The sequence below is a fragment of the Nyctereutes procyonoides genome, unplaced genomic scaffold (genome assembly GCF_905146905.1).
Source record: "Nyctereutes procyonoides isolate TBG_1078 unplaced genomic scaffold, NYPRO_anot_genome, whole genome shotgun sequence".
In the NCBI taxonomy this organism is placed as follows: Eukaryota; Metazoa; Chordata; class Mammalia; order Carnivora; family Canidae; genus Nyctereutes; species Nyctereutes procyonoides.
Window position 1 is genome coordinate 18219256 of NW_026575049.1, and position 68765 is coordinate 18288020.

General features: G+C 59.6%; 1 protein-coding gene across 6 annotated transcripts; it reads left to right on the forward strand.

Moving 5' to 3' along the window:
- The first annotated feature begins 515 nt into the window (after nucleotides 1-515).
- On the forward strand, nucleotides 516-40365 carry BRD1 (bromodomain containing 1). 6 transcript variants are annotated; one of them, XM_055327944.1, is made up of 13 exons: nucleotides 516-534; nucleotides 7941-9321; nucleotides 17892-18048; nucleotides 22837-22968; nucleotides 23319-23447; nucleotides 23903-24215; nucleotides 25932-26192; nucleotides 30576-31073; nucleotides 36618-36753; nucleotides 37079-37206; nucleotides 37549-37658; nucleotides 37912-38066; nucleotides 38934-40365. In XM_055327944.1, the coding sequence occupies exons 2-13, from the start codon at nucleotides 7955-7957 to the stop codon at nucleotides 39115-39117; spliced, it is 3570 nt and encodes a 1189-aa protein (XP_055183919.1). In that variant the 5' UTR covers nucleotides 516-534; nucleotides 7941-7954; the 3' UTR covers nucleotides 39118-40365. The 6 variants fall into 6 exon arrangements, 5 of the variants coding, with proteins under 5 accessions (XP_055183919.1, XP_055183921.1, XP_055183917.1 ...); XM_055327942.1 differs by lacking the exon at nucleotides 516-534 and adding an exon at nucleotides 3708-3724; XM_055327945.1 differs by lacking the exon at nucleotides 516-534 and adding an exon at nucleotides 3709-3724 and having other exon boundaries at nucleotides 30969-31073.
- Nucleotides 40366-68765: the final 28400 nt, after the last annotated feature.

Genomic DNA, 68765 nt, shown 5'->3' on the forward strand with positions numbered 1-68765 from the left:
TTAAAGTGTACCCTTAATGGGTTGTAAAAAAAAAAACCATAATCAATAAATAGTGAGTGAAACAGGTGCACACTCTTGAGGATAAAAAAAAAATCCCCTTGGCAGGTTTAGCAGACAGTTGCTAGACGACATTCAGCCTCCTGCCACAGGACCCACCACCATCCTTTTACCCATTCTTAAGTCTTGAAAGATTTTTATTAGCCCCTCCTTATGATGATAAATTATCTACAAAGCTTATTCTTGACCACAGAAAGCTGGCCTTCCTGTGTTTGGACCTGATTCATCTATGCAGGTGCTGTAAGAAGTGGTAATTAACCCATATGAGCCTCCTTGTTGGGCTGGCACACCTAAGTCATATGGTGCTACCCATAGATGAAGGCCAGAAAATCAACTCGTTTGGAGATGTCATCATAAGGAATGTGGGGTTGAGCCTCTATTATGCCTGAGATTTTCTCTCATTTGCTCTTCTGTTCCTAGGTTGGGAAACCGAACGAACTGATCTTCCCGATTTGCCTGTAGTGCCTGTGGACGTGGGTAAGTTCCTATCTTCCCAAGGACCATGGTGCCTGGCACAGTTCTTGGTTTCCTTACTACTCGTAGGAGCAAGACCTGGTACACCACAGGACAGGTACTTGAGTAGGGTAGGTCTGAGGGCTCTGTGGGCATTGATTCAACACAGATGCTACAGCCCTCATTCCTAAGGTGGGTGGGTCACACTGAATGTAGTCTCAAATGTGACACCCACATAAGGTCTTGGTTGCACAATTTCTCTAATTACATCCTGGTAAATAAAAAGAGAGAGAACTGATTCCTATCAATATTATGCAAATAGTTAAATTTCTATTAAAAGAGTCAGTTAAAAATGATTCTTTCCTGAATTCGGAAGTGAGAATACCATTTAAAGAATGTTTTGCTTGTTTATGGAAGCACAATCTACTATATCAAAGACGAGAGGTCCATCAAATGCAAGGAAAAAGGGTTTCGTCTGACTTCTGCCAGGAAATAGAACATTAAAAAAGGATGCCGATGCCCTCTATGCCTTTGTCAGGTCAAGCTCTCAGCCGTCTATCTTCTGGAGGTACATCCTAGTGCAGGCGGGGCAGGGGGTGGTGGTTGAGGTCTTGGGTCAACTGTCTGGCTGGCACAGCTTCAACAGAGACCGAGCGAACTACTAGCCAAACGCATCGAGTCTTTTCATCGTTGAAAAAGAGTTCTACATAAAGGGAGGATAGAAAGAAATCTGTTGGATTGTAACTGGAGCTGTCAGTGTGAACTTTAGCTTCATCAATAGATCTCAGAAAAGATACGGGGTGTGTGTACATACTTGCGTGTACGTGTCCTGGCTCACTCCATTGAGCGTCAGCAGAATCACACTTTGTGTTAGAGTCTTAAGTTCCTCCCATTCAGGGTTGTGCATGTCTGAGATTTGGCCACGTGGCCCCAAGTGGAACAATCCCTTCATTGTCAAGCTGTTGTGTGCTATTGCAGTGTCTGGATACACCTCACTTTGTTCATTTTATTGTCCAGAGACATTAAGGTAAATTTTTCCTTCCAGTATTTTTGCCATGAAATCACGACATTAAATGCTGTCGTGAACATTGGTGTGTGATGAACAAGCATGGCTTTGGCCTACGTTCAGGCATGGAATGGACCAATGGGTACGTAGCAGCCGCACATGAGGCAGCTTGCATTTTCCCCAAGTGGCCACAGCTTCTTCCATAGCACGTTCCTTCCTCTTAAAATGTGACTTTGACACTCGTCTCCACTGAGGGCAGAGGGCACTGTCTCATCTCTGGAATCTGGACAGGCTCGGGCCCAAGGGACACTAGGTGACTTCTGGCTACTATGGGAAAAGTGATACAGGTCCCTCCTGGTTCTCTTGGGACTCGGGACACGGTCCCACTCCGTCCCCAGCTGGAACCGGCCTACCGGCCACCCAAGTGCACCACCTTGGAGTGCGCCCTCCAGCCCGCATAGGGACATCCCAGGGGCTGCAGCGGGGACTAGACAGGCCGCACCTGCTGAACCCTGCCCATGTGGCAGCTCCGTGTGCAGAAGGAACAATTATCATTTTGAGCTACAGTCTTGCAGCTGGTTTGTTAGGCAGGAACACGTAACCGGTACCACGTGCAGCTTTGTTGGGTCGTGTCTTGTTATTTACCGACACAGTTGTGCCACGTACACAGCGTGTGCGTATCTCAGTTGATCCACCTTCCCGTCATCACTGGGTTGGACTTTCACATTTGTGCTCATTTGGTGTGATTTGTTTGCATCCCCAAAATTACAAATGCGGTTACTGGCCCTTTCATGTTCTTCTCCTCAGGGAGCCTGGTTATGGATTTTGTGTGTCATTCTATTGGCTTTTTTTTTTTCTGATGGATTTGAAAGGATTCTGGACACTAATCATTTGCAAGGTATACATGTTCGACTATTTTCCGGTTTTTAATTTTTTGTCCATTCTCTTTACAGTCTGCCGAAGAACGAAAGTTGTATGGTACATACTTTGTCCATCCTTTTATTTTCAATCTCTCTGTGACATTTTTAGACTATTTTTTTTGTAAATAGTACCTAATGATATATGTCTGAGAGTCTCTATCTTTTAATGGATTAATTTAGTCATGTTTGTGATTCCTGGAATACTTGAATTTCTTCCTGTCATTTCATATCATATTCCTTACTTACCAAGCATTTATCTTTTTCTGCTTTTTGTTGCTACCGCCAATCTTTCTTCATTTCAGTTTCCCAACTTCTTTCTACCAACTCTGAAGTCCTCCAACAATACGAGAACTTGTGCTGTCATCGCCCCTCACAGTATGCTGTGTGGGGCTCAGCTGGGATTTTCTCTCAAGTTGTTATTTGATTTTCTCTGCTGGCATCCATGTCTTACTCTTGGACATACTCTTCATTTTGCTGGAGTCTATCTTCCAGCATTTTTTTTTTTAGAGACTTTGTGTGTAACTTGGTAAACTTGGATGTTTACTGACTGTGGAGACACCCTTATTTTGCTGTCTCACCAACGAGTTTCGTCATACAGGGAATTCTCGGTTCAATTCTTAGAATTTTGACAAACGCTTCCTTGCCGAGTGGCAATCAGACTCAGTGTGACCACACAATATCCTTCTTCTCGGAAGCTTTTGGAGGTAGTCTCTTTATCCCTGGAATTTGGGAACGTCACTCTGACATGACTAGCATGAGTTTGTCCTTCTCTCCCGGGCATGCCTTGCCACCTGGGAAGCCATTCCCCGTCTCCAGGTGTGTGAAGAGGCTTCCTGGTTCTCATCTCCTCCTACTCGGGCTCTGGGTTGTAACCTGCTGGGGCGTGTAGGTGTGCCCCTGGCTGGCCCAAGGTCGAGGACACAGGGCTGCGCCCCGATCCGACGTCCTCCACCCCTGGGCGTCCTGGCAAGTCTGGCGTCAGATCAGCAGGCCTCTGTACAGCAGGGGGGCACCTGCAGCTCCTGGCGCTGGTCCCCACATGCTTGGTGCTCCAGCACCTGGCCAGCTCCGCCCTGGTCCAAGATGTATCTGCAGGGGCAGGAGCTTCCAGGGGGGCCTTGGCTGCCACCCTCGCCCACCCTCCAAGCCTTCACTTCTCATCCATCGGCTGGGTGCCGTGAGGCACAAGCACCGTGGGCAGAGGGCTGGGGGGACTCCCACCCAGGACACTCCAAGGGAGGCCTCCGCGGCACGGTCCCAGGCGGTGGACTCGGCTCTGCGTGCCCGGGTGAGGAGATGTTTCCCTGGGAGAACCCGGGGCGGAGGCGAGGGGCGGCTTCTGCAGTCGGGGTCGCCCGGCCCGGCTGCCTTCCGGGGGCCCCAGCCGTCCACATGGACACCGAGCCCGTGAAGCCTCCGGAAACCGGGGACCAGCTCGGCTCCGCCCTAGATGCCCCGGAGTCACCTGCCCCGCGGCGCCTCCAGTCTGTGGCCTTGGTCCCCTGCCCCGTGTCCTGTCCCCTGCGGTTAGACCCCCTCCCACTGGCGCCCCTTGGACCTTGCCCTCTCTGGCCCCGCCCAGGGACCCCGGCCTCAGTCCAGTCACCCCTGCCTCCTCCCTGGTGCCCCCTCCGGTCACGTCCTCCCCCCCAGGCCCCTGGCTCCACCCGGCCCCCAGGGTCCAGGCCCCTCCTCAGGGTCCCGTCCTCCCCCTCATCCAGGCCAGCCGCCCCCTCCCTGCCTGGCCCAGGGTCCCGTCCGCCCCCCCCAGGCCCCTCTGACTCCCCTCACGCCCGCCCAGAGCCCCGTTCATCCCTCAGGCCCCTACCTCTCCCCCTCCGCGTCCTCTCCCTTGGCTCCCCCAGCCCAGGGGTCCAGTCCTGCCCCCTCCGTCCCTTCGTCCCTCCGCCCCCTCCCCCCGTCCCCCCTCCTGTTTCGTCCCCGGTCCCTCCCCTTTCCCCTCCCCCCTCCATCCCCCTTTCCCCCTCCATCCCCCCTTCCCCGCCACTCCCCACCTCCTGGTCTTGTTTCCCTCCCTCCGTCCCCCCACTGCAACCCCTGGTCCCTCCCCGTCCGTCACCGCCTCCTCCGGCCCCTCTCCCACTCCCCTCCGTCCCCCCTCCACCCATGTTTCCCTCCATCCTCTCCGTCCCCTCGGTCCCCTCTGCCCAGGTCCTGTCCCTCTCCCCCCTCCGTCCCCTGGCCCCTCCCCTCCCCCTCCCCTACCGTCCTTCCGTCTCCCTCCGTCCCCGGCCCCTCCCCTCCCCTCTGCCCGCCCCTCCCTACCGTCCTTCCGTCTCCCTCCGTCCCCGCCCCTCCCCTCCCCCTCTGCCCGCCCCTCCCCTACCGTCCTTCCGTCTTCCTCCGTCCCCGGCCCCTCCCCTCCCCCCTCCTCCCTCCCCCCTCCCCCCCGCCCTTCCGTCGCCGGCTCCTCCCCTCCTCCCCTCCCCTGTTCCTCCCCCTCCGCCCGCCCCTCCCCTCCCGTTCTCCGCGCTCCCCTCCCGCCTCCCTCCCCCTCCCCCCTCCCCTCCCCCTCCCGCCCCTCCGTCCCCGGCTCCGCCCCTCCCGCCCCGCCCCGCCCCGCCCCTCCCCCGGCGGCGTGCGTCACGGCGGCGGCGGGCGGGGCGCGTCCGTCACGCAGGGCGCCGGGCGGAGCGCTCGCCGCATTGTTTGCTTCGCTGGGGAGCGAGCGCCGCGCCGGCCCCGGCGTCCGACCCCCGCGCCCCCGCCCGCCCGCGCCCGCCGCCCGCGCCCCCGCCCCGCCCGCCCCGGCGGCCGCCCCCGCACCCCGCGCCCGGAGAGCGGCCCGGGCCTGCGCGGCCGTTGGCGGGGGAGCCGCGGGCGCCATTAGCGCCGCCTGGGCCGCGCCGGCCTCCGCGCCCCCCGGGCTCCCGCGCCGCGGCCCCGACGGTGAGTGGGCGGGGGGGGCGGCGGGCCGGGCCGGGCGGGGGCCGAGGGGGGGCCGGCGCCATGTTGGCGGCCGCGGCGGGAGGCGCATTGTCCGCGGGCGGCGGGGCGGGCGGGCGGGCGGGCGGCCCGGGGCGGCGGGGGGGGGCCGGGGCCGGGCGGGGACCCGGGGATCGGGGCGGGGGCGGGGGGCGGGGGCGGGGACGGGGGCCCCGGGGAGGCCGCGGAGCCGGCGGCCGCGGAGCCGAGCGGGTCGTTATGTAACAGGCCGCGCGTCCGCTTGGCCGCCCGGGAAGCTGCCCGCGCCCGGCGTCCCCGCGGCGGCAGGTGGGCGGCCCGCGGTGCTCGGCCCCCGCCCCCCCGCCCCCTCGGCCCCCCCGCCTCCCCCTCCCCGCCGCCTCGGGGCTGCAGGGCGCCGCGGCCCGACCGAGTCCGCAGGCCCAGGAAGGCGCCACGCCCATCGGCTGCGCTTCCCTCGCCCGCAGACTTCACCCCTGCCTGGCGCCCGCACGCTGGGGGCGGCATTCAGTGCCCCGCGGGAGCGGACCGCCCTTGTCCCGCCGACCGTCCTCGCGGGGAGACCTGCTGTGCCCCGTCCCGTGCCCCGTCCCACGCCCCGCAGCGCACGAACCGCTGTAAAGGCGCGAGCAGGGCTTCCCGCCGACCACCTCCCGGTGTGGACGCGGCCCAGGGGCTCGCAGCGTCCGCGGCTGTAGACAGGCCGAGGCGCGGGGCAGCGGCCGGTCCCCGCCGCGGTTCTGTTCTCAGGTTCTAGAGGTGCCGGGCCGTTAAGCGTTTGATGAATTTCTTGTAGAAAGTGGTTCAGGAGCCCCTGGGAGCCCCAGGGAGGTGGTGGGTCCCGAAGGCTGCTCGTAGTTAGAGCGCTGGGTGCTGGGGCTGGAGGACACAATTACAGGTTTGCTCTGCACCTGGTGAGTAACCGGCGGCGGCTTCGGCCTGGTCTCAGTAATGACACGTCGGGTGGTCCCTGGGTGCTTCAGGGTCCTCCCCTCGTAGGCTGCGGTGCGGACCCCCTCGGGGCTGTCACCCGGCCTGGGGGACACCCAGCTCCCTTCACAAGGGACTGTGCCCCAGGGCTGGCCAGGTCATGGCCAGGGACTGTGCCCCTTTGCTGCCTGTTGCCAGGCTGTCCAGGGCTGAGCGGGCGCCTGGACACCCCGACAGGCCAGTGAGTTGGGTCTCAACAGGCCACGGTGTTTGTCGTGCTTGTGTTTACAGAGGATTCCTGTAAAATTTCAATATGAGACAGGGATTTCTGTTTGAGAAAAGGAAAACGAAAACCTGAAGGCTCTGTGTTATGTGCACCTAGGGTGTGCTGGGGTTGCCTCCCAGGACTCCCCAGGCACCCTCTCAGGGCTTTTCCCTGAGACCCGCCGGGTGGCTGTGAGGCTGCACCCCCGTGCCAGTTTCCCGAGTCCTGGCCGGCCACGAAGCAGCGGGCCTGGGGCTCCAACTGGAACATGCATCTTGCTTCCTCTCAGTACAGCCTAGTGGTTTGGAGGGAGGAATCGGGTCTTCACTGCGGGCTCCCAGCATGGCACGTTGCTCAGTCCAAAGTCAGGAGTTGTCACAGGAGGGACACTGAAAATAGGCTGTGTTCCTGAGCGAGCTGCTGGAGGTCTGAGGAGCAAATTCTCAGAGACGTCTGCAGCCAGGACATCGGGCACCTGAGCCCCTGCCGGCAGCCCCGGGACGGGGCCTCTGTTGGCAGCATGTGGTCCTTGGTGGCCCTCTGTGTGGAGGGGGAGCAGAGATGCATCCGTGGCACACTGCACGTTTTGTCTGGGTGCCCTTGACGAGGAGGAGGGCACGGCCCAGCACCAAACTCCCGATGGCAGATGAGAAGCGCCGCCAGGGGGAAGGGGCAGGTGGCCTGGGCTGTGGGGTTCCTGTGGCGGCCACTGCTGAGACCCTCTGGAAGCTGCCTTGGGCTTCCTGGGGATGTAGACGGCCACCCGGGCCGCCATGGGGCTCACCTCTGTGGTCCTGGCATGGCCTAGAGGCCCTGTGCTTCGACACGGTGCAGAGGCCGTGCTCCAGGGGATGGACTGCTGTGGCCAGACTGCCAGGGCTCCCGACACCCAGCGGGGTTATGACGCCGGGGCTGCAGGGGTGCTCCTGGGCCCAGCGGGGCGGTGGAGGGCTGGTGAAGGAGAGTGCGGGTCAGGAGCGGGCAGCCAGCTAGCATGCTCGCCTTGCTCTCAAGACCTCTGAGCCTGCTGGGGTCCAGCCCTGTGTGCGGACTTTGGGCTCGGGTGGGGACCGCCACTCAGGAGGGTGGTTGCGGTCACCTGGGCGACCTGTTAGCTTGGTCCAAGGTGACCGGTGAGCCAGGGGAACCACAGAGCGGCCCAGAGAGGCTTGTGCCTATAAAGGCCACTCCTGGCTACTTGTGTCCTTTGGTCCAGGCGGTCCCTGGAACATGAGAATGAGTCCCGCCATGGGTGGTTTCGGAAGCCTCAGAGCCCCGAGCTGGGAGTTTCGTTTTGATTTAGTTCGAGTCGGTTTGTGTCTTTGGTGGGTTTCCCATGTCGGTCCTTTGCAGGGAGTTAACCTTCCGTGTGCCTCTGTTTCAGGGAGTCAGTACCAAATGAGGAGGAAAGGACGATGTCATCGCGGCGCTGCAGCGAGGCACCCTTCCTCCCCGTGCAGTACTAAGCACTCCCCCACGCGAGAGACCCTGACCTACGCCCAAGCCCAGAGGATGGTGGAGATCGAGATCGAGGGGCGCCTGCATAGGATCAGCATTTTTGATCCCCTGGAGATCATATTAGAAGATGACCTCACCGCTCAAGAACTGAGCGAGTGCAACAGCAATAAGGAGAACAGCGAGAGGCCGCCAGTGTGCTTACGAACTAAGCGCCACAAAAACAACAGAGTCAAAAAGAAACATGAAGCCCTCCCCAGTGCCCACGGCCCGCTGGCGTCGGCCAGCGCGCTTCCCGAGCCCAAGGTGCGGATCGTGGAGTACAGCCCGCCCTCCGCCCCCAGGCGGCCCCCCGTGTACTATAAGTTCATCGAGAAGTCAGCTGAGGAGTTGGACAACGAGGTGGAGTACGACATGGACGAGGAGGACTACGCCTGGCTGGAGATTGTCAACGAGAAGCGGAAGGGCGACTGCGTCTCGGCCGTGTCCCAGAGCGTGTTTGAGTTCTTGATGGACCGCTTTGAGAAGGAGTCCTACTGCGAGAACCAGAAGCAGGGAGAGCAGCAGTCCCTGATCGACGAGGACGCCGTGTGCTGCATCTGCATGGACGGCGAGTGCCAGAACAGCAACGTGATCCTGTTCTGCGACATGTGCAACCTGGCCGTGCACCAGGAGTGCTATGGGGTGCCCTACATCCCCGAGGGCCAGTGGTTGTGCCGACACTGCCTGCAGTCCCGGGCGCGGCCTGCCGACTGTGTGCTCTGCCCCAACAAGGGAGGTGCCTTCAAAAAGACAGACGACGACCGCTGGGGCCACGTGGTGTGCGCCCTGTGGATCCCGGAGGTGGGCTTTGCCAACACGGTGTTCATCGAGCCCATCGACGGTGTGAGGAACATCCCCCCGGCCCGGTGGAAACTGACATGCTACCTCTGTAAGCAGAAGGGCGTGGGGGCCTGCATCCAGTGCCACAAGGCCAACTGCTACACCGCCTTCCACGTGACCTGCGCCCAGAAGGCTGGCCTCTACATGAAGATGGAGCCCGTGAAGGAGCTCACCGGAGGTGCTACCACCTTCTCCGTCAGGAAGACCGCTTACTGTGACGTCCACACGCCCCCGGGCTGTACGCGGAGGCCCCTGAACATATACGGGGAGGTCGAAATGAAGAACGGCGTCTGTCGAAAGGACAGCTCCGTCAAAGCGGTGAGGTCCACGTCCAAGGTCAGGAAGAAAGCAAAAAAGGCCAAGAAGACCCTGAGTGAGCCCTGCGCGGCCCTGCCGCCTGTGTGTGCGCCCTACATCCCCCCTCAGAGGTACGTGTGCGCCAGCGAGGGATGGGGGAGCCCGGAGGCATGGTTCCGTGGCTGACGGTCCCTCTCCCCTTAGCTGCCCGACTGCAGGGTTCGGGTCCCAGGCCCTAGCGCCGCAGGTGTGGACGCGAGTAGCTGCCGTTCCTCCTCGCTCTGCTCTCCCATCGGCTTTGGGAACCTTGTGGTATTTTAAAAATGATTTCTTGTGAAGAGGAAGGTGAGAGATGGTGGAGATCAGTGGGGCTGACGGGAGCTTCTGGAGGGAGGCCCGGTCTCCTTCCTGTCAGTGACGGCCTCTCTGGGTTTCCCGACCCTTTGTGGCACGAACGTCACGTAGGGCTGTCCGTGTAGGGCCCTCCAGCTTGGAGCCGTGTGTGGGGTGTGGCGGGCGTCTCCCATGGTTGGGGACGGGGGAGACCGCAGCAGTCGGGGTGGCCTCCAAGGGGTCGGGGGGTCTGCAGCAGGGCTAGTGGGTGTCCTGTGATGGGGGGCGGCCCGCGGGGCTGGGGTGGGGTCCGGCCCTGCCTGGCCCTGATCCCTGCACCCCAGCTGTGTCTGCTCTTGTTCCTGACCTTGTCTCGTCTCTGCCTCCCACTCTTGTGACTGACTTGCTCTTTGTATTTTGTTGGGAACGTGAGGTGAGTGACCTGGTGATGTCAGAGCCTGCGTGTGGGAGAGCAGACCACTTGCTCCCTCAGACACTTGCTGAGCCTTGGGGACAGCGTGCACTTGGCGTGGGGCGCGCTCCCTCAGACACTTGCTGAGCCTTGGGGACGGCGTGCACTTGGCGTGGGGCGTGGGGCTGTCAGATGGCTGTAGGAGGGGGTGGGCGCGGGCGCGTGCTCCTGAGGGCGGCTCGCCACCACCTGCTGCCGGATGCACGACCTGTTCGTCTCACAAACCGCTGTGTGACAGGCTGTGGGGTACACTGGTCGCTGGGCAGTGGACGTCCTTGTAGCGTATCGGGCGGTGGCTCCTGGTGCTGGCTCCCCACGGGTTTAAGCGAGGGATTCCTGCCTCAGCGCGCTGCGACTCAACAGCCAGGTTTGGTGTCTGCGGGTCCTGGGTCGTGTCGAGCTCACCAGTCCGGTTGTAAGACGTTCTGAGCTGTCTTCCAGAGCCGGTACTACCATCTCTTAAGAATTAGAAGCGGGGGGGCCCGGGGCTGCGCAGGTAATCCGTCTGCCTTCGGCTCAGGGTGTGATCTCAGGGTCCTGGGATCGAGCCCCGGCTCGGGGGCTCTGCTCACACGGAGTCTGCTGCTTTCCCTCTTCCCCTCCTACCTCGTGCACAGCTTTTCTGTAAAGTATTACGTCTTTAAAAAATAAAAGAATTAGAAGTATGACTTTTCCCAAAGTGACATTTTCTAGAGCGTGTGCAGTCACTCTAGAGTCAGTAAGTTCAGAAGCTAGTAAGAGTGCTCACCCCTCGTACCCAGAAGGAAGCGCTGCCAATGCCAAGGGGTCTCTTTGCCGTCAGTCAGCTAGACTTTTTCAATGTTAGTTTCACTTGCGTTTCTACCTGTGGGGCAGAAGGTACGAGATTTGCATCAAGAGCTTCTGTTGAGGGATCCCTGGGTGGCGCAGCGGTTTGGCGCCTGCCTTTGGCCCAGGGCGCTATCCTGGAGACCTGGGATCGAGTCCCACGTCGGGCTCCCAGTGCATGGAGCCTGCTTCTCCCTCTGCCTGTGTCTCTGCCTCTCTCACTGTGTGCCTATCATAAATTAAAAAAAAAATAATAATAATAGAAAGAGCTTTTGTTGACCCCTAAAAATTTGAGCTTTCCTGTAATTGAGAGAAATGAAAGGAAAAAAAAAAAAAACGTGGCCTAACAAATTGAGAAGCCCGAAGGAGCGTACTTGCCTCTGTGTGAGCAGCGCCATGTGGTTAGGAGCCTCTCTCTGGCAGAGCGCTGGCGGGAGGCTGCATGGGGGCTGGGCGGGGGCTGCGGCCCTTCGCAGGACAGGGCGTCTCCAGCCGGGACCGTGGGCCTTCAGGTCTCCACTGAGCAGGCCTGATGGAAGAGAAGACCCCGGCTTTGGGCCCAAGTGTTTCCAAGCAAGGAGATGTGGCCAAACCGCGTACCGAAGGTCGAGAGGCCCATGTTTGGTTTTCCTTTCTGTAAATTAGGAGGATGCTGTTACTTCACTTTAGAGTAGAGGGCAGTGGCATGTGGGGTCGGTGTGTGGGGACACCTTGATGTCCGGGCCACAGCCCCACCCTTGGGCCCCAAGCCTCGGCAGGCGACTCGCTGTCGACCACCCTGTAGGCTGCAGGGCAGGTGCCGGGGGCCTGGGCGTGCCAGCTGCTACTCTTAGGGTCCTGAGCCTGGGTGTGGCTGGTCCGGCCGCCCTGCTCCTGGGGAGGGTGGCGGGCTGGGGCGGGGCGCTCCTGCCCGCGAGGGTCCTGCCTATGGGGTGACGTGGTGTGCCCGTTCTTATCTGTCCCGTCTCCATCACTTGGATTTCGCTCCTGCCACCCTGGCCTGCGTCTGGCCTCTGAGCGTTCCCAAAGCGAGTGGTGCGGGTTGTGCTTGTGCCGGTTGTGCTCATTACAAAGACTCAGGACACTTGGGAGGTGGGACCTAAACCCCCAGTGTCAGCATGACGTTGGACACCATGAGCATGTCGTTCAGTGATTACGCACGTGTGTACAGAAAATAACTTTTTAGTTGTATATTTTTCCGTTTTCCATGGTATTTATATAAAAAGTTTCAGAATGGAAAACTAGAGGCAAACCTAGGTGCTTACCAAATAGTAGGATTTTTTAAAGAAAAGCAGCATTACAGGAGCACTCCCAGGGCCCCATTGGCTCACCCTCAGAGCAGCTACCTGGTGAGTTGGGGTGGGGCCCTCCAGTTAGGTCCACACCCTGGTGTTAATGCACCGGGCGACTGGTCTCTGCTGGTCTGTGCTGGTTTACGCATCGACCTTGAAGACCTTGAAGACAGTGCTGTCATGTGTGGCCTCTCCTGGTGTTGCCGTGGGTCTGGAGGTGGGCGGCTGGCTGGCATCGCAGAGGTGCCTCCGGGTGTAGCCTTGGGCAGGGGTGCGTCCTCTCCTCCACGTCTCGGCTCTGCTCGTGTGTATGACTGACAGTCTTGAGGTTTGGGCCCTTGGGCCACCCCCCAGCAGTCCCTGCAGCTGGTTGCCTGTGCCCCTTCCTTCCCTCGTTCTCCTTTTGTGCGGCAGCGCGTCCCTGTGGGGAGCCCGTAGGAATCCCCTGATGTTCTGGTGTCACCGTCCTGTCCTGGGTGGCATGTGTTCCCTGGGGCCCGTCCGCAGCCATCCTGCCGCTGCCCCGTGTTTCCTGCAGCAGCCCGCACCCTCCGGCCTGGTGACCCCGGCCTTCCGGTGCTCCCCCATCCCCCGCCCCCGTCCCCCCATGAGCCGCTTCTCGCGGTGGCCGTGTCCCCATGGGCAGCCTGGACTCCGCTGCATGGTGTCGCATAGCCTCGGCCAGGCCGCCTCGTGCCCTGCTGGCGCGGCTCACGTCCTGCCACAGCTCCTAAGACACGGAGCACGTACGTAGTTAGCTTTTCTTCATCTGTAGAGGCCCAGGGTTTTTCTTCGACTGCTGCCATGCGTCGTCATCATCGGTCACCTCTGCGGGTGGAGTGGCCGACTGTCACCGGCGCTGGGGCGCTGCAGGCCAGGCCTCTGGCACCGGCTCCCTGCGAGGTGGCCTTGTTTGTGATTGGTGCCTGTCCTAGCCCCGTGGGCCTTCACATCCCGAAGGCCCCAGGATGTTCTAGAAGGTGGTCCTCCCAGTCTGTGGCCAGCCGTCTCCCCAGCCTCAGCGCCGTCCTGTCTCTGGGTTCGCGGGCCGTGTCGGCCTGCGTGCAGAGGGTCCGTCCCTGGGGCCGGCCACCCTTCCCCGAAGTGTCGCAGTGCGCGTGCCGGCCTTGGTCACTTGGTGACCCTGTCTCTCGGCCCGTGGCTTCAGTCCCTTGGGGACGAGTTTCTCACGAGGATGAGCACAATGTGGGTTTCAGTGTGGCTGTGTTTTCTCTCGTCCCCTACGGGCAGTCTGCTCTCCCTGGGGTCCGCGAGCACCGATCAGCCCCTGCCCATCCCCGGGGGGGAGGCCATGCTCCCCTCCACGTGGGGCCCCGCCTCCCACACGCTCACCAGTGTGGAGTCCCTTGTCAGGTTTTCTGACAGCCCTCCTTGGGAATTTGGAAATCCCTTGGCGCCTGCAGATGGGTTTGGAGGCCACCTGTATACTCACTACGGGTCCTTTGCGAACCCCGCGTAGCCGAGAGCGTGTCCCCTTACTGACATCTTTGTGTGGCTCAGTGACGTCCTGCGCTCTCCTCCCCCAGGAACGCTGTGCACATCCCGTCCTGAGCTTTGCCCGTCACCCCGTTGGCCCTTCTCCGGGGAGCAGGGACAGGATGGGGCCTCTCCGGCCCCGCTTGGGGTGAGTTGAGGTCGTGGTTGACCAGTGGCTTTTCCACGTCTCTGGAGAGACAACTGCATCCTGCCCTCTTTCCTGTTGTCCGTGGGCTCTCTCTGGACCTTGTCACCCCGGCCCCCCTTTGCCTCCCTGGGACAGACCCCCTTGCTCCTCAGGGCGGGTGCAGTCGCTCTACACCCAGAAGGACTCGGTTTGTCAGGTATGTTTGCAAGTGAGTTTGGCGTTTCCCTTGTGTGGCTGCCGCCCCTGCCTCCTCGGGTGGGACACCTGCTGTCCCTGCTGGTGGCAGGACGTCGCCTGGTCTTCCAGGCTGACCTCTTCCGAAAAACTGTCTTTTTCCTTTCCTTTTGGGGGTGGGAGGAAAATTTTAAGACTATGGATTCTCTTCCTAAAACCCTTGCTGTGAACGTATTGAGGTTTCATTTGTGCTTCACAAATGAGTTTTGGGAACTTGTGTTTTTCTCTGGGTTGGCTTCCTGTCTCTGCTTTTGTGATTCTCCTTTTTAACGGATTCTGGTTCATTTGTTCCTCCGCCCTGGTGTGTCTGTCCCCTGCTTTCTCAGGCAGGGCCCTCCAGAGCTGGCTCACGGGCTCTTGCAGAGCCTGGGGTGGGGGGAGGGCTCCTCTGTCAACACTTGCTCGTGTCTTCCCATTTCCACTTCCTTAGCTTTTGCTTGAGTCTCTGCCCAGCTTCCTCGAGGTGTCCTTGACCACGTTGTTGGGAGGGGGACAGCGAGCTGATGTGAAACTTGTGTGATTGTGGGTGTTGGGCCCGCCGGCCTGCCTGCCGTGGCGCAGCACAGAGGTGGCGGTCCGTGGCCGGTGTCCCGTGGCCGGCGTCCTGACCTCCCTCGGGAGTCTTCACGTGTTACCCGTCAGCCTTTCTCCTTTCTATGGTATTTTGGACAAAACCTGCCAAAATAATTTTGAAAAGCAGTGTGGCGCCTCCTGCATTAAAGTTTTGAGTTCAAGTCCAGCATTCTTCACCTGAGATCAAATAGCTGAAAGGTGTCGTTTCTGGAATATTCGGAGGAGGCTCATCATTCCCAAAAGTGAATTCAGTGGAGTCGGGCAGTGTGCCTCCGCGTCTTCCCCCGCGTCCTGGGGCCGGCCGCCGTTCTGCCAGTCGCTGGGCCTCCCCTGTTGTGTCTCCATGATCTGGTGGGGCCACTGAGGCCACCATGCTCGGGTGGCACGAAGCCCCTTCCCTGCGAGGGGTGTGTGCTGGGCGCGTCCCTCCAGGAAATGGGCCTTCGTGAATGTGGCGGCGTCGGAGATGGATGTACTGCTTTCCTGGTGCTGCCCCAGCCCCTGTGGATGCCACTCTGCATCCTCATCCCATACGTAAATAGGTTGTGTAAAAGCAGTTTTATTGGAGCAAGGTACTCAGTTTAAAGAACTTTGTTTAGGTTATATGCCAGAATCGCAAGCTGATGTTTTATTGACTGATCTTCTGTTGGGTCCTCCCTCAGTTTCTTCAGAAGCCAGGTTATATTTCACCTGAAGGCACCTTGTGTGTGAGACATATTCAGAAAGACCTGAGAAAATCAAACTTTTAACCTTTTTTTTTAACATAGTCTTTTTTTTTTTTTTTTTTTTTTAAATTTTTTTTTTTTTTATTTACTTATGACAGTCACAGAGAGAGAGAGAGAGGCAGAGACACAGGCAGAGGGAGAAGCAGGCTCCATGCACCGGGAGCCCGACGTGGGATTCGATCCCGGGTCTCCAGGATCGCGCCCTGGGCCAAAGGCAGGCGCCAAACCGCTGCGCCACCCAGGGATCCCCCTTTTAACCTTTTTGTATACCCATGCCAAATCCTGTATTTAAAAAAAAATATTTAAAAGGGCATTTGGGTGGCACAGTTGAGCATCTAACTCTTGATTTCGGCTCAGGTCATGATTTCAGGGTCGTGGGATTGAGGCCCCCGGGGGCCTCTCCCTGCTCAGTGGAGTGTTTCTCGCTCTGCCCCTCCCTATCTGCACGCGTGTGTTCTCTCTCCCTCTCCCCCTCTGTCCCCCCCCCCAAATGAATCTTTAAAAAATTCTTAAAATGCAAAAGTAGAAAGACTCTTAAACGCATGGCAGTGGGGTGAACACCCCTGTTAGGCTCTGTACTCGAGAGACGGGACCTGGCCAGCGCTTCTGCCCCTGGGCCTGCCTCTGTCCTCACCTGCGCGGGGCTCACCTTATTACCCACTTTCTAAACACCGCGGGGTGCCGTGCCTTTACAGTCACACTAGTCCTGTGTCCCCTCTTACAATGGTCCCTTTTGGACTCTCTCCCTTTGGAGTTGAATGTTGAGAGACCCGGATCCGCATCCTGCTGCGAGTCCCCTGGGCCCCCGTCCCTTGGCTGGCCCGTGTGCTAGCTTTCCTCTGCCCTCACCTGCTGTTGGTTGTGGGGCCGGGGTCTGGGTGGGTGCAGGGTTGATGTGGGTGCACTCAGTGCCAGCCCTGCTGCTTCCCAGGAGGTGCTGTGCATCCTAGGAGGCGCGTGGTGGGTGCCTGGGTGCTCTGTGCCCACCCATCAGCTCAGAATGCAGGCTTTCAGTGAATACCCCAGGACACCTTGAAATGCACTTTCATCAACGCCTTGCTGCTCAGGTCTGCAAGCTGTTCATGGTTCAGAGATCCTGTCTCGGAGGAGATGGTGGCTTGTTTCATGAGGTTCAAAATCTTTATTTATAAGCCCATTGTCAGACAGCGTTTCCTTAAACCTTCACATCGTTAAGAAATACTTTTATTTATGTTGCCTCATTTCACTGTCGAAGTGGCTGAGTGTGTACTTGTGTAAGAGCACGTGTGTGCAGAGGTGGGGATCTGCACACCGCGCGCGTTCAGGTTTATGCACCGTACGGCATCTGAGTCACGCCTCAGTCAGGAATCGCACCATAAGCACGTGGGCCAGCAGCGCGCAGGACCAGCACAGCCCCCGCTGCGGACAAGGACCCCTGCGAGCGGGCCTGAGAGTGGGTCCAGCTGTTCCCCAGCACCTCCTGCTGGCGCCCTCAGCGGTGTTGCAGGTGCTCCTGGGTGCTGTGACAGGTGTCCTCCCCCCACCTCCCAATGAGGCTGTGACCCAGGGTCCTGGGGTGTGTAGACGCGCGGCCCCGTGCTCACGGGCAAGGCAGTGGACGCACTTGAGCGTGGGTTCTGCACCTGCCTGCAGAAGCTTGTGGCGTCTTCTCTAGGGTCTGCTGGGGCTGCTCTGGCAGAGTCCCCCCGCCTGGTCCGCGTGGAGCTGCCCCGTGTCGGTTCCTCAGTATTGGGTCCCTTTGCAGGGCAGACGCCTGAGCTGGGCCTGGCTGCGAGAGGCTGTGCTGGCTCTGCGCACTTGGGTCTGGGTGAGCCCAGGGGCCGGGCAGCATGTGGGAGGTGCCCATCAGAAGTCAGCACGGAGGCCCACAGCAGCAGGATTTGGAAGCGTCTTGAAACGACTGGAGCTTTAGGAGAAGGACCATTGCAGGGAGGGCATGCGGGGGAGGGGGCGTTCTGGCCCTCTGGTTCATTGATGGTTTAGTAAAATTTAGGATTTACCTTCTTCAAAATTTGGTTTTAGGTTCCTTGGTTTCGTCCCGACGTTTTGGCGTTAGGTGTGTAGTGAGGAGCATCTTGGCTCATCTGTGTTTTCATTCAGTTCTTAGTTGATGACCGAGCGAACGGTCTCTCTGTCCTTGTGAAGCACGTTGATGAATCATGGCTCTATCTCAGCGGTGATGTGGAGGCCCTCCCGCGAGCCTTTTGGGGGTTTTTAAATGATAATTCCCCTCCATACGCGTGTTTTCACAAACCGCATGCATTTTAGCATCCCCGAAGCTGTCGCCCACGGCCGCTCCCCACTGTCACTCTGGTGTCTTGCAATCCTCCCCCTCCAGTCCTTGAGGGGGCCCAGGGGCAGCAGGGCATCCTGAGTCAGGAGGCGAGAGCACAGCTCGGCGGACTTCCCTTGACGCGTCCATCTCGGGTGCAGGGCCAGCGGGGGGACCCTGTGGTCAGGCCCGGGGCCGCAGGAGGCAGCAGTTCGTGTGCGTGGCTGAGAGCGGACGCTGAGTATGGGCGGTGGTTTGTGGAGAGCCACCCTGTCGTTCTGAGTTTCCACGGTAAAAACGTGTTCTGTGCTCCTTCAAAGCTAAACTCTGAGTCTTTCCGTGTTTTAGATTAAATAGGATTGCGAACCAGGTGGCCATCCAGCGGAAGAAGCAGTTTGTGGAGAGAGCGCACAGCTACTGGCTGCTCAAACGGCTGTCGAGGAACGGCGCCCCCCTGCTGCGCAGACTCCAGTCTAGCCTGCAGTCCCAGCGGAGCACGCAGCAGGTATGTGGCCCTCTCCCTCCCGCTCTCCCTCCTGCTCTCCCCACACGATGCGCCAGGCCATGCTGGCCTCTGGATGCCCCAGGGCTGTTGAAGGTTGAAGCCCTGGGCCGTCTGGGCGCCTCTCCTCTGTCCCTGCCACCTGGCGTTTCTGCACATGTGGGTGATGCCCGGGGTGAGCCTGCAGCAGGAGAGGCCCCCCCTAGGCTGTGGTCCCTGTGCTGGGCTGGGAGTTCTGGTTTTGGAAACGTGGGAGGTGTGGTTTGTTTCTAGGGCTGAGGTGGGGAGGGAGGGAGGGAGGGAGAGTGGGAGGGTGGGAGGCAGGAGCCTGCATGAGTGAGCGGAAACGGGATTTGCTTTTTTAAAAGAACAAAACCAAACAAGCTCTTGTGTTTTGGTAAATTTGGGTTTGTAGAACCATCTGAGCGTGGAAAGCAGTTCTGGAAGAATGGATTTAGAAAGTAAGAAATTGGCTCTCTGCGATGCCACAAAAATAGAGGACAAAAATGGTTCTTCGGCACTTTGCCCAAAATTTTTGATTAGCTCACTTTATGCTGTGGGGAGTGGGCAGCTTTGTAGGGAGAGCTTGTCCATGAGGCCTCAGGCTGGGAGGCTGGGGGGGACCTGGCGCAGAGTAGAGCTGCTGGCTGCCCTCTCCCTGCCCCGTGGGGCGCACGGCGGAAGCTGTCCTTCCGATGAGTTTATGCCGGATGGCCACACGGCCGCCCTGCTGCTGATCCTGAGCCACCAGGTGGCTGAGTGTGTCAGAGGGGACACGAGCAGACAGGGCTGGGTGCCATGCTCCTGGGTCCACCAGGTTCCTGGTCCGTGGGGCTCTGCAGGCGGGGCCGTGGCAGCCTGGAGGCGGCTCCACTGGGCCAGGTGGGCAGAGCGGCCCAGCTGTGTGTGTGGTCGTGGAGCGAATGGACACCCAGTCACCCCAGATGCCAGGACAGCAGCTCCCGTCTCTGGCGGCCTTCCCTGGTCCCACCTGCAGGCCCGGGCCAGGTGTGACCCTGCCCCCATTGCCCTGGCCTGGATGCTGCTGCCATTCCTAAGGAACCCTTCTTGGATTTTTTTTATTCCGTGGTGACAAAAAAACCCCATAAAATATCAACATACTTAAGTGCTTAAAGACATTTTTTGGTGGATTTTAATGTCTTTTTTATCCTTTTTGAGACCCATAGTGAAACTGTAGATTCTGGGCCTCTGTGGGGTGCCCTTGGCCTTTTCCATCTCTGGGGAAGGAAGGAAGGAGCTGCTTGGAGCCCGTCCGGCCTGGTGCCTTCAGCGCCGTCCGAGTCCCATGCCATGGGCGTCCAAGGTTGCTGGGCCAGGGGCTGCTGCGTGCGGTACTTGGGTCTACTGAAGGGGCCCCACTCGGTCGAGCTCGTGGCTGGATGCACGCACACTTGAGGCCGGGCTGTGCGAATGTCCCGAGTGTGTTGGGGCCGCGGACTGGGGTGGCTCTATGCCTATGTCTTGGGCATGCCGCCCATCCTGGGGGCCGTGCGCATCCTGCACACACGGACCTGGGGCCTCAGAATCTGCGCTAGACCACGTCACCTGGGGGTCTTTGTTAGCGATGTCTGCCTCGGTGATCTGTAGCCCGTTCGTCCCTCCTCCCCGTTGGGACAGGTGGGCCGGTGGGAGCGACCAGCCGGGTTGCTCCCTACGAAATAAATGCGTAGGGACAGGAAAGTGAGGTGTGGGGGTGTTGTGTCCTGGGCGAAGGAGCGGCGTAGATTTGAGCTGGTGCAGCTTAGGTGCTGGTGTCCTGGAGAGCATTTGGGCTGACCCGCAGGGTGCGTTCCTGCGGGGGGACGTGGTGATGTGGTGCTCGGGAGCTCCCCACGAGGCCCGCACGGGCGCCCTGCGTCCTCCACCCTCCCAGCGTGAGCGTCTACACTGCCTTTCCCACTTCACCCTGTGAAGTCCACCCCATGGTCTAGTACACCAACGTTCCACGTGGAACATTCAAGGCTCAGTGTGAGGCTCACGTGTGTCTGAAAATTGGACATACTTGATGTGAGGTTTACTTGGATTCATCTGTCTGCGTTTCTGGGAGCCCAGTCTGGGGTGGGCTGTGGGAGAGGTTGGGGGCAGCCCTTCCTTCCTTCCATGGCCGACCCAACGATGGGGAGACAGACAGACGGGACCAGCTGGCCCGGGGGTGAGGTCCCTCGTGTCCGGGCAGACAAGGTGCCTTGGGTTGGCGGTCCTGGACGCTGCTGTGCACAGTGGTCTTCGAGGAGTTGGAAGACCTAAGCTGAGCTCTTCTGGTCCGGCCCGAGCGCAGGGTCCCTGTGGGCACCTTGCTGGGGCCTTCACAGCCCTTCTGCAGAGCTCATCCTCCGCTGTCCGCGGACCCTGGTTGGGGATGGGGGTGGCTGAGGGCAAAGCTCCTGTCTTGTTAGGCAAGGGGCAGAGCCAGCACGTCCGCCCGTTCACTGTGGTGCTTCCCTCTGGTGGCTTTAGGACCACGCGGTCACCCTGCTGTGCTGGGGGTGGAGCCTCTGGCCAACATCCTGGCTGAGGTTCACAGGAGCTGGGCCCCTCCAAGCGTCCTGCTCCAGGGGCAGGGGACCACTGCCTCTTGGGGTCTTAAGTGGTTGGTGGTGCCCAGGGACTCGGGGGATGTGCTGCGGTCCTCACCTCTTGGGGCTGGCCTGCCCTGTCCCCTCCTTCCAGCAGGCTCCATCTGTCAGGGGGAAGGTGATAAACTTGGTCTTTACAATTCTCTTTCCTGATAGCTTCTCGGCACCAGAAATCACTTTGCTTTCCTTCTGTTTCGTGGAGTCTTCTCGGGTAGATTTTTACGTAGGAGATAAAGCTGACCTGACAGTGGAGTCTGGATGCTCAGGCCCTTCTGCGTAGGTGGAGGTGCTGAGGCTGTGCCTGGGGTTGGGTCCCATACTGCAGGCGTTGTGTGCGGGGAGAGCGACCCCGCGGCCGTGCGCAGCCTCCAGCCAGGGCAGCGAGTGCAGGGCAAGCACAGCTTCTGCCTTGTGGGTTTGCCTGGCCCAACGTCCTTTTGCTTGATGTTTTCAGAGAGTTTATTTAGAGTAACGGATGAGGTGATTTTCAGATGCTTTTGGGGAAATCGGTTTTTTTAAACTACTTTTTTATTTTTTTTTATTTTTACTTATGATAGTCACAGAGAGAGAGAGAGAGAGAGAGAGGCGCAGAGACATAGAGGGAGAAGCAGGCTCCATGCACCGGGAGCCCGATGTGGGATTCGATCCTGGGTCTCCAGGATCGCGCCCTGGGCCGAAGGCAGGCGCCAAACCGCTGCGCCACCCAGGGATCCCCTAAACTACTTTTTAATGTATTTCCTGGCCGCGTCTATGCAGCTGATATCACCGTCAACTCCTACTTAACGCCCGAGACTTTTAAATAACGTTAAAAGGAGTTGTGTGATTGGTGTCTCGCAGAACCGGAGTGCTGGCCCAGCCTTCCCATCTGCTTGATAGCGAGGAGGGTCTTGTAGCCTCATCACCGACTCTGCCCGCAGACCCTGGAGCGAGAGCCACTGGAGCGAGAGCCGTGTTGTCCCCTGCTAGGTGCTCAGCATTGAGACAGGGAGTGGGGGTGCCCGGGGAGGGGCCCTGCCTGGTGTGTGGGCTGTTCAAGCTCTGTGTGATGGGGTGGGCTGGAAGCCTGCGGGGCGGTGGTCCAGAGAGAAGGGGTCTGATGAGTATGGAATGGAATCTGACGGTGAGCGACCTGCCCAAGGCCACAGGGGTGTCGAGGTAAAGCCCCTGCGATGCGGACGCCGCCTGGGTCCAGGTCACGTGTGCGTGTGGTTGCAGAAGGTGTCCTAGGCCGCTGTGGTCAGGAGGCCCCAGGCACCTGTGGGAAGCCTGCCCGGGGACAGGTGGGTGCGTCTCAGCGGAGCTGGGGTTCCGGGGCAGGTGGAGGAGTGCCCCGACTGCTGCTTCCTCCGCCGTCTGCCCTGGGTCTGCCCCAGGAGCTGTGGTTGGGCGGATGGGTGCCTTCGGCTCCCGGCACGCGCGGCCTTTGAGGTGCTGCCTAGATGGCCTGGGCCTAGGGTGGGGCGGGACGCGTGGACGGGAGTGCACAGAACCTTGGGGCGGGATTTCCTGGGGTTCAGGTGCCACTCTGAGCTGGGAAGGTCTCTCTGGCTGTCGTGTGGGGCCGTCCTGGGCTGCTGCGTCCTGCCACTCCCTGGCTTCCCCATCGTGGCCACAGCGGTTGTCCCCTGCCCGTGGTCGGGGGTGCCCTCCAGCTCTTTGCTCTCTGGGCATGGTGTACTTATTTCTGAAAATCCTGGAGTGGAAATGGGTGGGTCGCGGGCTGTGTTGGGTTCGGGGGCATGTTTATTTTGCCAGGGAAGGAGGAGGTGCTCAAGCGGTGACCCCGAACCAGGAGGCTTCACGGCCGCTGGGGCCGGACAGCACCGGCTCCCCTGCAGTGGGCTCCTGCTGCTGTTTGCTCCCCGGGCCGCTCTGTCCCTCCCCGTGTCCAGCGGGTGGGAGGCCGTGGCCTGCGACAGCCGCCCCGCTCACCTTGACTCCGCTGGCTCTGTGCTCGTGCGTGGCGTCTGTCCTCCCAGCTTCTGGGTCTGGAGCGTGCCGGGCGTGTGGGCACCCCGGGGTGCTCTGTGGGGCGAGTCCGGGCCCGCGACGTCGGCCCTGGGTCCCCTCGGGCCTGCTGCTTGGTGTCCTGGCTGGCTCATGCGGGCACAGGGCTTCCTGCGGCGGCCCCGAGTTCCCGGGCCCTGGGGTCTCCTCTGAGGGGTTCTGGCTGACTTGTGACTGATTTTCCCAGAGAGAAAACGATGAGGAGATTCAAGCTGCCAAAGAGAAGCTGAAGTATTGGCAGCGGCTGCGGCATGACTTGGAGCGCGCGCGTCTGCTCATCGAGCTCCTGCGCAAGCGAGAGAAGCTCAAGCGGGAGCAGGTGAGGCTGGGCGCCCCTCAAGCCTCCCCTGCACGGTCTGCAGCCCCGTGTGGGCTCCCAGGGTGCCTGGGGCCGGCTGTGCCTGCAGGCCTTCGCCCTGCCTCCTCCCAGGGCCTCCTGCCCTCGTTCTCGGGCAGCAGCAGGACGAGGGGGGACGTTGACCTCTGTCTGGAGGAGGCTTGGTGTGACTGCGGGGGCAGCGTCGCCGGCCCTTGGGGGGGCGGGGCGGGGCAGCTGAGTCGGCGTGGGCCAGGGCAGTGGGCGCTTGGTGGGGTCGCCGTCCCCAGAGGGCCGTGGTGAGTGTTTCGAGTGCCGCGGTGAGCGTTCCAACCGAGTGCCGCATTTGGCAGGTGAAGGTGGAGCAGATGGCCTTGGAGCTGCGGCTGACCCCGCTCACGGTGCTGCTGCGCTCCGTCCTGGACCAGCTGCAGGAGAAGGACCCGGCTCGGATCTTTGCGCAGCCGGTGAGCCTGAAGGAGGTGAGTGTTCACCCGCTCGGCATGGGGCTCCCCGGCGGCCTAGGGAGTAACCGTTCACTACTAGGTGCGGGGTGTGCGCTTAGGGGTCTCCTAGCATTTCATTTTAGCACGTTCCCTTTTAAGTGATAAAAGCGATAGGTTTCCCTGTAAAGTGGTGGGAACAAGAGGTGGGAGTCCCCCCTCAGAGAGATCCTGTCCGTGCACGGCGGCTCTCTGCCCAGATAGGCGCACCGGTTGCTGTGTGTTCAGTTTGAGGAGTTTGAGTTGGAGGGGCCCCTGGCCGAATGTGGGGTTTCCGTGGGGCGCGTCTGCACGCCGCACTGACGCTGTGAGAGAGGCACCGGTGCTGTGCGTGTGCGTGTGTCCTGTGTAGAGTAGCGGGTGTGTGGGGTTATAGAGCTTGGATAAGACTCCTTCTTTGTTTGTAAATGCTTATTTTTCCTCCCCGAAATTAGGTACCAGATTATTTGGATCACATTAAACATCCCATGGACTTTGCCACAATGAGGAAACGGTTAGAAGCTCAAGGGTATAGACACCTCACTGAGTTTGAGGAGGATTTTAATCTCATTGTAGATAACTGCATGAAGTACAACGCCAAGGACACGGTGTTTTATAGAGCCGCCGTGAGGCTGCGCGATCAGGGCGGTGTCGTTCTGAGGCAGGCCAGGCGCCAGGCGGACAGCATCGGCTTCGAGGAGGCCTCGGGGATGCACCTGCCTGAGCGGCCTGCGGCGGCCCCCCGGCGGCCTTTCTCCTGGGACGACGGTAAGCACCAGCCCCGAGCACGGGCACAGGCTGGGGCACGCGCTTGCCCGCACACCGCGTCCGCATGGCCCAGTGGGACTAGAGCACGAGCCGCATACGTGATCGTACGTTTCCCAGTAGTTCATGACGAAAGGGAAGGAATTGACTTCAAAGGCGGATTTTTGACTCAGTGCTCCTAATGTATTGTGCTTGTAGCACGTGGTCTCCACGAGAATTACTGAGTGTAGTTGGCTTTTAATTTTTCTTTGCCACACCATGTGTGTTTGATGCCCCTCGTACGTTTCTGTGGACACAGGTGTGTTTCAAGGGCCCATTAGGGACACAGTGGCCAGCGGCTCTGTCTGTAGGGGACAGCCTGCATGGGGTGGGGTACAGACCCCGACAATGTTGAGTTGGGGGCTGCACCCTGGGTGGACCTGGATCCACTCCGAGGACGCCTTGTGGGCGTGTGCCTCTGAGACGGGGCACGGCGGTCTGTTCACTTGTCCCAGCCCTGGAGACGGGTTGCCTTCCCTGTGCCTCGCCCTGGCCGCTGCGCCTGGCTGGCTCTGGAGTGTCGGGTCTTGGAGGAGAGGGGCATGTAGGTCTCCGTGGGGTTTCCCAGTAAAGTCCTGCACCCATGTTCTCACCAGGGATAAACTCAAGGATGGGAAGTCTTCATTTATTTTTCCCGCATTTGTGCGGGGAGGTGGTGGAGCTGGTGGGGTGCGTGTCGCGGCGCTGGGTGCTGCTTCCTCTCTCTCCCTCGGGTCTGCTTGGGTGCATGGAGGCCCAGGGGCTGCCTCGGGTGGCCTCAGGGTGGGCGGCGCACACAGGGCTGTCCCTCGTCTGCTTAAAGGTACAGACGCGAAATGGTGTGAGGCCATTTTCTTTGAGGCCTCAAATAGCATTTTCGTTATATGAACGTTTTTGAGGCTGTTACCGTAGACAGAGACCGTATGGATACAAGCCAAGCTGTTAGATTTGGACGCTCTTATTTATTTCTCGATGCTAATGTCTCGTTACTTAGTAAGAAGCACAGATGCTTTCAGTAAACGCTTGTTTCTGGAGGAAGGTGCCTCTTGCTGCTGGCAGTTGTGTTGTGGTCTTTGTCTCTTCCCACCTTCCGCTCTCACTCCTAGCTTTATTTTAGCTCCAAAGACTGGTTTTTTTCTTAGCCACCTTTCACTAACTTCAGGTAATTTGTGTTTTATCTTGTTGTTTTGCTGAAATTAAAGTTGCTAGGGATTTTTGTAATAAATACGCCTGAAGTTGAGAGCGACCTGTGCATTGTGTGGCCTGTCGCTGTAGAGCCAGGCGGTGTTCTGGGTCTAGAGGCCAGCACGGACGTGAGTTGGTCCCGGCCCCTGTCTGCACAGGTGGGGGACGTGGGTGGGGTCGTCCTCTTGGGCCTTCTTCTGCCCCAGCTTCTGGTCTTCACTGGAGGGCTTGGTTTGGGCGCGCACCAGGAGAGGCGCTAGCCCTGCCTCAGTGTGCTGTGTCCCCGTGCGCCTGGCCGGCCAGCCGTGGACCTAGAAGCTTTCCTCTAGGAGCGTCTGGACGCCCAGGGGTGAAAGCTCGTGTCCCTATGGCTGCAGCCAGTCGTGGGTGTGGCGTGAGCGTTGGAGGGGCATTTGGGGCTCCCGCGGGCAGGGCCCGTGCCGGTCAAGTGGTTTCGGGGGCACCACGGGGGGCACCGCCACGGTTGATGACTGACGAAGTATCCTTTGGCTTCAGTGGACAGGTTGCTGAACCCAGCCAACAGGGCCCACATGGTCCTGGAGGAGCAGCTGAGAGAGCTGCTGGACAAACTGGACCTCACGTGTGCCATGAAGTCCAGCGGGTCTCGGAGCAAGCGGGCCAAGCTCCTGAAAAAGGAGATTGCTGTCCTTCGAAACAAACTGAGCCAGCAGCACAGCCAGCCCCCGCCTGCGGAATCAGGTATTGGAAGCTTTGAAGAGGAAGGTGCTCAGCTGGGGCAGGAGACGGGGGAGGAAGGTAAGCACATGCTCAGTGTCTGTCCTCACTGACCCCCGGGAGCCCCCACCGGGCTTCTGTTTCCTGGTACGGTTGGCGCCGCTTAAACAGGCACAAGGTTTAAGATGCAGAATAAGGATTTTTTTTTTTAAACTAGTTAATGAAACACTATTTAAAAAGGGTAGCATAGACCTTGTACGTTGTCTAGAGTGAAGAGTAGAGGTGGCTTCTGTGACAAGTGGGATGGTTCTGTTGGTCACATCTGCTGTTGAAAGGGCCGTGATGCCGCTGTTGCTGGAACACTCCTCTGATAGGGTGGAAGGTGACGCACATGCTGTCACCAGGGAGCAGGGGTCAGACCTGGAGCTGCCTCATGGGCCTCCTGACACGTCACTGCACAGGATGGGAGCTGCCGATCTTACCTGGGACATGTGTCTGGGAGGAGAGCTGGTCATTGGCCATGTCTCTGTGTGTAGGACGTAAACGAAGAGAAACCCACCTGCCCAGTGGGAACCCCAGGGAACTGCCGTGCTGGTGCTGGCCTCAGGTGGCTGCATGTGGCTGCAGGTGGCTGCAGGTGGCGGGCTTTGTGCTCGGGACAGGGACTGTCAGGGGAGAACAGCAGCCCCGTTGTTGGAGCATGTGGAACCTCATAGAAAACGCTGCCCCCTCTTCTGATCTCTTACTTTTAGCAGAGAGTCTACACATTTTAGTTTTATAGGAGAGAAGAAGGTATAGTCAGGCTCCCCAGGGCCACGCCGCGGGCACTTTGGCTTGCAGTCTGGACTGTGCTGGGGGCACCTGCAGCAGCGGGCGGCCCTGCGGTGTCCTGGTGTAGACGCTCCACGGGCCCTGTACACCCGAGCAGTCTTCCTGATTCACTTCCTGCCAACCTTGTTGCACGAGGCGGTTGGTGGGGATGAGCTGCAGCCCTCGAGCCTCTGTTTCTCCTGGGAGGTGACCTCTTGTGCAGGCAGCTTGCCCTCATCCTCTGCCTGCCTGGTTTCAGTTCACGGTGCCTCTGTCTAGGCCCCCTGGTGTGGGATGCAGACTCCAGAAGCTCCCTCTTGGGGGATAGGAGCTACAGTGTGTCCTCGGAGCAGAGGAGAGGCTGTCTTTTGCAGCCAGGAGCCAGGAGACAACCTCAGGCAGGTTTCACGCCCATATCATGGAGCCCGGCCTGGTGCTCCATCTCAGGACCCTGCAGTCATGACCTGAGCCCAACGAGATTCGGACGCTTGTCTGAGCCACGCGGGCGCCCCGGGGCAGTTCTGTCCCGAAGAGCAGCTCTCCTGTAGGCCTGGATGCTGGTGGCCCCGGCCGTTAGCCCTGGAGCAGGGTGCCCACCTTCGTCCCATCCAGGTCCCTCCTGCAGCCTGAGCTGTCACTCTGGCTGAGCTAATCTGTCTTCGTAGGAAAACACTGTTACTTGCCCTGAAAAGAGAGTGGGCAAAGCTTGTGAACCGGTCATTCTGGGTCATGAGGGGCGTGATGGGGCGTGTCTGGACGCCGCGTCTTCCCCGTCGTCCCAGCCGTCTTGCTGCACAGCTCAGATCCCTCCAGCAGGCGGGCGCCCCCCCCCCCCGCCCCCCAGCCCACATGTGCTGCCCTGTGGTGCTGGGGTCGTTTTGAAGGAAGAGTGCAGGGACATGTGACAAAGACGGGCTGGAATCCTCGTGGAGAGGACAGCGCCCTGGCGGCCAGTGGGCGGTGCAGGTGGGGAGAAGGCAGGCTTCGGGGAGGCCGCGGGCAGCAGCGGGACTTCCACGTGGGGTGGGGTGTCCTCCTGCAAGGCTGGAGGGGACAGCCAGGAGCAGACGCTCTGGGAGCTGATGTAGAAAGGGGAACTCGTGATCCTGGTCACGGGACAAGCACCGAGAGTACTCTGAAAGATGAGGGTGCGGGGCTGCGAGGTGATCCTGTCACCTGGGCACCCGTCTGTGTTGTCACCTTGGGGGTTCTGATGGGGCTGGGCCCGCTGAGGCGCCCTCCTCTGGGGGGTCCCGTGCTCCTCCTCAGCTCTGCGTCGGCGCTGCAGGTGTTCCAGCGCGGGCGCTTCGGTCTCCGCCTCTCCCCAGAGCGTGGTCCCGGGTGCCTGACAGGCGCAGGGTAGCGAAGACAGGTGGCTTTGGGAGGACTGCGAGCCCAGGGCTTTCATGTCCTCGCTGGGACTCCAGCCGTGCTTTGGGCCCTGTCCTCATGCTTCAAGATCGTGCCTTTCTCTTCCCGAAGGCTCCCTTAGGCTCTCTCAGGCTCCCTCAGGCCTGTTGTGATTTGTATCCGAGTCTGCACAGGAGCGGGCTTGCGGCTTGCCGGGTCCTACTTCCCCCACATGGCACGTGGGAGCGTGCGAGGACTGGTCACGGTTATAAGAGGGCTCTCGGGGAGCACGTGCATCTGTCGCCCTCTCCCTTGAGGATGAGGCGAGGAAGCCTGAGGCCAGGTGGTGGTGAGACAGCCTTTGGTCGGGGTCACGGGAGGCCAGGGCCCCACGCCGGAGCCTCCGAGCTCCTGCGCTCTGGGGTGTACGGGTCTGGTCCGATAGTTGGCGAGCCGCTCCTCTGCAGCCACAAGTGCATCTTTAGAATTTCCAGAGCAGCTAGTGTGAAACAGGCTCCTGGCGGGAACCGCTTTGCTCTTATGAAGGAAGGAGTGGAATTTGGGACATTGGTATTTACGTGAACAGGGCTTATTCCAGAAGGGAGTCGAGCATGGCTCAGGTGCGGCTCACGTGTGGCTCTATGCCGTCGTTGTTAGCGGCAGTGAGTGTTTGTGTTTGTGCGTTAGCTTGTGGTGTGGGGTTGGCCCAGCCAGGGTGCAGCCGGGCGCAGAGGTGCAGCCGTGGGGCTCGCCAGGCCCAGGGTCGGCAGCCCATGTGGTGCCTGGCTGGCGGCGGTGCTTCACGCCTGCTGACCCGAGCAGCCCGGGCCGGGCCCCACGCGCCTCCCCAGTGCTCCTGTGAGCTGTCTGGGCCGAGCGCAGCTCAGGGCAGGTGCAGGGAGAGGAGGCCCCTGCAGGCACATCTTTGCCTTTGTGTCTGGTGAGGCGCGGGCGGGTGCGTGGGGACGGAGGGCTCCCTCGCGCCCTGCTGGCCCTCGTGGCCACCCCCGTGTTGGTGACGCCCACCTGGCCAGGACAGAGGTGGGGGCAGGACCGCTGGTGCGGGGTCAGGGTGGGAGCCTGGCGTGAGGCCCGAGAGAGAGGCCAGAGGTGAGCCAGGGCGCGCTCGCTGGGGGAGGGCCCGCGGTGATTCCTCTGCGCTGGCCGCAGGTGCTGCCCGGGAGTGACTCGGGGCCCGAGGATGCAGAGCCCCGCCTGGCATCGGCCACCGTGTCTGCAGCTCGGATGCCCGGGGACCCGCGCTGGGGGGGTGCACAGAGGGGCTCGGGTCCTGCTGTGACCTGCTGAGTCCGAGCAGGGCCCCCCGGGCAGGTTCCTTAGGGAGGATTCTCAGGACGTGGTTCTGAGATGGGAGGGGGCCCAGAAGCTGTAGCTTTCCGCTTTCAGAACAACCGGAGTTACAATACTGCCTGCTTTTGGGGCAGTTTGCAGCTTTAACGAGAAGTGTGCGTGGAGAGGACGGGTATCCTCTCGGATTACGTAAACTGCTTTATCTCCCGCGTGTCACAGCCCAAGCAGAGGCCTGTCCGGGGGCTGTGCCGCTGGCTGCCCGCTTGGTGCCTGGGGGCATCCTCCCCGGCCCTGGGGTAAAGCCCTGCTCGTGGCTCTTCAGACTTCTTGTTTTGATGTGAATGGTTTTAAGAAGCTTTTTAAATTAAGAGGCAAAGGTAGTTTTCCAAAGACTGTTTTTATTTTTAAAGTCAGATTTAGGAAAAAGAACCTACTTTATGGGCGTTTAGAGCGTGGCATGGAGGGTAGCAGGTCTGGAGCCTGGAAGGGAGGTTTTCCTGGTCCCGTGAGGGTCGCGCCTCAGGCGGGCACATCCCGGTCAGAGGAGTGATTTACATGCTCGTGTCCCCTGCTTGCTGACCATGTGGCCCAGGTCAGGAGCACGTGGGGTGCCCGTAAGCCCCCGGGTTATGTGAGACGTGTCTCTTACTCAAGGTAAGTGAAGTGTCGACTATAGAGATGCTCCTAAAGTCGAATGATGTGCTAGTGTTGGCGTATGTGGAGGGAATCCTCAACAGCTGTTGGCAGGGTAACGTGATACACCTGCGCACCTGGAGCCCGGGCACCAGGCCACCCCGTCTTCGGTGTTAGGGCAGCGCACACAGTGTAGCCTGATGGCCCGCTGCGGCCCCTCACTGCTTGCAGACAGTATGTGTGATGCTTTGTTTCCTTAAATGAATTAGTATTTTGGTGGACTTCACATTTATAGTAAGTTTTATAATAGATTTTATAATTATCAGTTTTCAAAAATCACTTTATTTATAATTTTTTCAGGAGATAAATCTCCCCCTAAACTTGAACCATCAGATGCATTACCTCTTCCTTCAAACTCGGAGACTAATTCAGAACCACCAACCCTCAAACCAGTAGAACTCAACCCAGAGCAGAGTAAACTATTCAAAAGAGTCACATTTGATAATGAATCACATAGCACTTGCACTCAGAGCGCACTGGTAATCGGACACCCTCCAGAGCCCACCCTCGCCAGTAGTGGCGATGCGCCGGCGGCGGCGGCCTCCGCGGTGGCGGAGCCAGCAAGCGATGTAAACAGACGCACTTCTGTTCTCTTCTGCAAATCGAAAAGTGTAAGCCCCCCAAAGTCTGCCAAGAACACTGAAACCCAGCCAACTTCTCCTCAGCTAGGGACCAAAACCTTTTTGTCTGTAGTCCTTCCGAGGTTGGAGACTCTTCTGCAGCCAAGAAAAAGGTCGCGGAGCACCTGCGGCGACTCTGAGGTGGAGGAGGGGTCCCCGGGAAAGCGCCTGGACACAGGTAAATGCCACGGAGCGCCGCGTTCTCTCCTCCAGGGGTGTCGGTGGAGCCACCGGGCAGTGCCCCACCGCTGTGGTGCACGATGGACCGTCCAGGGCCTGCGGCGGCCTGCCTGTGGAGGTGGCACCATCACGGGGCGGCGGGGGGCCCAGTGGGGTTGTGTCACTCCCACCGTGCGTCCCAGGACACACACAGGGGTCTGTCTGGGGCCGCGGCACCACTTTGGGCTGTAATCAGAGGGCGTTGTGATGTCCCCTCGCCATCCTGTGGGGCTGTGGCCATGTGTAGTGGGGTGACTTCCTGAGTGGCTGAGCGCACCGCCGTGCTTTTGTCCTTGTGCCCGGTTCATTTGCTGGAGACTCCCGTTCACGTGTCGTGGTGCTCGCCCCCTGCGGCTACCGGAGGTGGCCTGTTGGCCTCTGGGTGACAGCTGAGGAGGCAAGTGCCCGCTAGGTGGCACGACGGTTCCGCCCCCTGGGTGTGCCTGTGGTGGTGCCTCCAACGCCGCCCCTGGGCAGTGCGACTGAAGGGGTGTGTCCCTTGTGCTGGCAGCCGGCGGAGGCCTGGGGCGGTGTCTGTGCTGGCGTCTGTGCCGAGGGCTGTGCGAGCTGGCACACGGGGCACCTGTGCTCCGGCCGAGGAACCCATCTGCTGCCCCACCCCGTGCGCCCTGCGCCGCGGCCCACCTTCGTCCCTCTGGCTGCCTGGATGACTTCTGACAAGTCGTATTTTGATGTGGGAAGCTCTCATACGTCGTGTTGATCTCGTAGCAGTTCTGTTTGCGGATGTGTGGGTGGGTTAGAGCCTTTTCTCGTCTCCGAGTTGCGGGAAGCTGCGCGCGCGTTTCGTAGGCCGTCGATGGAGCTCGTGGCAGTGCTTGCAGGTCTCCCGAGGCTACCCTCGCAGCTGTCTCCGCGGGCTCAGGACAGGCTGTGCGCGTGTCGTGGGCGTGCGCCGAGTCCCGTCCCCGCGTGGGGAGGTGAGCCGGAGCGCGTTGTGCTGTCGGCCCCAGGCTGTCGGCGCTTGGACGCCCTCAGGGCTCCGCAGGCCAGGCCGCATCAGAGGGTGCTCCGCGGGCCCTGGTGGCCGTCCATCTAGGCGGGGTTCCCGCCGCCGGGGAGGCTGCCCCCAGCCCGGTGATGGTGCTTTCAGGGGCCTGTTGCGCACCGTGGCCCTCGTGGGGAGGAGCGTGCCCCGCGTCCCGCGTGTGCAGGCAGGCCATGCAGGTGTCCGGCGCTGGTGCGAGGGCTGCAGGAGCTTCCGAGAGCAGCCGGGCGGCACTGACGGGGTGTTTGCTTTCTTGTTCCAGAGTGGCAGTAGATACGGTGGATGCATGACGAGCCCCGACGCCGCCCGGGGCGGCCCGGGAGTCCTGGTAGCGCCGGGACCTGCTCAGCACCCAGGCAGGGGGCCCGGCGCCCCCTCTGGCTCCACCTCAGCCTGGCTCCCGGCGCTCTCCGCACGCCCTGGATCGCTCGCCCGAGGGCGGGCTCGCCTCTGAGGACTCGAACTATTCTCAGCCTTCGCTTTTCCCAAAGATTCATCTGCGTGCTCTGCCTTGTAGGGGTTTTCCTGGGTCACACCGCCCGCTCCAAGGCTCCCACGTACCCGTTCACGTGGAGACGCTCGGCCGCGGGCCTCCCTGCTCCGAGCTGCGGGTCGCGGCGGGCCGGGGTCAGGGCCCCGAGGCGCTCTGTCCTCTCGCTTCGTCCTCCGCGACGCTCACTGTTCCCGGCACGAGCAGCTCCTGGCCTCTGCTCTTGCAACGCCCGCTGCGTGCGCGTGAGAGACACAGAGACACAGAGAGAGATAGTGAGAGACACAGAGATGCAGAGAGACAGAGACAGAGATAGAAATGCAGAGAGAGACAGAGATACAGAGAGAGACAGATGTAGACTGAAAGAAAAACAGAGACAGACTGATTGTGAGAGACAGAGACAAGGTAACAGAGAGAGACCCAAGAGATAGACAGGGAGGCAGAGACAGAGTGAGAGAGATAGACACAGAGACTGAGAGATGGAGAGAGAGAGAAACCCACAAAGAGACCCAGAGACAGAGTGAGAGACCGAGAAAGACAGACTGAGAGGGGGCCGTGTCCATCCTCAAGCTCAGGTTGGAGGCCGGTCTGGCCCCCCAGTCAGACTAAATGGCTTTTTCGCTGTTTTCCAGGTTCTCAGTGTAACTACTAACATGCTGGGTGGTTCGGTCTTTGGATCCTAACTCTTTTCTCTTGCTCGACTTGGATTGGAGCTCTGCTAAGCGCTGGCTTTGGAACGCAGAAAGATCACTGCATCCCTGGGGTTCACGTAATTCTTGTGGAGGACGCTGCAAACGTCGTTCAGTCATCTTCCAAACCCCCCCCCCCCAGCCCACGGAGGATCGGCGCAGGTGCTGGACGGCCGCCTGCTGCCCCTCCCCGAGCTGGCCGAGCTGGCCGCCGCTGGCAGGGATGACTCCTCCGCCCACCCCGACCCCGTGGGTAGGTGTGAACGATGCCGAGGGCGGCCTTAGAGCCTGCGGCGCCTCCAGCGACGTGGATGGAGATTCCGATCCTGCCTTCAGCAGGCACAGAACTGGGCTGAAGGGACCAGCGGTTGTGGGTCGGGCGCGGGCACAGCTGGAAGATGCGCGAACGCCTCTGCCTCCCCTCGCTTGTTGCCTCTTTCTTTCATGGGTTTCTGGCTGGTGTCCCTTCTCCCCTTCTCCTTCCCTTACTTCCTGCCGTGCCCAGAGGGCAGCTCTGTCTCTGGTCACCATGCGGAATGTCGGCAGGAGCGGGAATCCCACCCGGGGGCCTGGAGGCGGCCCCTCCGTGTCAGCCTTCCCCGTCACCACCGCTTCGAGGAGCCGGCCTAGGCAACAGCAGCAGGGTCCTGGGATCCTGCTTACTGTGTTTTTATGGAAAGGTTGAAAAATCACCCCCAAAATGCAATTTTATTGCCAACAGGACAAATAAAAACATGTAAACAAAAAGAACGGGTGGCCCTAGCACTTGAGGCTGAGTGCAGTCACTGTGCCCAGCAGCCTCTGAAGCTGGTCCCACGTCACGCTGCGGATGGTCAACCTGGGGAGCCAGGCAGCAGCCTGGGCAGGGGCAGGCAGAGCACTGGCGTCCACCCGTGTGGCCCGTGGGGGGGTGGGGAGCTGGCCCACTGTGCTTGCTCAGCCACTTGCAGGCGCCAGGCCGAAGCTGCACCCCAGGGGAGCACCGGGTGTCCCGCTGGCTGGTGGGTTCACAGTGGAGCTCGCGGCTCAGGAAGCTTCTGGGGTGCTTTGCCTCGCCACTGCTGACCGGCCCTCCCGGGAGGCCCCTTGAACACCCTCCCCACCAGGCTCTCGTGCACCCGGGGTGTCGCGCCTGTGGAGGCAGAGATGGGGGCTAGAGTCCTGGGTGCCTCCCGCTGGAGGGTGCCTGCCTTTTCCACGTGGCCACCTTGTGTTTTGCATGTTGCGGCGAGCAGACCTAACTTCCAGTGTTGACAAAACGTCTTCTCTCTGAAGTAGTTGCCGAGGGCTCTTGTGTGCATGGTTTTTGCTAGGAGTTCAGGTGCCTGATGGACGCGTGCCGTTTGCGAGGGGCTCGCGGGGTCCCTCTCTGTACAGACCCCAAACCTGGTGTCCCAGCAGGTCCTTGCAGGTGTCTCGGGCAGGGCGGGTGGGCTCCATGGGCCACAGCAGCCGGTGGGCCCGCTGGGGAGGGCGCGGAGGGGCTGTGGGTGCGCAGGCTGGAGCCCTGGGCCCGGCGGTCTCCTGCTGGTGGGCTGGTCTGTCGTGCGTGCGAGTCCGTAGGCGTTGGGTGACATTTCCTGGGTAATAGATGGGCGTGGGTCTTCTAAGTCCCCAGGGAGGTCGACGGAGACAAGCTCGCTCCTTTCTCAGCGCCCCACATTTTCGTCCTTCCTCCTAGCGTCACTTGGAGAGCACGGCTTCGGTGGGCGGCCTGGCTGTGTGTTTTGGGGCCGCGGGGGCCGCGTTTCCTTCCTGGATGCGTGTGCACAGGCGGTGGGGCTGTGTGCCTTCTGCCCGGGACGCTCTGGGATGGGCGCCGTGTGCTCTGTGCTTGCTTCTCCGAGCATCATAGCCCGGTTGCCGGGCAAGGCGCAGCGCCTGGAGGTCGAGGTGGGCAGGTGCCCGCGTGAGGCCATCCAGGGGCGCAGCCAGCTCCACGCAGGCCCTGCACCGAGCGGCTTTGTGGCGGCACGACCTTGTGGCTTGGACTGTTGCCACAGGGCCAGTCGGATGATGTCCTAGGGCTTCCCCTGAGGGCGCAGGCGGTGGCCTGGTGGCCTCACTGCTGGGTCCTGGACGCGTACCTGTGGGACTGTGGCCCCTTCTCAGAACTGGGTCCTCCGTCCTTCTGTCCTTTGGGCTGGGTGGGGCCGGCTGTCTCTGAGTTGCGGTCTCTGCTGCCTTCGGTGCCTCCTGGGACCTGATGGCTTTGGGGTCCCTGGGTGCTGCTGCCGCCCTGACCTGCTGGCCGGTGGTCTCGACCCCTCGGCGGCGGGACGCGATGGAGCCACTGACACCCGGATGCTGTCACCGCAGCTGTGGCTGTGACGCGGGGGTTCCGTCCACAGTGAAAATACCCAGTTTCTCTTTAGAGCCAGTGGTGCCGAGTCCCTCAGAAACAGGGCCCGATGTCTCATGAACAGAGTTGAGAACGTGTGGTCTCACTTTGCGGGCTGGGCGGCACAGCCACCCGCCCTGTGTGCGTTCATGTCGTAGCCGCCAGCGTCCTCCCCGCGCTCGCGTAATGTGGCTCTGCCGCTGAGAAAACACGACGTGTTAAAGCGGGTGAGGGAGCCCTGTAGTCTGGGCCGCTCCTCCAGACGCACTTGTAAAGAACCCGGTTGAGTATTTTTTTAAGCGCGGGATTGAGATTCTTTCTGGGAAGAAAAACGGGACCGACTCTGCAGCCGTTGCACCGAGAGGGGGCAGCGTGGCCCGTCCTGTCGTGGCGTCAGGGACGTTGGGCTTCAGGAGAGGAGTCTGGCTCAGAGAGTTGCTGTGATTGTAGATGAATTGTGTTTTGTTCTTGAAAACCTGAGAGCCGCCACCCCTGGTGGCTTCTGGCCGCCCCGGCCGTGTGTGCCGTGCCCGTGGTTCGGGGCTGGGGCCTGGGCTGCAGAGCCTGTGTTCTGGTTTCAAGCATCTCGAGTGTTTCTGAGGTGCATGCGTTTCCTGCGACCTCAGCCCCACGGAGGCTCCCACGTGCGGCCCCGTTCCCGGCGAGGGGTCTCATCCCGAGGACTTGGTCCCAGGGCAGGGGCTTCGGGCGCGCAGACCCTTTGATCTGGGAGGGAGGAGCTGGGTGCCCCAGGCTTTGCCTTGGGGAGCTGGTTCAGTTGCTTTTCCAAGGGAGGCACTTTGCTGAGCCCCGTGCCGGGGAGGAGCTGCTGGTGCTGGTGCCCTCGTGTCCCTTGGGAAGCGCTGCCGTGTGTCCCGCGTCGTGGGCGCTGCGGGGGTGGGGGCGCGGGCATGGCCTCGGATAGGGACGGCTCTGCTGCAGTGCAGGACTGAGGGGTCTGTGTGCCTGTGTCGCAGGTCTCACCAATGGCTTTGGGGGCGCACGGAGTGAGCAGGAGCTGGGTGGCACCCCTGGAAGGAGAGCTGCGCCCCGACGACGCTGCGCCTCGGAGTCTAGCATCTCGTCCAGCAGCAGCCCGCTCTGTGACTCGAGGTGGGCATGCCCTGTGAGCTGGCCCGTCCCCGCCACCCCCACCGGGGATGCTCTGTCCTGCTCTTCAGGGGCCCTGTCCTGTGCTCTGTGACGTTTACCTGAAAATGGGAAGTAAAACCATTTGTAAAACAGGGACAGGTTTTGGATATGTGGTTACAGTTATTGTTTTTTCCGCCAAAGTTCTGCCCTGATTTGGGGGTGACCGGTGCAGCCCCATCATCTGCCCTGTGGAGACCCCTTTGTAACAGGCCCGTGGCCTTTGGTCACCGGGCGGAGCCGAGGGCCCGGAGCGCTTTCTGACCGAGCTGCGCTTTCCATCCTGCAGCTTCAGTGCACCCAAGTGTGGCCGGGGCAAGCCCGCCCTGGTGCGCAGGCACACGCTGGAGGACCGCAGCGAGCTGATCTCCTGCATTGAGAACGGGAACTATGCCAAAGCGGCCAGAATCGCAGCGGGTGAGTTGGGGCCCCGTCCTCCTCCGCGGGGCAGTGCGCCGGGACGTCGGTGCAGCCGGCCTCTGTCCCCAAGGTGTTGGGGGGCTCCCCGCACACAGGGACACTTCGTCCTGCATGTGTCGTCTGTTGTGTGGATGGTCCCTTCTCAAGGTTCCCTGGCCATCGGACTCCACGGAGGCTGCCCCTCGTGGGTTCCTCTGTGATTTGCAGCCTTGCGTGGGCTCCCCGGGTTCCAGCCTCTAGAGGACTGTGAGGGACCCGCTGGGACTCCCGCAGGGGTGGCCTCAGGCCGCACGGCACCCCGCTCTCCTGCTAACTTCTCGTGTTTCCTTCCCTGTGCAGAGGTCGGTCAGAACAGCATGTGGATTTCCACCGATGCCGCGGCCTCCGTGCTCGAGCCTCTGAAAGTCGTGTGGGCCAAGTGCAGTGGCTATCCCTCCTACCCGGCCCTGGTGAGCCTCGGGGTGGTGGGTGTGGGGCCCCGGGGGCTGCCCCGTGGGGGTCAGGGCACAGAGCCATGTGGCCATGTGGCCCTGGGGCCGGGTGTCCCGTGAGCACCTGCCGAGGGACATGCACGCAGGTGTCAGGATGTTGGGAGAGCGCCTTCGAAAGCCCCCTCAGGTGGGGGCCGGAGGACAGTGCTCCAGGGTGCAGCGGGGGGGGGGGGGCTCTCACACGTGACCCGCACGTGTCCTCCCTTGACAGATCATTGACCCCAAGATGCCGCGTGTGCCTGGCCACCACAACGGGGTTACCATCCCGGCCCCGCCGCTGGACGTGCTGAAGATAGGCGAGCACATGCAGACCAAGGCTGATGAGAAGCTATTCCTGGTTCTGTTTTTCGACAACAAGAGAAGCTGGTGAGTGCGGGTGCCTGGGCTGCACAGGGACAGGGATGCTCTGATGGCATGTGGGGCTCCGCGTGCACAGAGATGCATGTGAGCGGCCTGCGCTCCTGTGTCCTGCTGGGCTTCTGCGGGTGGCCCAGGCCCGAGGGCACCGGGCTGACCGCCCAGCACCTGGCCCGATCTCGCTCTGCTAGCTCTCCAGGCCCTGCTGCTTTCTTCCTTACCTGTTGTGGGTCCAGGTGGGGCACTTGGGCATCAGCTCCCAGACCCCTGAGCTCTGCCCAGAGGCTCTCCCTGCCTCAGAGCCCAAGACGTGGGCTGTCCCCAAGCCCTCCGGAGGTGGGTGTTGGTGTTTGCATGCGCGAGGAGCTGTGCCCTTGGCCCTTCTCCGCCTGGAGAGCTCCTGTACCGACCAGGGGCTCCGTGTTGCAGAGGCGCTGTGCAGGGCTGGGCTAGGAGGTGCGGGCACCGCCAGCGTTGGCAGGTGCTGCTGGACTGGTTGTGCGGCCGTGAGCGCCTCCTCACCCCGTGGAGGCTCAGGCCCCCGTGTGCCGTCCGAGGGCTGGTTGGCCTGCTCGCTGTGTGACAGTGCATGTGGTGTCCCATGTGCACGTGCACATGCATGGGCGTGTAAGCCCGTGTCCACGCTCACTGGGCTGTCCGAGTGCTGCTGCTGCTGGAAAGCGGCGGCCCCAGGTCAGGGTCGTGGAGGGGAGGTGGCAGCGGCTTGGATGTCCCCCCGTCCCCAAGGCCCCACCTCGGGCCTCCCCGGAGCGCCTGGTGTCCGCCGCCTGTCCACCCCTGGGAGCTGCCAGGCTGCCGCGTGAAGCGCCTCCAGGGAGCACTGCTCACGGTTCCTGTCTTTTCTCTTTTCCAAAGGCAATGGCTCCCCAAATCCAAAATGGTGCCCCTTGGCATGGACGAGACCATAGACAAACTGAAGATGATGGAGGGGCGGAACTCCAGCATCAGGAAAGCCGTGAGGGTCGCCTTCGACCGCGCCATGAGCCACCTGAGCCGCGTGCACGGGGAGCCCAGCAGCGACCTCAGTGATATCGACTGACCTGCCCGCCCCCCGTGGCCTCGTCCGTAGTGGAGATAAGCTGTACATGCGTGTATATCGTTCCAGACTTAACTTATTCTGATTTCCGGGCCTGGTTCTTTCCTTCTTCCTCCCCCGGGAGGGCAGGTTTTATTTCCACGTTCTCTGTGAAACCATCCCCGTCTGGGCACTCTGTGAATGGTGCGGGCGTGTCTCCGGCTCTATCTGTGTCTGTCACAGGCCGTGCCGGAAGGTCTGCCCGCGTCACTTTCTTTGATCTGTAGCTTTTTTTTAAAGACTTTTGAATGTTTAATAATTTTGTAAATCATACTCTTTACACGGAGTACCACTATTTAATAAGACGGGATGTAAATTTACAATGACAAATGTGTATTTTAAGAAAGAAAATGACATTATTTTGATGGTACTTTGTGGAAAGAGGTGGAGAATAAATTTATGCTGTGTACATCACTTGCAAATCACCAAAAAACACTCCGCCGCCCCCCGTGAGGGCCGGGGCAGGCGCCTCCTCCGGGTGTCGCCGTCCTCCCCGTCTGCCTCCAGCCTCCACCCGCCTGCCCTAGCCTTCCACGGGTGTGCCTCCCAGCGGATTATTTATTGTAGAAAGTGTATTCATTTGCTTTATAATGAAAAATAAATTTGCAGAAGTATATTGATATGCATTTTTATACGGGCACATAAAGATCCAACTTGCTTTGGGAGCAGGATGTGTTGCTTGTTGTGTAAATGACTCTGGCAGTGTGTTCTTTGATTTTGTAACTTGTAATCTTTTGTTTACAATGGGGGCTTTCTGTAACTTGTTTTAATTTAGAACACTTTGGTAGCAATAGAAACTTTGGATACATTTTTGTATGGTACATGTGATGTATATAGAATTAGTACTTTATTTTTATTTTTAAGAGGTAAAGCATTATGTTAGGGGAAAAGGTAGGGTGGGTTTCCAAAAATGCGGTTTTTATATTAAAAAATAAAGTCAAGATTTGGACGGTGTGGCCACTTCATTCCTCCCTCACTCGGGCGCTGGGCAGGCTCACGGCAGCCTGTCCTGCCGGCTCATCCAGGCACGGGACATGCCTTCATCTTAAAGTTGTCATGGGATGGCATTATTTATTATTTTACCTAATCATATTTTTATTTTAAGCTGGTAGTTTTAAAATTTTTAAATGTTTTTTTTTCCCCCTTCAGTCTCCATTGTTTGTAACATCTCCATAGAAACTTGAAAATAAAACGTCTTCCTTTGATAGCTTGTCCTGTGTCTGACGGACGCTTTGTATGTGCCGTGGTCCCCGAGGCCCGCCCAGCCCTTGGGCCGGGACGTCGCGGGCGAGGATGCGGTGGCGGCAGGAGCCAGGTTGGCACCGGCAGGTCCCACTGGAGCCACGACGGGCAGGTCCCCTGGGAGGTGCGGGGCCACGGGGAGGCCGCTCACGCTCACGCTGCAGGGACAGGGCAGGGCGGCTGGTTCCTGCCCAAGCAGCCGTGCCCCTGCCCCTGGGCCCTCTGGGCCAGTGGGTGACGAGGCGCTGGCCCCTGGTTGGTCGCCTCCCGGAAGGGTCCATGCTTGCCTGGGCCGTGGGTGTGGGCACCGATGGTCCGCACCCGGGAGCACGCTGGGCCCTGTGCCCGGGAGGTGGGTCAGCCTCGCCCGCCCTCTCCCCAACGGCCCAGGACGCCCCGCGTCTCCTGGGCCCCGCACCCCCCAAGGGTCCTGGTCGCCTGTGGCTTGGCCTTTATCCTTTCTCGAAATGTTCCACGATGTAGGAAGCTGTGTCCAGGAGTCGTCCTTCTGTCCTCCTGGAGTCCGAGGCTTGCCTGTTCCTACCTCAGGCCTCACTCCGAGAGGTGAGGGGGGCCGCCAGGGGGAGGGGGGCTTCCCCGGGGCTGGGGGGCAATTCCTTCCATAAGGAAGAGGCTTTGCTGGTTCAATGGATTTCCCGGGCCCAAGTGCAGGCTGCTTAAGGCAGGGCGCCTGTGTGGGCCCGTGGGCTCTGGGTCACGGTGGAGTGTCCAGGCGGCAGTCCCGGGCCTCCCTGCTCCGCCCGCCCCATGCCCATGCCCCTTGTCCTGGAGGCAGGCCCCACGCGGGCAGGGCTGCTGATGGGCCCGCAAGCCTCTGGGAGCTTTGGGGCACGGGGTCGCAGGGAGGGGGCAGCTGGGGGCATCGCGGGCCCAGCACAGGCCGGCTGGAGGCTGGCAGCCTGGGGCAGGTGCAGGTCCCCCCGCCCTGTGCGCCCGCCACCCGCTCTCTTTCCCCCTGCAGTAAATCCGGTTTCGGGTTCTGTGGTCTTCGGGTTGCCCAGTGAACACTGGAGGGCACTGGGGTCACCGGGGGACACTGGGGGCACCAGGGGACATGGGACACCGGGGGGCACTGGGGCACTGGGGGACATGGACACTGGGGGACACAGGGGCACCGGGGGACATGGGGGACACTGGGGGTCACCAGAGGACATGGGGGGATGCTGGGGGGCACTGGGAGACAGGGGGGACACCGGGGGACACTGGGGGCACCGGGGGAGACTGGGGCATACTGGGCACCCAGGGGTCAGGCAGCATGTCCTCGCCAGGCGGCGAGGCTCTGCTCTAAGTGTGAGGGAGCCAACCACAGCCCGGCTCCTCCGCAGGGTGTCCAAGGTGGCGTAGACGGAGCCCCCTGACCTCCACCCTCCTGGACCCTGGCCAGGCCCCCCCAGCTCAGTCGGTGGAGCTCAGGGTCTCCCCACGGCAGACCAGATCCCTGTGCCCCCTCCCGGGTCGCGCCTTCTCCAGGGCCTCCCTCCCCCGATTCATGTGCTCTGGGGTCTCCACTTGGGGGGAGCAGGGAAGCGCTTGTGGCCGAGACGCCCACAGAGCCGCCCCTAGCCCCAGGCCCCCTCGCGGGTCCCCCGTGGCTGCCCGGAGGCCAGGAGCCCCAACCGACCATGCGACCAATGTGAAGTGTCACCTCGGGGAAGCGGCCTCCGAAGGAGGAGGAGAGGTCTTTCCTGCTGTGTTTCCTGCTGCGCTGACTGGAATGTGGACACGGTGGATGGAGCTGCAGCAGCTGTTCGGGGTCAGGATAGGGGAACCTGGTCCCCGGTGGGCACACAGCTTTCCCGGGGATTTGTCCTCTGTCCGTGACAGAAACGTACATTTATGCCCCTTTAAGGCCACACTTATTTCTCTTTAACAGCAGGTAAATTTCACATGGGTCCAAGTGAAATAATTAAAATTCCAGAACAACATCACTGGGTGACTATAACCACGGAGTGGGAGCGATCCCCTAAGTATGACTGTACTTCCGGAAAGTGTGAAAGAAAATAGTAACGTATTTAACAACGTGACATTAAGAAGCCTGCGCACGTGTGGTCCCCTGGACCTGCTAGTGCCCACGGCAGTCGGAGTGTTTGCCACTCGAACCGCGGCAAAGGGGCTTTTCCTTAACAGCTAGGGGTCTACAGTCCCTCCAGCGGTGTCGTGGTTACAGTTTATTCATGATTCCAGGGGAGGCGCGGGCTGAGGGAGAGCCCAGGATCCGCCTCGCGGGGCTGCTCCGACCCGAGGCCGCCACCTGAGCCCACAAAGAGTCTCGCTCAGCGACCACAGCGCCAGGCGCCCCTGCACATCATCCTCGGGGAGACAACGGGACAGGAAGCGCGGGCAACTGGGTCTCACTGCTCAGGATGGGGAGCAGAACAGCTGCGAGGACCCCCCCCCACCCCGCCCCGGGGCCTCGGGGCTCCGAGGTCGAGGCTGCTGCGGCTCAGCGCCCCCGCACCCCCAGCACCGTCCCACCCCGGAGCCCAGGACCCGCCGTCCACAGCGTCTGCGGCCTGCACGGGGCCACCCCTCCCGCCCTTGGCCTTGGCCTTCTGCAGCTGCGGTTGTGGGAGGCTGAGCGGCCAGGGCCGAAGGGCCCATCTGGTGCCCTGATGGGGGGCGGGTCCCGCCGCTGTCCCCCGCTGCCCGGGCCTCCGCGGTTGTGCACCAGCCCACAGCTGCGGATGCGCTGGCTGCAGCCGCGGGCCCACTGCCCCGGGGAACCTGCGCGTTTGTTTTCGTTCATAGGTGCTCGACTCCTCTGATGCCCCAAGTGAAGCGGCCTCCCACCAGGCAGGCCCTCCTCAGGCCTCCCGTGGTGTGAATACCAAAGGGCCCAGAGCTGCGGGCTGTGGCTGCTGGATCTGGCCCCCCCCTCCCCGGCCCAGGTGGGGATCCATGGCCGCCTCCCCACACTCTGCTCCTGGCGCGGGAGCCCTGCACAGCTGGGTGCAGGCTGGGCCCCTCTGTGCCTCGAGGCTGGCTCTGACGCAGGGCTGCTCAACGGATGGGGGCCCGGCATCTGGGGGTCCTGGGGGTCGGGGGTGGCCCAGCACGGGTGGCAGGTGCCCAGTGACAGCGACTTAGCCCCTCACTGCCTGAGCCTGGCCCCGGGGCTGCCCGCCTCCAACCCAAGTTCTGAAGGGCTGGTCCCAGGCTGGGGGCTGGGGGAAGGGGGAGAAAACACTTTGCTGAACTTATTTTGTTTCATTATGAAATATCTTATTTATTTATTTATTCAGGAGAGACCCAGAGAGAGGTAGAGACGCAGGCAGAGGGAGAAGCAGGTTCCCTGCGGGGACCTCGATGCAGGACTCGATCCCAGACCCCGGGGTCACAGCCTGAGCCAGAGGCAGGCGCTCAACTGCTGAGCCCCCAGGTGCCCCTTTTGCTGATTTTATAAAAAATCCGAGCCACAGAAAGCTCCGCCTGCAGGGTGCGCGGGGACGGCCCCCCAGCCCAGGGACGGCGGCGCCCCGGCAGGTGGAAGGCCAGGCCGGTGGGCCCTCGCCTCGGCTGCGGGCCCCGTGGGAGGTTGGGCGGCCGCTCCGGTCCCCCCGCCAGGTTGCCACGTTAACCGAAAAGGTGTGACATCCTCTTTTGATGAGAAGAGGAGGATTTATCTGGAACCCACCGGCAGTGGGGCCGGAGCTAGTTCGGAGACGCGGGAGGAGGATATGGCCGAAGGCGTCCGAAGGCCACGGCTGTCCTCCCCGGACAACGTGCATCGTACTTCATTCGTGTCACCACCTTTGAGCTGTGTTGGCGCCATTGGCCACCAGAGCCTGTCACCCCCACACGACCCACTTCTCGATTTCACTGTCATTGTCTTTTAATTAAGTCATGTTGTCAATGGCGTTTGCCGCCAGGCTTACACTGCCCGTCTGAGGACGTGGCCCTGGGAACGGCCCGCTGGGGCTGGGGAGCCGAGCACTGCAGCCTGCGGGGCCCCCCGTCACCCCCGCACACCTGCCTGTTGTTCCACTGTCAGGGATGGCGGACCCACCCTCGTCCTGCTTCCTTCCCGCAAGGTCTCAGACGCCAGCCCGGCCGGCCGCTCCTGGGGCTCCATGCATCGAGCCGCTGGTGAGGGCCCATGGCTTTGGCTGGGTTGCCCTCGGCGCCACTGAAATTTCTCAAGGCCAAGGCCTCTGAACCCTGGGCTTAGCCACCAGCCGCCTGAGCAGTTGTGCGGGGGTCCTTTGCTGTCAGACTAACTGCTCAGGCGACACACACTTATTACCTCCGGGTTCCCGTGGGCAGGGTCCACGTGAGCTGGGTCCCTGGCACAGGTCTTGAGTGGCCACGGTCTGGTCGGGAGCTTGGCTGGGGAGGCCGGGCTCCATGCTCGCTCAAGTCCTGGCAGAGTTCAGGTCCTTTCTGCTGCAGGACCATGGCTTCGGCTTCTCACACGCTGTTGGCCAGAGACTGCCTCTTGGTCCCAGCACGTGGCCGCTTCCTTCCACCAAGGAGAGAGCAGCCCAGGAAGGTGGGATCACAGCCAGCGCAACTCGAGCACAGGCGCAGAGCCACGTACACTGTCCCGCCTATCGTAGTTTCTTGGTTAGAAGCAAGTTGCAGGCCTCACCCACACTCCAGGGGAGGAGGCCACACAAAGGTGTTGTACCTGCCTGCCGAGACCCTTCAGGCGAGTCTTACCACCCGGGGGTTGAGTCCTCGGGCACAGCTGCATGTGCCTCCTGGGGATGCAGAGGCTGAGACACCCCATGCCGGGTTTGCCAAACTGGCCTGAACCTCACTTCCCCTCCGGCCTGCCCCTCTGCCCTGCCTGCCACACTTTCGGATCTTTGCTCTTCATGTTGCCTCTCCCTACCATGCCGTCCCCTCCTTGGCTGCCTGACCTGCTAGCAAACGTAGACATGTATGTGCCTAACAATCGGGGGTCAGAATATAGAAGGCAAAACCTGATTGAGCTGCAAGGAGTGATGGGCCTGTCCTCTGTCGTAGTTGGGGGCAACCACGCCCTCTGCCAGAAGTGGACGGAACCCTCAGGCAGGAAGTTGCAAATACAGAACCGAATTCAACAACACCATCAACCCACTGGATGTAAGTGACACCCGTAGACCACTTCATCCAACACTAGCAGAACGCACGTTCTTCTCAAGCTCACATGCACGTTTGCCAAGATGGACCACACTCAGGGCTGTGACAATACCTGAACAAAAGCCTACAGATCACACAAAGCTTGCTCTAGACCACAAGAATTAAACTTAGAAATCAATCCAACACCAAAAAAAAAAAAAAAAAAAAAAGAAAGAAAGAAAGAAATCAATCCAACATAACGCACTTAAGAACCTCCTGATGCTAGGAATTCAACTAGAAATCAGTAGGAGAGGGCAGCCCCAGTGGCTCAGCAGTTTAGCGCTGCCTTCAGCCCAGGGTGTGATCCTGGAGACCCGGGATCGAGTCCCACATCAGGCTCCCTGCATGGAGTCTGCTTCTCCCTCTGCCTGTGTCTCTGCTTCTCTCTCTCCTGTGTATTCTCATGAATAAATAAATAAAATCTTTAAAAAAAAATCAGTAGGAGAAAGATAGATGGAAAGTCCTCAAATATTTGGGGAGTAAATAACACATGGGTCAAAGAAAAGTCTCAAGAGAAATTTAAAGATATTTTGAACTAAATGAGAAAGGAAATACAAATGATCAGGATTGGTGGGTTATAGCAAAAAGTAGCAGTTAGAGGGAAATTTGTAGAAGACTGCACATTTTAGAAAAGAAATAAGGTCTAAAATCGATAATTAGGCTTTCACCTTAGGGAACTAGAAAAAGAAGAGCAAATTAAACCCAAAGTAAGCAGAAGAAAACAAACAAAAACAGAGCAGAGGGGTTCCTGGGTGGCTCAGTTGGTGGACTGTGTAACCCGTGACCTCGGGGCCATGAGTTTGAGCGCCAAACTGGGCATAGAGATTACTTAAAAATAAAACCTTTAAAGAAAAAACAAAACAAAACCAAACCAGAGCAGTTAATGAAATTAGAAATGGAAAAACAGTAGAGAAGACCCATGAAACTAAAAGTTGGTTCTTGGAAAAGATGAATAGAATTGACAAACCTTTAGTCAGGCCAACGAAGAAAAGTGAGAGAGAGAATATAGAGATTACTAATATCGGACAGGTGGTTCATCACTACAGATCCTATAGACGTTAACAGGGTGATAAAGGCATGTTATGAAGAACTCCATGCCACAAATTTGACAACTTTGATGACATAGATCAATTCCTTGAAAGACAAGCTACCACAAGGCACACAGGAGACATAGACAATCTGACTAGGCCTACACGTATTAAAGAAATCAAATCAATAATCTATAACCTTCCGAAACAGAGAGTACCAGACCCAGATGACTTCACTGATAGATTCTAGCAGACATTTAAGGAAGAAATTGTACCAATTTTCTACAATCTGTTCCAGAAAAATAAGAGCAGAGTGAACACCTTGTAGCTTATTCTATGAGGCAGGATGCCTGGGTGACTCAGAGCGTGACCCTGGGGTCCCGGAACTGAGTCCCGCATTGGGCTCCCTGCATGGAGCCTGCTTCTCCCTCTGCCTGTGCCTCTGCCTCTCTCTCTGTGTCTCTCATGAATAAATAAACAAAATCTTAAAAAAAAACCCACCTTACTCTATGAGGCCATGTTACCCGGACAAAGGTGTTACAAGAAAAGAAAACTCTTACCTTATCCACATAGATGCAAAAATCCTCAACAAAATATTATCAAATCAAACCCAAATCTGTACACAAAAATTGTACAGGGACCATGAACAAGTGGGATTTATGGCAGGCATGCAAGGCTGGGTCAAGATTTGATAACGAACATGCTCTATCACATCAACAGGCTACAGATGAGATCACATGCTCATACCTAGAGATGCAGAAAAAGTAGCCGACAGAGTCCAGCACCCACTCGTGATAACAGCTTTCCACAAAATAGGAAGAGGGGGGATGCTCCTCCACTTGGACACCCACAGAAAACCCACAGGCCATGTCGTACTTGATGGCTGGAAACTAGATGCTTTCCTAGTCGTGTCTGAAGACTCCGTGCAGAAGCGCCTCCTCCAGGAAGGCTGCTGGACCTCCCCTCTCTCCCGCTGTTGAGTGAGGGGCCTCCCCCCTGGCATCCACGGCTCCTGGCGTGATTGTGACTTGTCGTCTGTGTGTCTGCTGCTGTTCTGGGCTGTAAGCTCTTTGGGGAGCGGGCTCCCCATTCCTGAGTTTGGCAGGGGGCTGCATACAGCAAATGTGTGCTGAGGGAGGGAGCGAAACAACACAAGGGGAACAGGGTGGGTTCCTCAAGGGTGGAGGCCATTGCTCAGGGGGTCCCTGGATGGAGGGGCCGAGCCTGGGTGAGGGGCAAAGTCTAGATGTTCACTGACTGGTGTCAGGCGGGGCTTGGGAGGGGTGCTGCTGAGGTGTGTGTGGGGGCCACACTGCAGGGAGCTGGTAATCGACCCAGGAATGGGTTCTCAGAGGCGCGTGAGCAGTTACTGGGAGTGTTCATGGCTCACCTGCCAGATGAGAGGAGGCTGCATGCTTGGCAGAGTCATGACGAACTTGGGCGGCCCCTCATGAGGGTGAGTGTGCCGTGCCTCCCTCTGTCCACTCACACGTCCATCCACCCTTCCTCCCGCCATTCATTGCTCCACCACCCACCCACCACCCACCCACCATCCATCCATCATCCACCACCCATCAGCCAGCCAGCCAGTCAGCCTTCATCCACCCCCACCCCCCGTGTATTCGTACACCCCTTCACCCCTACTTCCCTCCTCCTTTCATCCCTCCATACACAGGTCCATTGATTTGACATCCTAGGATGACTTCCGGGGGCCTGTGCATCTCAGAGTGCTTGGAATCCAGATGGGAGATCATTCTCTCACACACAATACCGGCACAGGAACGCATTTATTCAGCCCTCCCTCCCCCCTTCCTCCCTCCCCCACCTCTCTCCTTCCCTCCATCCTCCTTTCCTTTTTTCCTTCCTTTGTTTCTCAAACATCCCTCAAATGCCTGTGAGGGATTGAGATCTGGGATGCACAGGACACACAGGTTTAGCTTTCAAGGGGTTCATGTCCGAGGAATTTATTTAATTAAAAAAATTTTAAAAAATTTATGTATTCATGAGAGACAGAGAGAGACAGAGACAGAGACAGAGACAGAGACAGAGACAGAGACACGGGCAGAAGGAGAAGCAGGCTCCATGCAGGAAGCTCGACGCGGGACTCAATCCCGAGACCCCAGGATCACGCCCTGGGCTGCAGGTGGCACTAAACCGCTGAGCCACCCGGGCTGCCCACATTCAAGGAATTTACATCATATTCAGAGAGCGTGAGCCATGGATGGGAAGCTGCGCCAGGTAAGCATCACGGGAGGACGGAGCTTCTGGTGTGTTGGTCATGGCAGGGGCTTTACGGTGAAAAGGAAACGATGAAAGAAACAGCAAGGGAGGGATCCCTGGGTGGCGCAGCGGTTTGGCGCCTGCCTTTGGCTCAGGGCGCGATCCGGGAGACCCTGGATCGAATCCCATGTCGGGCTCCCGGTGCATGGAGCCTGCTTCTCCCTCTGCCTGTGTCTCTGCCTCTCTCTCTCTCTCTGTGTGACTATCAAAAATAAATGTAAAAAAAAAAATTAAAAAAAAAAGAAAGAGCAAGGGAAAAATGTAGCTCTCTGAGTAAGTGGGAAGAGTGGGCTCTCCCCTTGGTGAACTGTGTGCTTCCCAAGTCTGTGTCTCCCGGGATCCGGAGCACAGATCAGGGTGAGAAGATCAGTGACCAACCGACCGGGTTTGAGTGGCTGCACGCCTGCCCTGAAGGCAGGTGTATGGAGGCACGCAACACAGCAACATCCACCGGGACGTTTAAGTGCACCCCTCAACAGATGGACAGATGTCTTCACCCTTTTCCAGTTTATCCCTCGTTCAGCCTCAGCTCCAGGCCACCCTGAGCTCAGGCCCATTCTGCACTTTTGCTTTTTCTGGATCATCCCATAAAAGGACTCCTACAACATGTTGCCTTCTGAGTCCGGTTTCTTTCGTTGGACGCGATGCATTCGGAACTCATCCATCCCGCTCAACACACCGGAAATTCATCCTCTTTTCGCCAAGTAGGATTCTATTGTATGGATATGCGGAAACGATCTGATCCACTCATTCGCTTCGGCTTGTTTCCAGTACTTGCGTTTGCACGTTCTGATCATTTCTCTTGGGCCAACACCCAGGAGTGGAGTTGGTGGATGACACGGTGAGGGTATGTTTAACCTCATGAGAAACTTCTAGTCTGTCTTACAAAGTGGCAGCTTCGTTTTACGTTTCCCCGGCGATGGGAGAGACTCCCAGCAGCTTCACGTCCTTGCTAACACCTGATATCTTCGATGTATATTTTTTAAAGAAATAATGGCAAAACATTTCCCAGATTTGATGAAAACTGTAAAACCACACGTCTAAACATTTCAGTAAATTCAAAGCACACGAAGAAAATGGAATTGGGCGCATTGCCTGAAAGGATCGCTAAAGAGAACATCTTGCAGGCGGACCGAGGAGCCCAGAGAAAGACGACAGCGGACTTGTCTCCAGAAGCGATGGAAGCCCAGGCACAGTGGAGCAACATTGCTAAAATACTGCAGGACATACTGACGACCTAGAGCTCTGGCCAGACACTTCTCAGAATTGCAGGCAAAGCACCTGTGGACATCCAAGACCTGAAGAGGTCATCGCCAGGACACACACAGTGACCATGAGGTTGTCCGCTCGTTTTCCTGCTGCCGTGGCTCCAACCCCGGGCTTGGTGTCCCACTCTGGGGGCCGCTGGCCCATGGCTGCCTCCTGAGGCGTGGGGGGCCGACACAGATTAGCCTGGCTAATCAGAAATAGACCCTCGAGGGGGAGCCAGGGCAGTCAGGGCAGGCCCTGAGTGTCCACCCCCCAACGGCACCCAACACTGAACAGTCCTGCAGTGCCGAGTGTGTTGGTCTTACGGGTGGGGCCGCCAGGCTTGTTGGCTGTGGCCTCTCGGTTCTGTCCAGTTCTGACGCTGTCCCCACCTGCTTGTCCTGCTGAGTATGCTCCTGTCTGAACCTGGAACCCAGACAGCCGGCTGGTTGTAACCCGGTTCCAGGATCCGAGCAGCCCCGGGGTGTGCCGCACACTCAGCTCCGCGCCTGCGCCTCCGGCTCTGGGAACAGTGTGCAGGGCAAGCTGGCTGCCAAGGCTGGGGACGCGCTGAGCACCCCCACCCCGGCAGCCGCCCTTTGAAGCTCAGAGGCTGTGGCTTCATCTGTGCGTTTGGGCTTGATTGCTCTTGTTCTCAGAGGGAAACCCACCCACCCCGGTGAGCTTGGGAGGAAGCTGAGGGGTGTCGGAGTCCTGTTGGCTCCTCCAGGGGCTTCCTACCAATTCAGCCGCAGGGGCTTCAGCCTGTGGCAGCACGCGTGGGGTGCGGACGGCCTGGCGCGTGAGGTGGGACCGTGTCCCAGCACGGCTCGTCGTGCAGCAGCGTTTTGGACGATTTCCTTCTGGAGCCCTGGTCACCCACGTGATCTCGACGGCAGCCTTCAAGAGCAAATGCTACCTGTCAGGCTAAACGCCAGAATGAGCAACACTCATGTTTTAGAAAGTCTGGTAAGACCTCGGCCCTGGGCTCTTTCCAGATCTTCGCTGAATTTGCATATCTCGGTCTCCAAGGAGGTGGTGAAATTTGCTGCTCTTCGCTTCTCACCTGTCAGCCCTGACCCCTCAGCCGGTGTGGACTTAGCAGGTGGCCCCGGGGCCACAGGGGACGGCCGGCCCGCAGCTGGCCCACTGCTCATCTCCCAGAATACTCTGAAGAGACTGTAAAACAATGGGTGTGCTTCCGTGATAAATCAAAACCTAATTAGCGGTCGGCTCCCAACTTTGTAGACGGATAGTTGTTTCAGTTTCTCAATGTGCAGCGGTCAAGGTGAGTAAGATGCTCGGGTCCCTGTGCGTGAGGACGTAAATCACCACCTTCAAACATGCGACTACTTTCTAGCTCATCCCGTCCCAGCACCGGGTGTGCAGGGAAGCAGGGACTGAGCATCTGCTGGGGGGTGGGGGCTCCTTGGGTCCCATCGGGCACTGTGAGGTCATGGGGTCCACCCCCAAGTCCTATGGCTGAGGCCGTGGGGGGGCGTGCTGTCACCCGAAATGGAGGGGGGTCTGCACCCCAGCTGGGGAGTGTCGGGGCTCCCTCCCGACTGGTCTGTTTGGGGTTCAGCAGCTGCCCCCGCCCCTGAGGTCACTATCCACCCGACCCGTCCTTGCTGGTCAGGCCCTCAGGCCCCAGCTGCTCCCAGGACTGTGCGGGCACAGGCCCCCTGAGGTCACCCCTGCCCTGTGCCATCGGCACCCTGTAGAGCGTGGGGGTCACCTGCCGAGTGCTGGGTGCCCCGGCCGCGTGTGAATGGGACAGGTGTCCCCTGAAGCTGCCCGACACCGCCTTTCAGGCACCGTGGGGCTCTTTGCAGACATGGGTTTCATGGAAGCCTTGCTCATGGTCTCTGTAAAGAGGATTCTCCGGAAAATATTTTTATTTACTTAGAGAGCGAGCGAGCAGGGGGACAGGCGGAGGGAGACTCTGGGGACTTCCCTCCATGCCTGGCTCACCCCACAACCCGGACCTGAGCCCAAGGCCTCCCCATCCGGGCACCTCGCCTACAGGACTGTCTCAATTGCAACGAATACCCAGTGATTTTTATTGATAAAAATAAATTTTATTTAAACGTGGGAGAGACACCCAAGGATACTCGGAACCTTGAATACAGGTGAGGTAGCTGGTCTGACCTCAGGGGACAGAGGAAGTCAGGGTGGGCCCTGCAGGACGGGTTGGGATTCCCCGTGGGCACCGCCCCCCAGCTTAGTCCTACTGGCACCCTCCCCACCCGCCCCCACCCCCCACCCCCCACCAGGGCCACGTGGTGGTTTGTTTTCTGCCCTCAGGAAAGGGCCTAGTCCCCCGGCCCCCCGACTGCAGTCTGGCCCTGCCTGTCCTGCACTGGGGCCTCGCGGGGACCCAGGGGCACTTGGTTGGGGTGGGGGGAGTAGGGGGGGCGGGGCGCAGGGGCCCGAGACCCTGTCCTTCCAGCTCTTTTGCCAGGACCCACGCCGCTCCCGGGCCGTCCCCCTGCACACCCCGGGTCCCAGCCCTGGTGGGAATGGGTCTGCGTCCAGCAGGCTCAGGTCAGGGGCAGAGGCGGGGCGGGGAGGGGTGGGGTGTGGGGTGTGGGGTGTGGGGGGGCCGGAGGGGCAGGAGGTGTTGGGGGGGTGAGGGGGGCGGGGGGTCCCCGAGTGCGGCAGCCAGTGGGCGCCAGGGAGGTGGGGCGTGGATTCTCTACTCCTACCCTGCCCCGGACCCCGCCCCCGCCCCTCCCAGGCCCCGCCCCAGGCCCCGCCCCTCCTAGACCCCGCCCCGCCCCGAGGCCCCGCCCCTCCTAGACCCCGCCCCGCCCCGCCCCGGGTCCCCGCTCGCCCGCACCCCTTGCGGGGCCGGCTCTCCCGCGTGGCCACCAGGTGGCAGGAGCGCTCTTCGCCGAAGCGGCACGGCGGGTGCCCACTGATTTCCGGGAATCCGAAGTTTGAAAGAAAAGCATAAAATATTTCACAGGAAAAGGCGAAATAATAACTTGGGGCAGAACTGAAATGTGCCTTTGGACTCTGATGTGATGCCGACTGTTAGCAGGGCAACTGCACCGGGGGGCCTGGGGTCTGGGCTGGGGGTGCAGTGGGTGGATGCAGGGCTGGGGGGGGCGAGCCGGGGAGCTGCCGCAGGGCCTTGGGCATCCGCTGTGCAGGGGAGAGGCTGCCGGTGGGGTCCTCCTCTTCCCCGGCTCCCCAGGAAGCCCCCCGCCCCTCCAGAGCAATCGGGGCCCCGTCGGGGGAGGGGTCACTCTCTGGGTGGCTGATTCGGTCCATCGCCCCCCAGGTTGTGACCCCTGGGCAGGGCCGCGTGGGGAGGCCCCTCCGTGTCCCCAGCATGAGGCGTGGAGCACAGAACGGGAGCAGTGAACACAGCGAGGAGCAGGGGGTGGTCCCCTGTGCCGCCAGGGAGGGGCTCCCACCGGGGCAGGTGACGCTTAGCTGGACCTTCTGGGCAGAGGACCCAGGGTGGCCAGGCACCGGGGTCCCGGGCGGTCACGTTGAGGCAGGCGGGGTGCATGGCCTGGGGGTGCAGTGCACAGACCCCGCAGCAGTAGGTGGGTGCCCCCCGCCCAAGGCCCCAAGTAGAAGCTCTGGTTGGGGACTGCAGGTTTGGGGGAGCTCCGGGGTCAGGAATGGTCCAGGATTTCCCTGGGGCTGTGGGGACCCTTGGGGCTGCAAGCAGCCAACCTTGGTCCCCCCGTCCACCTCCCTGTCCATCTATCTGGTTCCCCTGTCCACCCCTTCTGGTCCCTCCATCCATTCATCTGGTCCCCCGTCCACCCCCTCTGGTCCCCTGTCCATCCCTCCTGGTCCCCTGTCCACCCCCCCCAGTCCCCTGTCCATCCTCTCTGGTCCCTCCATCTGTCTGTCTGGTCCCCCATCCATCCCTCCTGGTCCCCTGTCCACACCCCTCAGTCCCCTGTCCATCCTCTCTGGTCCCTCCACCTGTCTGTCTGGTCCCCTGTCCATCCCCCTGGTCCCCCGTCCACCCCCTCTGGTCCCCTGTCCATCCTCTCTGGTCCTTCCATCTGTCTGTCTGGTCCCCCGTCAACCCCCCTGTGGTCCCCTGTCCATCCCCCCGGTCTCCTGTCCACCCTCCTGGTTCCCCGTCCATCCCCCAGTCTCCCGCCCATCCTCCTGGTCCCCCGTCCATCCATCCCCCTGGTCCCCTGTCCATTTCCCTGATTCCTCGTCCATCCCCCTGGTCCCCCTGCCCCCAGACCCTGTCCCTTCCTGTGCCCCCCACATGGGTCCTGGGGGCTGGAAGGTTCTGGCTTCCTTGGGTTACCCTGGAGGATAACTCGGTGCCTGTGTGGTGTCTGGCAGGTGGCTCCTATGCTGTCCCCATCCTGGGGACCCCCAGGCTGACCCCAGGCCCCTCTAGTGACCGTCTGCCAGCCTTGGCTTTGGGATTCTGTGAGGCCAGGTCTGGAACCTGCTTGCTTCTGGCAAATGAATGAAGGGATGGGGTGGGGGGCACGGCAGGGTGCCGAGTGGGCCTCGCCAGGAGCTCAGTGTGATTGTGGGGGCCCCGCCCTGGGCGGCCAGCTGCTCTGGGGTGCGTCACTGCCCACACCTGCAGGCCGGGAGGAAACTGGTGGAACAATCTGGAAGATTCAACAGGAGGTGGGCGGGGGCTGGGCTCGGGGCGTGTCCTGAGCCTTGGGGGGCCCCTCCCTCTGCCCTCAGCTTTGGGGGCCGTGGTGCCTGTGTCGAGGCCACCTGGCTGACCCTGTGTGGGGTGGGGGGTCTCCTCATCCCTCATTCGGCCTGAATCCCGGCTCTTCACGGCTCCCCCATCCCTGGGACCCTGACTGTGCAGGCCCCGTGCGGCCCCTGACCTGCACGCACCACCTGTGTCCCCGGCTGCTGTCCCTCACGTGGGCTCTCTGGTCTCCGGCCCCTGGGATGGTGGCCGGCTCCTCCTCGTGGGGCCCCCAGGTCTCACCCGTGGGCTCTGGGCCCAGGATGGCGCGGGGAGCGGGCACGGCTGGTCTCTGATCAGGGGCCCATCTCCAGAGGAGCCTCCTCCTGCAGAGCCGGGCCGCGCAGCTGCTGAGCGTGCCCGATGGCGGCGAATCGCGGGGAGCCCCGGGGACAGGCACAGCGGGCACCCTCTGCCCACCACCCCGGCACCTGCGCGAGGACCAGGTGCCGGGCGTTTCTAGGCCGGTATGAACCTGCCACGAATCCTCCTACGTTTTTGTAAATGAAACGTTCGCTTGCACAGAAGAGCCTGAAAGAGACTCAGGCCCTGCGGCCGCTCGCGCCAGGTATCAATGTGCCCCGTGTTGCGTGGGGTGGCGCACCATTGCACGCTTCATGAGCGCCGAGGCCCCGCGTCCCTCCCTGCTGTGGCCCCATGGGAGCTCCTCAGAGCCGATCTGTCCCGCTGCTGGTGGCCAGGAACGGCAGTGCAGATGGGATCCCGCGGGTTGAGCCCCTTCTCACTGTCCCGGGCCCCCGGTGTTTCCCAGGTTCGTCCAGGTCTGGAACCGTGCCTGGTTTTCCCGGCTGTGGGAGGGGTGAGTGGTGGCCTGAGGTTCACCTGCTGGGGGCAGGGGACGTCCCACTAACGGGAGGCTCACGTGCTGGCTCGGCCGTGGGGCTCGGTGCTCACTCCGCGTCTCCGGGACTAGAAACTGGGGGTGGATGTAGGGTTTCCGGTTACCTGTCACCATCACCGTCCCCCGGCTCGGAGCTCCCCTCTGACTGCCATGAGGTCTCCTAGCTCGAAGGACATCACGAGGCTCCAGCAGCTCCGGGCAGGTGCGGGCGACTATCTGGGCGGGGGCAGGGGTGTGGCGGGGAAACTGTGGCTGGGGGTGCGGGTAGGCTCCTGAGGGCAGAGGTCAAGCAGGGTTGGCATGGGCGTGTGCATCCCTGCCTGGGTGGAGCTGAGCTGGGAGCACGGCCTCCGTGAATGCACACGGATTGCTTCGTGGGCACAGGTGACCCATGGCTCAGGAGAGCAGTGGGGAGGGTGGGATGCGGGGGTGCAGGGAGGGGTCCGGAGGGGTCCAGTGGGGCAGAGGACAGAGGAGGGTCCACCCGGTGTGGGCAGGAGCCTCAGGGAAGGAAGCGCGGCAGGGGCATCCTGGGGGCATGATGAGCTCACAGAAGCACATGGGGGGAGGGGGCGACATGCGGGGAGGTGGCTGTGGGCGCAGGGAGGCAGGGGTCTGGGTTACGGTTGGGAACTGAAGTACACGGACAGTTGTGCGAACCCCGCTTCCATGAGGGCAGCTCGAGGGCCCCCGACCGCTCCCAGCAAACACGCACGGCTTGCCAAAGAGACGGAAAATGGGAAACCCCCCTGGAGGTCTCTGGACGGGGCCCTGGGCAGATGTCCACGGAAGACGTGTTCATTCAGGCAAACGCCTGCACCTTTCTGGGAGCCCGTGGCTGCGGAGCCCAGGTCGTCTGCGGCTCCTGCTGCCCACACGCCCGATGGACCTGAGCACTGCTTGCTGCCCTTCAGCCGCAGCCTGAGGTCAGGAGGCTCAGGGCCGCCCACCCGCATGTCCCAGCTGTGGCGGGTGGTGGGTGGGGGCAGCAGCACCCCAGGGGTCCCAGGCTGAAGGTCAGAGCCTGCGCCCTGCCCGGTGACCGAGGAGGGGCTCCAAGACGTCGGTCAGGGCAGAGGCCGCCGGTGAGAAAAGAGGGTGCCTGAGTCTCCCCACGACCTGACCTCATCAAGGGGTCCTCTCTTGATCCCCGCAACCCATGAAGACACTGGGCCCACGGGTCCTCTGGAGGGAAACGGAGGAGATGGCCGAGAGCCACCCTGGGCCAGGACACACTCAAAACCCACCCCTGCCCGCGTGTTGTTAGGTTAAGCTGCGAGCAGTCCCTGCCCAGGATGGTGAAGACAGTGGGGCCTCCTCGGGCAGCTGCCGGGGAGGCAGGGGAGTGAGGCAGCCAGGGAGACGGGGAGAGCCCTCCCTGCAGACTGCACACGCCTACTGCTGGCCCTGTGACGCCAACACCAAAGTGGACTCGGCTGCAGCTCCCTGGAGGAGGCACCAGACACACAGACAACGAGGACACGGGCCCCGGGGGCCGCGGGCGGTTTAACATCTGAGCATCCACTCTGGGACCCGCCCACAGCTTCAGTAGAATAAAGGTCAACAACCACACTATCAACCCCGGAGATGCACAAAAACATCGGACAAAATTCATGATAAATGCCGTAAATGAACAAGGAACAAAAGATCAAAAGAAAAACAAACAAAGGAACAAATAGGTCGCAGCTGATAAAGGGCACGTAATCCCTGACGGAGGATGATGGGATGCATCCCCTTAAGATCAGGAGTAGGACAAGAACGTCCACTCGTTCTTAGCTCTCGTCGACGGCACACTGGACGGTCACCCCAGGTGCTAGGCGAAGAGGAAAATGTAGGACTGTCTCCATTTGCCGGTGCCATGGTCCTGCGTGTGTAAGACCCAAGGAACCCAGTCAAAACTATTAGAGCCAATAAATCAGTTCAGCAAGGTTGCGAGTTACAAGAAAAACGAATTTTTTGTTGTTGTTCAGCAGCAATGAGCAAACTGACAATGAAATTAGGAAAACAATCCCGTCTACCATAGCATCAAAAAGAATAAGGAATTAGGAACAAGGTTAACAAAAGGAGCGCAAACTTATGCTCTGGAAACTATAAGACATCATGAAAACGACTAAATCTAAAGACGCCTGAAGATGGACCCAGATAACAATCAGAATTATCCAAATTAATATCCACACACTTTGAACTAGATCTTAGACGAGTGCAAAGATGTTCCACGTTTACGGGTCGGAAGATCTAATACTGTTAGGACGGCAGCACTTCCCACATGGATCCCAACATCCAATGAGGCCCAAATCTAGGTTGACCCTTTTGAGCAAATAGGAAAATCCATCCCCAACATCCATGTGGTAACTCACGGGACCCGAAGTAGCCAGCACAGTCTTGAAGGGGGAGAGTGCGGTTGGCTGTGGAGGTGAAGTCGGTGCGGTGCTGGCGTCGGGGGACAGCTGGTCAGTGGGGCAGCGCAGAGAGGCCCCGATGTGGAGTCAGCTGGGTTCTGACAAGCGTCAAGACTTTCAAAAGGAAGACTTCGGAGAACTGGATGTTCACAGGTGAGGGACTGGATCTGGATCCCTGCCTCACACCAAATACAAAAATGGAATCACAATGACTCAAAGACCCAAGCATAAGAGCTAAAACTACAACACTTTTTTAAAAAAAGATTTATTTATTCATGAGAGACCCAGAGAGAGAAAGGCAGAGACACAGGCAGAGGGAGAAGCAGGCTCCATGCAGGGAGCCCGATGTGGGACTCGATCCTGGGTCTCCAGGATCATGCCCTGGGCTGAAGGCAGCGCTAAACCGCTGAGCCACCTGGGCTGCCCAAACTACAGCACTTTTAGAAGGAAACATATGTAACAATATTTGTGACTTTGGATTGGGTGAATGGTTTCTTTCTTTTTTAAAATTAATTTATTTTAGAGAGAGAGAGAGTGAGCAGGGAGAGGGGAGGAGGGAGAGGGAGAAGCAGACTCCCTGCTGAGCAGGGACCTGGGCATGGGGCTCCGTCAGCACCCTGAGATCACGGCCCAGGCTGAAATCAAGAGCCGGCCACCCAATCGACTGAGCCACCCAGAGGCCCCAGGTGAACGGGGTCTCTTACCTGTGACGCCAAATGCCGAAACCACAGAGGGAAAAGTAGGTAAGTTCAGTTTCCTGAAGATTAAGAACTTTTGTGGCCTCAATGGGACTATCCTGAAATGAAGGAAGACAGCCCACGGAATGAGAGGAAATTTTGCGAACCCTACGTCTGATAACGATTTGTATCTAGGACGTAAAAAATTACATCGGGTACGACTACCACTCAATAATAAAAAGATAAACGGATTAAAAAATGAGCAAGGAAAAAAAAATGAGCAAGGGACCTGGACGGACGTGTCTCTAAAGAAGATACACAAATGGCCAGGAAGCATAGGAAAGGATGGTGGGTGCCTTTGGCCGCGGGGCCGTGTAAGAGACGCCCCTCGACACCCACAAGGAGGGCCGGGGTCTGGGGGCCGAGGCGCACAGCATAGGTGGGGCAGCCCCGTGGCCTGGACGCCGGCAGTTGCACCCACTTCGGAGGACGTCCAGCCATCCGCTCCTTAGGTGGGGCGTGATGGGGTGATGCAGCGACCCTGCCACTAGGTACTTACCCCAGAGAAGTGACGACACATCCCCACATGAAACCTTGTACGTTAGAGTCATGGCAGCGTCATCTGCAGCAGCCAAATGAGTGGAAGCAACCAAACGTCCGCCGAGGGATGAATACATGAAAACAACAACAACAACAGCAAAAACGGGACGCGTCCCTACACTGCGACAGCCCCGAGCTGCGTAGAGGGACAGAGCCCGGGTGCATGCTGGAGCGTGCACGAACCCCGAGGATGGCAGAGAAGGGCACCAGTCACAAAGGGCCTGTTTCATTTTATATGAAATTTCCAGAATAGACAGATCTGTGGACACGGAAAGTGAACCTGTGGTTGCCAGGGGCTGGGGGCAGGAGGAGGCTCGGGGTGGCGGCGGAGGCGGCAGGATTTCTTTCTCTTTCTGAGATGGCAAAAACAGCCACCATTTCTAGGTGGTTGGGGTGCGACGCGCAGCTCAGCGAGCCCACGCGGAGGCGTCGAACGGTGCACTCTGAGCGCGTGACCAGTGCGGTCCATGGACTAGATCTCAGCGCGGCTGTTAAATAGTGTCCTACACTAAAAGCTGGAGCCATAACAAAGGCCACCTTATCCACCCCACGGAGAGGCCGGGGCAAGAGGGCGCCAATCTGAAGGCTCAGCTTTTGGGCGCCAAAGATGAAAGGTGGGGCCCATGTCCACGGATGCCCTGAACACGCGGTCTTTCTGGAGCCCAAGCCAAGTCATCATTTTTATGGGGCTGCTTTTCCACTTACGGCCATATTTGTAATTAGTTTGGAAACCATTAAATGTCTTATTACTCTTGTTTTTTTTCTTTTTTTTTTAAGTCAAAATTCCCTGCTAATTACTAACCATAATTTTAAAGACAAGAGGGCAGTTGAGAGTCGGAGCACGTCTCTCTGCCTCCTGCACGTATATATTGACTTTTCATTAGCCCGGCGATGAGGTTATGCATATGCATGAACTGTATGTTCTCTTTTTTCTTGGCAGGGATACTGACCACCCGCCCCAGGGCCCAAGACAAAGCCAGACCCGGACCAGGCCACGCTGGGCTGCTGTGGAGAAGGCTCAGGGTGTCTGGAATCCCAGTGCTGTGGAGGCCTCTGGGCCTCACAGGTGAGCCTGTGACCCCTTGCCTCTCAGCCAGGGGCCATCTCCTTGGAGGGTGCCATGACTGGATGGATGGGTCCAGTTCAGCCCAAGAACCAGGGAAATTGAGGCCAGATGGGGCCAAAGGATGCCATGAGGAATTGGCCGAGCTAGGAGGAGGACCAAAGTTTCCGGAATCCCTGCCAACTCCCTCTACCACCTGTTCTTTCCTGGCCATGGCACAGGCCAGCCTGTGTCCAGTTCTGAACACATGGTAGGACCAAACTCCTATGGCATCGTCCCCTAAAATGAAGAGGGTGGCTGATTGCTCATGTGTGAAATGTTTTTTGTTTTGTTCACCCATCTATCCATCCAACCACCTACTCATCCATCCATCCATCCATCCATCCATCCAACCATCCATCCTTGGGGGGCGCCATGACTGGATGGATGGGTTCAGTCCACCCCCCATCATCCCCTCATCCATCCATCCATCCATCCATCCATCCATCCATCCATCCTTCATCCACCCACCCCCATCATCCCCTCATCTATCCATCCATGCCACATTACTAAGGACCACTATGTCCCAGAGAAGTCGATTTCCACTTGTCCACCTCTGTTCACACAACAATGTACATGCTGCTCTCATGACCATTTTACAGGCATAGAGACAAAGGCCCAGGGAGGTTAAATGACTTGTCCAGAGTCACACATTGAGGACCTGGGGCAGGAGGGGGATCAGGACCCCTGCCTGGGTGGCTTTCTCCTGTATGACACTCCCATGGTATGTTTTACACAGTGACTTCTCCTGGACTGAATGAGGAGACACGGGAGCCACATCTGCCTGATGCAGTGTCACCTGTGGGGCTGGAGCTGGACAGGGTGGTGCCATTTGGAGATGTACCGGTGGGTAAGTGAGAGGACACGGTGGGAAAGGGGGCTCTGGCCCTGTCCTCCTGCCTTGATGTCCAGACCTGTCCCCTGGCCCTATGCCCTACAGCTGACCCTGGCCTCCCTGCTGACCCTGGCCTGGCCCCTGAATCTAGCCTGGCCCCTGACCCTGACCCAGCCCCTGACCCTGACCCGGCCCCTGACCCTGACCCGGCCCCTGACTGCCCTCATGGCTCTGGGTGAATCCTTATGCCTGCCTGAGCCTCAGAGTACCTTCGTCGAGTGGGGAGGATGGTCCGCCCATGCGTCCACAGGCCCAGCAGACCGAGTCATGACCCTCATTACTCTCGTGAGCCTGAATTCAGAGCGTAAGCATCCTCTTTGTCTGTCCAGGTCCACTCTGAGACCTCCACCTCCAGGAAGCCTTCCTAGGTCGGTGCCCTTCCTGGGGCTCTGCTGGCTCATGTCCTGGGTCGGGGGCTGTGGCCGACACCCAGAGGGAGAGGCAGACATGTATGCAATCAAGCCCTGGGATGGGAAGTATGCCTGGCAGGGGCTGGCGGGTGAAGGGGGTTGGCCGGATGGCCAAGGAAGGCTTCCCGGCCGTGGTGAGCGAGGGGGCCTCTGCGGAGGGAGGAGGCGGAGGATGGGGGGGCCTTCCTGATGCAGGTGACGGAGGAGCAGGAGCAGCCCCTGGGCCGCTGTGGGGCACCGGGGCCTCCAGGCTCTGCAGCTGGGCCGTGGCCGGTTGGGGGCCGTGGTGCAAGGGGCCCCCTCCTCCCAGGAAGAACCCGGGCGCTGGGAGCTTTAAAACCCCTTCAGAATTTGAGGCGAAGAAATTTGTCAACACACAGCTTCTTTTTACAAAACAAGAGATTTGCTCTAAGTGGTATTTGCTGCTGAAAGTGAACCGGGGTTTTCAGATCCGTAATCCAGGCTCATTCAGAAACCAGCTCCCATTTGGCTTCATCCTGTGTTTTATGAAATAAAGTAAAAATTGCTAACACATTTCCTTACATTTCCGTTTGGGAAGGGGATATAAATAAGCGTGCTCGGCAGGAGCTGCTGGCCAATATAGACACGCAGCTGCGAACCACTCTGCCGACGGCAGCAGGAACGCAGCCCTCGCGTCAGGACTGGCTCCAGGGGTTAGGGCCAGTGACCCTGGGGTGAGGACACGGTGGCCGCATGGGGCCCGAGGTCACCCAGCAGGGTGCAGCGAGGTCTGCTGGCCTCCACGGGTGGAAGCCCATGCTTCTCCGTGGTCCAGGTCGTGTGGCCAGGAGCACCTGCCAGCCCAGGAGTCAGCGTGCCGACGGGGAGCTCACCCCTGCACATGAACACCTGGTCTAGTTCTGAGCTAGTCTGTGTTCTGGAAAACGCTTTCTTCACTGAACTGAAGCCCAGCAAGGCTGCCAGGCACAGTTTGCTCCTTCCTTCCCCGGCCAGCCCTGGGGCTGCCATCCCATGCCTGCTCGCTCAAGGACACTCTGCTGGCTTGTGGCCTTTCGCTGGCACGGCTGGAATCCCCACTTGTCCACCACCACCGGCCCCGCCCTGGTCGAGTTCTGTCCGCCTTGTGCTGCCCCTGGCTGGAGCTCTGGTCAGGCTGGCTCAAGCCTCATGGGCGGGAAAGAGCCAGGAGCCTGGGGTTTCCTGGTACCAAGCGGCAGTGGGCAGAGGCAGCCCAGAGTCCCTTCTGTCCCCGGACGATCCCTATGCCCCTCCTGGCCCCTCTGGCCCCTGAGCCTCGGGGTCTGTGCAGGAGCCCTGTCCTGTCCATCTCTGTCCCCATGCTTCCTTGGGCAGCATCGTCTTCCTCCCGAGTCCCCGGCTAACTGGTCCTAGTGCTGGTCAGGACCTCAGCCAGCGTCCTTCCCTCTTTGGGCACCAGAGGCTGGGGTGGGGGGCTGCTTACCTGTCCTCAGGTGTGGCCTGTCGGCCCTGCTCTCCCGCAAAGCTCTCAGGGCTGCATGTCTACTACTCCAGGTCCCCAGAGGCTGGCCCTCTCCAACGACACTCGGCCTCAATGCAGGAGGGAGTTCCTGCTGGCTTGGAGGCCGGTCATCCCTCCCAGGGAGGACGGGCACAGCCCCAGCCCCGAGGCACCGGGAGGTTGCTGCAGGTGTGAGGGAAGAGCCCCGTTTCCGAGCCGTGTTCAGGTGGAGGGAGGGGGAGGCGTGTGCAGGGGGGTGGGGTAGAGAGGCCCACTGGGGGCAGAGCTGCGGTGGGGGTCCTTCTCCAGCTCCCGCCCTGGGCCTTTGGGTGCTCAGGGCTCAGCCCGGGGGGTTAGGTGGGGTTGGCTGACCCTCGTCTGTGCCTGAGTGGACGGGTGTCCTGGAACCGCCTGTCTGCCTCCCGTGGGGGCACAGAGACAGGACACTTGCAAGAGGAATCCACATACGTGTTTGTTATCTCCGAATACGAGCGTGAATAGATGGAACACATTTACTTTAAAATGTACCGGGATGGGACGCCTGGGTGGCTCAGCGGTTTAGCACCGCCTTTGGCTCAGGGTGTGATCCTGGGGTCCTGGATTGAGTCCCATGTCGGGCTCCCTGCGCGGAGCCTGCTTCTCCCTCTGCCTGTATCTCTGCCTCTCTCTCTCTCTCTCTCTCTCTCTCTCTCTGTGTCTCTCATGAATAAATAAATAAATTCTTAAAAAAAAAAAAAGAAAACCCTGAAGATGCTGCAAAAAAGTCCTGGTTGGAATTCATAAATCTGGCAGAGTTGTAGGACACCAAACCAACACACAAAAATCAGCTGCATTTCTGCACACGGATAATGAACAATCCAGGAGGAAGTTGGCAATTCTATGTACGACAGCATCAGAAGGAGTAAAATACTTAGGAATTAACTTAGCCAAGGAGGTGAAAGCCACGAACCGCCGAAAGGAGTTCGAGACCTACATTGATGGCATCCGTGTTCATGGACGGGAAGGCCTGATAGCACTATACCTACAGATTGACAGATCCCACGAAATCCCTAGGAAAATCCCAGTGACGGGCTTTTAAAAAAATAATTAATTAATTAATTATTTTCTAGAAATGGGAAAATCCATCCTAAAGAAACAGTCTTGAAAAAAAAAAAGAACAAAATTGGAGGACTCACATTTCCTGATTTAGAAAGCCTACTGCAGGGGCGCCTGGGTGGCTCTGCCGGTTGAGCGTCCGACTCTCGATCTCAGCTCAGGTCGTGATCCCAGGGTCGCGGGCTCTGCGCTGGGTGTGGAACCTACTTAGAAAATCCCCCACAGGGCAGACCTGGGGGCGCAGCGGTTTAGCGCCGCCTGCAGCCCAGGGCATGACCCCGGGGTCCTGGGATTGAGTCCCACGTCAGGCTCCCTGCTTGGAGCCTGCTTCTCCCTCTGCCTGTGTCTCTGCCTCTCTCTCTCTCTGTCTCTTATGAATAAATAAATAAAATCTTAAAAAAAAAAGAAAATCCCCCACGACTTACTACGGGAAGTTATAGTGGTCAGACCGCGTGGTGCTGGGATGTGCAGAGAGTGATGGACCAGAATTAAAATCCCAGAAACAAACCCTCACATATATGGTCAAGTTATTTTTGCCAGTACCATTCTGTGGGGAAAGGGCAGTGTTTCCAACAGACAGTGCTGGGGAGACCGAGTCTGCATACACAGAGGAGTGACCGTGGGCCCTCACCTGACACTACACGCGAGGGTCAACTCTCAATGGACCGAAACCTAAATAAATGTCAGCGCTAAGACTGTGAAACTGAGAAGAACATGTGGGGGGAAGCTTCATGACGCTGGGTTGGCAATGATTTCTTGGATGCGACACAGAAAGCATAGTCAGCAGTGTGGCAAAGGGACGCCTGGGCTTCGCTGAAAATTGAATAAACCATGTTCTTTCACACATTGAAGGACGTGATCAACAGAGTGACCAGCCGACTCACCGAAGGGGAGGAAATATTGGCAAATCACCCATCTGATGAGGGTTTGACATCCCGAATATGTAAAGAACTCCTACAAGTCAAGAACAACCAAACAACTTGATTTTTTTTAATTTTTTTTTTTTATTTATCTATGATACTCACACACACACAGAGAGAGAGAGGCAGAGACACAGGCAGAGGGAGAAGCAGGCTCCATGCACCGGGAGCCCGACGTGGGACTCGATCCCGGGTCTCCAGGATCGCGCCCTGGGCCAAAGGCAGGCGCCAAACCGCTGCGCCACCCAGGGATCCCCCAACCAACTTGATTTAAAAAGGGCGAAGTATTTGCATGGACGTTTCTCCAAAGAAGACGCCCGAGAGATGCTCGGCATCGCCAGTTGCTGGGGGGAGAGCCGATCAAAGCCACGTGAAGCTGTGTCACACCCACTCTGCGGTGGCTGCGGACCGTAGGCTGTGACGGGCGCTGTGACGGTGTGAGAACCAGGAGCCCGTGGGCCCCCGCAGGGTGGCCCAGCAGCGCAGCCTCAGCCGCTCGGCCAGACACCGCACACAGACCCGCCCTGTGCCCAGGACAACTGCAGGTGGGGCCCGCACCACCTGAGCCATGGCCGTGCAGGGCAGCACTGCTTGCAGAAGCCAGAGGGTGCGAACTGCCCGGATGGTCGTCGGCCGGGGGTTGGGTAGGTGACGTGTGCTAAGCACACACGTAGAGATGGCTCAGCCTTAAAAAGTAGGAACGTCCGGCACCTTCTGCAACATGGAGAGCCCCGAGGATGCTGTCCAGGGAGCCGAGTAGCAGCGGAGGGACGAGCGCCAGGCGGTTTGCTCCGCGGGTCCCTGCAGAGATGGCGGGGAGGGCCGGCGGGCACCAGGCGCAGGGGCTTAGTGTGCAACAGGGACAACACGTCAGCTCGGGGACAGGCAGGGTGATGGCTGCGCGGCACCGTGAAACCGTGCGGAGCACCTGGGAGGAGCGGGCATGGCGGGGCCCGGGCACCTGACGGCGCGTGTCCCGGAAGGACTCGGGCGGTGAGCAGAGGCTCTGCCCGGGACTGCAGGGTCGGAAACCTACTCCAACTTGGAGCGTGTCCCGGGCTTCGCTCCCTGCCTCGGTTTGGCGGGACTTGAGGGAGCTGCGGGGAGGGACTGGCCTGGCCTGGCCACCTCTCTGCATCCACTTCAAACCACCTTCCAGTTTCAAGGGTGACGTCCACTTCTGCACCGAAGGTCACGTTTATCACGCGAAGCTGCTTTTCTCAAAATCAGTCCGACGCATTCACATGTTCCCTTTTCTCCTGGGACACGAGCTTGCAGGCATATCCGTCCCGTGAGCAAAGAGGCACCTTTGCCTGCTGAGATTCTGAACGTTTGTTCTCCGTGTTTCATTTACTCCCTTACGTTTTTACGATGGCCATGAGCTGACCTAGTTTTGAAAATCTGTGTCTGGCTGATACCCGGATCAGAAAATAAATTGCACAAACAGGGAAATAAAAAAAAAAAAAAGTAAAGAGAGCGAGGTCGAATTTCATTGGAAGCATAGAGGCAACATCCTAAAAAAAATGCCAGTAAATCAAATCCAGCAGGGTATTAGGACATGTAACATGTGTGAGTCGCTTGATAGTATTGAGGTGACATATTAAGTGACAACACGGAAACAGGCGCGTGGATCATTGAGCACGACTCTAACTCACTGCCCTGATGAGAATCCATTCGCGGGATGTGTGCAGAGGGAGAGGAAAGTGTGGCCTTGCTCAGCTTCTGTGGTCGGAGGACGCAGGGCCGTGGGAGCTGCCTCTGCAGGTGACCGTGGGCGCTCCTCTTGGGCCCGGCGACCGGCCTTGATGACGGGGGCTTTCCAAAGGGTCGGTCGCCTGGAGGAGCAGAGCCACGGCCGTGCTACTCTGAGCCCTGCGGTCCATCCTCCGCCCGATGGGCGTTTCACTCAGTTCTGGAGCGTTGCGCGTTGGGTGTTTGGGGGACACCGCGCAGCTGAGTCCCGTGGGCCTTCCGGATGTCGACACGCCTCACTAAGCAGCGAGGAACAGCCACGTTTGCTTGTGTCCATCTATCTACTTTATCAGAAAGGTCTTAAACTACCGGGCAGCTGTCAAGCTCACCACTTTCCAAAATTCTAACTTTTGCTCGAAGGCTCGAATTTTATCACCGGCAACAAATCTGTCTGCCGTTTACCTCGACGAGACAGGTCACTTTATCCGTTTTGGGAAAACGTCTGCCAAGTACCTGGGTCTGAATAATCAGAGTCCATCTCTGTCACTCGGGAGTTGGGGGCCTCGGGGTACCAAGGGGGAGGTGACCAGGTCCTCAGTGGCGTCCCCTCAGAGGCCGGGTGCCTCCCGTGGCGCGGGATCCTGGGAGGACGCACGCTCGGGCACAGAGGTGTCCTTTCTCTTCCTCGTCCAGCGCTCACGTGGACATGGCATTCCCGCGGCCTCGAGGGCACCCTGCTGGGGGGAAGCCCCCAAATCTGGCAGGGCCCCATGTGCCCCATCCTTGCTGCTGCTTTTACCTCCTCCCTGCAGGTGTCGCGCATGGCAGAAAAGGGAAATGACACTTTGCCGTTATTATGGACATGGTTGTGACCCCCGACGGCTCCCCAGGGAGGGCGGGCCTCGCCCAGGCCCCCGGGGTGGTGCAGGGAGAAGGTCCGGGTGAGGGCGAGCGCTGTCCCCCCATGGCGGCGCTGGAGCTGGGACGCCGCTCCTCTGGGCCCCGGAGCCAGACGGGTCCACACCAGTGGCCTGCGGGGTCTCCGGCTCGCTGAGCTCCGTGGTCACGGGACCCAGCTACAGGCAATGGATCTGGCTGTCCCTCGGCTCTGGGCGTCCCCTGCGACTGTTTCTCCAGAGAACCTGGGTCCACACATCTGACATCTGCAGAGAGGCTGCAACTCCCTCCAGGGTTCGTTCGTACCTTGCCCCCCACGATCTTCCATACATGATGCATCTTTCGTGCATTTTCCACGGTTCTCCGACCCATCCAAACGGGACGTAGGTCCACAGCTTCTGGACACCACCTGTGTTCGCCCCCGCGTGGATGTAGGCAGCGTGAAGGACGGGGTCAGAGAGAAAGCCGTGGCAGGACGAGGGGTGTGCCCCGTGGCAGCTCGTGTGTGCAGTTTCTCGGGGCGAAGGAAGCCTCCCGGGTGAGCACGCGTCCCTGCAGCCCCCTCGGTCGCCTTGGCCTTGGATCTCTGGCTCCGGCCGGGTCTTGGACTCACCGAGACATCGGGAACCGCTTTTCTCAAGGTCTCTAAGAGACCCTTCCGGCTGGGGTCTCTGTGAGTGTCTCCCTGATTTTGCAAGACGGGAGAGCCTGTTGCAGGCGCCCGGTGGGCGGCGGCGCTGTCATGTGGTTGGCTCAGGAGGCCGTCAGACGGTGGCCCCCAGGAGGGGCGCCTGGACGCCATCTGTCCACTGCAAGGGGAGGAGCCTGGAGACCCTCCTGCCGCAGGCCGATGCCCCACGTCCTGGAAACCAAGCAGAAAACCGCCAATCTCCCAAAGCCCGCCTTCAGGGGACGCGCCCCCACCAGACGCTCTCATGACTTTGTCTTTTTACTATAAAATCCACTCT

Coding starts and splice junctions, on each gene's coding strand:
- BRD1 (XM_055327944.1), top strand. CDS start 7,955: ATGAGGAGGAAAGGACGATGTCATCGCGGCGCTGCAGCGAGGCACCCT. Junction 9,322..17,891: donor CCCTACATCCCCCCTCAGAG/GTACGTGTGCGC, acceptor TCCGTGTTTTAG/ATTAAATAGGATTGCGAACC. Junction 22,969..23,318: donor AGAAGCTCAAGCGGGAGCAG/GTGAGGCTGGGC, acceptor CGCATTTGGCAG/GTGAAGGTGGAGCAGATGGC.